General features: G+C 52.7%; 1 long non-coding RNA gene across 2 annotated transcripts; it reads left to right on the top strand.

Moving 5' to 3' along the window:
* Window positions 1-55,383: 55,383 nt before the first annotated feature.
* On the top strand, window positions 55,384-63,269 carry LOC133066136 (uncharacterized). 2 transcript variants are annotated; one of them, XR_009695092.1, is made up of 3 exons: window positions 55,384-55,536; window positions 59,161-59,241; window positions 62,477-63,269. It is a non-coding gene; the product is annotated as an uncharacterized LOC133066136 (long non-coding RNA). The 2 variants fall into 2 exon arrangements; XR_009695090.1 differs by having other exon boundaries at window positions 55,384-55,608.
* The last annotated feature ends 7,843 nt before the right edge of the window (window positions 63,270-71,112 follow it).

Here is a 71,112-nt window from a genome sequence, read left to right as displayed (position 1 = left end):
GGAGGGGCTTGCCATCCGCTGGAATGAGAAATCTGTGTTACAGCAAACCCTCTTTCTCAGCCTTTTAAAAAATTACCATCCACCCCAAGAAACCTTGTAGACTCTTCCCCTATAATCATCCCCTCCGAACGAAATTGTAATTCCATAGCTGTGATGTATATATGTTTATGTACTTTGACCCTTTGGAGAGTCACAAACCACCTCAATATTTAAGAGTTTTTATTCCTCCCCCAAACCAATTTCCCCCTCCTTGGGGGAGATGGTGCCCCCATGGAGAATGCATGTGTTAGAGCAAGTTGGGTGACCCTAACCCTAACTGCAAGGTCTGGGAGAAGAGAAAAAACCAGCAGAGGAGACCAAGGAGGCATATCTAGAGAAGCTGGAAAAAAAACCAGGGGAGCACAACAGCTGGGGGGTGGGGGTGGGGGGCTGCCCAACTGTCCAGTGCTGTGGGGAGGGCCAGTGTGGCCACACCCAGCTGGCTCCTGGGTTTAGCCACACAGAGGCCATTGGACAGGAGCACTTCCTGTGCGGTGATGGGTGGGGAGGCCAGGCTGGGGTGATTTTGAGAGAAGCAGGAGAGACATGGGTGACAATGGATACAATCAACTCTGAGCAGTTCCCTTGGAGAGGGGAGCAGGGGAATGGCGGTAGCTGGGGTGGGGTGGGGGGGCGGTGGTGGTCGGGGGAGTAGGATCAGGATGGCAGGAAAACAGTTTGTTCATCGATGGCTGGAAAGGATCTGATGGAGAGGGTAAAGCTGATGATGCGACGGGGGGCGGAGGACGAGCTTGCGGCGTGGGGAGGCTTGCTGGAGTGGTGTCCTTGAGTGGAGCAGAGCTTGGGCTCCGAGTGGCGCATGGAGCGTGGGTAGTCGAGTCTCCTAGGACGAGGCAGGGCGAGTGGGTGCAGATGCTGGTGGGGGCGGCTGTGCCCCTGCGAGTCTGGAAGCACTTGTGAGAGGCTGGAGTGTCTTGGGGGAGTGGGAAGCAAGGTCACAGCTGAGAGTGAGGGTGGGGGAGGCGGGGGTGGGTGTGAGGAGAGGAGATCGTGAGAAATAGTGCCCCCCCCCCGCCCCCGCACGCATGGGGCGGGGGGTGGGGGGTGGCAGATGTGAAAGCGGCAGTGAGGCTTCCTGCCCCACCCGGGGCTCAGGTCAGCCGCCCACCCCCTCAGCTTTCCCAGGCCTCCCCTCACGCCCTGGGATTTGAGGTGTTTTCTGCTGTTTCCTTCAGGAGAGGGTCTCTTCTTTAGCATTCCCCTTACCAGCAAGGGCTGTGCAGTCAGGCAGCCAACCTTTGAATTCTCTTCCCTGACTCACTTGCTGGGTAAACCAGGACAAGCATTTTAGTGTCCCCATGCCTCAGACTTCTCATCTGTGGACTGGGGGCAATGGTAAGAGTTGTTGCTGAGCGCGGAGCAGGGCTCAGTGCATGAAAGGTGAAGGCCTGGTGAGTGAGGGGAGGGGAGTTTGCTCTAGGACCCTGCAGCCCAGGAGTGGGGAGAAGAGGGCTGGTGTGGGATCTGTGCCCCCTGCTCACAGAGGGTTCGGGCCCATCGCCCTGCCCAGCTCCATCGTGTGATCTGAGGGTCCTGACCTAGCTCTCGGGTGGGCAGCGGTCAACTGGAGACGACCCCCTCCCCCCCAGCATAACCCAGGACAGTCCCTAACTCAGCCCTCGGCCAGGGCCACGGTAGCCACTCCCGGGCGCCTCTTCCTCTGGCCTGGCCCCACCCTCGGGACTTCCTGCCCAGCCAGGCCCTTCCTGTTTTTCCTCCCTGTCCCCTGGAGGCCATTTCATCTAAAGAAACTTTCTTCAAGAACGTTACTTTCTCTTTCCAGAGCCCAGAACTTTCTAGACTTAGCAGACTCCCAGATGTGGACCTTCAAGATCCCTGGAAAATAATCCACGGGCTAGTCCCTCTGCTGAGGCTGTGATGTGGGGGGGGGGGGGGGGGGGGGGCGGGCGGGGAAGGGATCTGCTGAAGGGGTGTGTGTGTGTGGAGGGAGAGGATAGAAGGATTCATGGGGGCGACACACCAGGGAAAGACTTCGGGATGGGAGCTGCCCTCCCTAGGCTGGGGCTCACAGCCCTGCCACTGGGACCCACTCTGCCCAACCGGGGCCTCTTGGCTCCTGGACTTTCACTCATCCCCCCACCCGCTTGCAACCTGGAGGTAGACACCCTCATGAAGGCTTGCAGGTAGCAAGAGCTAATGGCCAGAATGGGCTGTGTAGTCTATTAGTAGCCGCAACGTTCCTTACATTCCCAAATGCCTGGTGGGGAGGGAGCTGCTAAGTGCAGGTGGTGGTAAGGCTGGAGTGGAAGTGGGGGCCCATGAAGTGCTCAGCTAGCTCTGCCCCTCACCCCTCTAATGAACCAGGAAGTGTCCACCGTCAGCTTGGCTCTCAGGCCACGCTGATGCCTGGCTCCTCTGATCCCTCGTGTGTCCTGCAAGCCAGCAGCCTAATACAGTCTAGGCTCCTGAGAGCCTCGCAGACTGGCTCCTGCCTCCTTCCCATCCCTTGTGTCCAGCCTGACCCTCAGTTCGTGCTTAGGGTACCCCAGAGAGTACGGGTCAGTGCCCGCAGGCAAGGCCATGGCGCAAAGTCAGGAACAGCTCCTGGAGCTGGAGGCCTTCAGTCATCACTCAGCAATGTCCTCCTCGTGCTGTGGGAAGGGACCAAACAGAAGGGCATGGCACCTGCTTAAGGGGCACTGCCATTCTTCCTGGGACCCTGGCTACTTTCCTGTACTGCAGCCAGATTCCCCCGCTTCCCTCCGGGGGACTTGAGAGTTAAAGATGTCAAGCCACAGTAGTGTGGTACACGGTGATGATGACTTTTCCCTTTTATTGAGGGTGTGCCATGTGTCAGGGTGCTGGGAACACAGCCATGAATGAGGCCAAGTCTAACCTTGTGGGGCTCTTGTTATGGCATTAAATCCTTATAGTGGTGGTCAGTGTTATTATCCCCAGCTTGCATAGGGATGGAGAAACTGAGGCTCAGAGAGACTAGGGAGTGAAGTGAGGCCCCATAGCCAGTGAATGGCAAGAGCTGGCATTCCAGCCCAGATCAGTCAGCCTCCAGCAGCAGCCCAGCCTCTTAACCACTGATATACCAGGAGAGCTTGGACCAGGGGACAGAAGGAGTGCATTGGCCACTCACTGGGGTCTGGGCTTTCAGACAGTCTTCTCCTCCTGGGGCCTCAGTTCCCATATCCATAGGTGATTCAGAAGGTTCCTTCCAGCATTCTTGAATTCTGGAATTTTGAAAGATCTGGAAGTCTGGCTTTCTGGAAAATCAAGGCAGGAATTTTTTTTCTCCCTGCCATTCACCTCAGTTGGTGGGACAGGAACCCAGCCCACCTATGGACAAACCTTTTCAGCATAGGGAGGCATAGAAGCCGTGGTCAGACTTGGACTCTGGCCCCGTAGCAGTCTGGCCTGGCTGTGTCACAGTCCTCAAGGGGACCCTGTTTTCCATCCCCACCGCTGGTCCCCGCCCGGGACTGGACTCCGAAGGCCCAAGGTCTAGTCCTGACTCTGCCTCATTTAACCTGCTATGTTACCTTGGAGAAGCTCAGGCCCCTCTGGGCCTGTTTTCCCATTTATTGATGTTTGTATGCTGAGCTGTGTCTGACTCTTTGCGACCCCATAGACTATAGCCCACCAGGCTCCCCTGTCCGTGGAATTTTCCAGGCAAGAATACTGGAGCAGGTTGCTATTTCCTCCTCCAGGGGATCTTCCTGACACAGGGATCAAACCTGCATCTCCTGCGTCTCCTGAATTGGCAGGCAGATTCTTTACCACTGCACCATCTGGGAATCCCATTTCTTGGATGAGACCATCCCTGCTGCCCCCCAACTCTGCCAGTCTGATTCATAAGCTTATCAAGTCGATCATGGGGGTCAGGCTTTCTGGGAATTGAGCCAGGCTCAGTGTGTCTGCTGGTCGTGGACTCCACTGCCTCCCCATACTCCCCCTATAAACCACGAGGGGAAGAATGGCCTGCGTGAAGCTGGCCCTAGGGCCCCCCTCACCCCTCTGTCCTTCCGGCCCCTACACCTAGGTTCCCGGCCCCCAGGCCACCATGAGCGATGCCTTTTCCACCCCTCCCCAGGAGGTCCGGGGGCGTGCAGCCACAAGATCACGACAGGTAGGGTTGGGTGGTATTGAAGGCTCAGCAGAAAGGCATTTCTCATCGTGGGCACTGCCTGCCAGGTGGTGGGAGGACCATTTCTTTCTTTTCTTTTTTTATCCCCATCGAAAGTGGCTGGGAGAGAGAGGGGGCCAGGAAGAGAGACTTCTGAGACAGAGAGACTCCACAGCCTGGGCTCAGACTGATGGGCAAGATCTCCCTGCATCCGACCCTTGCAGACTCTGTCCCCAACCCAGGCTGCACCCCCTGGCCAGGCCGGGAAAGGCCTGTGCCTGCTCTGTTTTCCTTTGAGTCTCTCAAAACATTAACCATGTGGGCCCAAGGACCCCAGCCCATTTAACAGATGAGGCAACTGAGGCTCAGAGTGGAGAAGTGACTGGTGGTTCATGGGGCATGGGGCCAATGGTCAACCTCTTGGGAGTCCCCTGGTCTCTTCAAGCAGGGATAGGAATTTGGGAAACTCACTCAATGGGAGAGAATGATCTCCTTTCTTTTGTTGATATTAGAGGGGTGGGAAAGAGCCATGGAATCAGGAGGCTAGCCCAAATACTTAGTTTCCAGAATGAAACATGCTTCCTCTACACTCCAGACTGCCTCAGCTGTTCCCTCTTCCAGAAACCCTTCCCTCCACTGGCTGACTTCTACTGATCCTTCAAGTTTAGATGCTGCCTCCTCCAGGGAGCCTTCCCTGGTTTTCCCAGGGTCAAGTAAGCCCCGTTGTGTGCTCCCAACTGCTTCCTGGGCTTCCCCCACTAGTGCGCTAATCACCTGCTATGTGGTTGTGTTTCTCGACAGCAGACTTGGAGCTCCTTGAGGGTAAGGCTGTGCCTTATTAGCCTTTAATATCCATATCCACTACCCAGCATGGAGCGGGGTATAGTTTGCCCCAAGAGATGTTTGTTGAATGACTGAATGGACACCTATAGAGATCAACCATGTCCCAGGCTTATGTCGGGCATTCAGCCCCAGCGCCATGGAGCACCCACGTGCATAGTGGTCTAAGACACTGTCCAGGGTGAGCCTAGACAGGGTGTGCTAGGAGCTCAGAAAACAGAGGGGCAGCACTGGAGAAGGGATCCTAGGAGACTCTGCCTGGAAGAGATGTGAGGATCCTGGAATGATTGCTTGGGCCAGGGGTTAGGGCTGGCGGTGGAGGGCTGGCTTAATGACCCAAGAATGGGTCTCAAACTTGGGGCCGCACCCAGGAGCGGACTGGCGAAAGGGCTGCTAGACAGAGAAGCCGGGTCAGGTTATGGAGAGCTGTTTCCAGGTGAGACCAGAAAGGGCAAGCCTTGTGCTCAAGGTAGCTCAGCTGGGTAGCGGCTTCCAGCCAGGGCTCTGTGCCACCCACTGCCCTGCCCCCTGACCTGGCAGCATCCTGGCTCCTGGCAAACAAGCTGCCCCAGGACCTGGGGATACAGCACCAGAGGGAGGTGACTAAAAGCTTATCAAACAGCATGTAGGAGGCAGCCACAGATTTCAGCAGCTAAGTAAGCTGTGTCTAATGTTCACTTAGCCGAGAGCGAGCCTCTAAAATCTCGGTGCCCATGTTCTGACCCTGCAGCGGCCAAGGCTGTTGAAGCTGGGGGAAATGGAGTCACTCAGCGTTCCTAGAGCTCTCGGCCGGGCTGCGGTGGAAGTGGGAGAGTTTTCTGACGCCAGACCGTACTGGCAGCTTTAGCTGGCTGCTCCCTGGGGAGCACCTGTTTGTCTTGGGGAGGTCATCCAGGAGCACGGAGTTAGAGCTGCCCGTTCACAGCGTGGGGAGACGGAGGAGGCTGGTCTGGGAACCCACCGTGGAATGACTTCAGAGCCTGGTTTCACCCAGGAGTCTCTGCTGCTGCCGAGTACCCGGGAGCCCCTCCCCCAGGAAGCAGAGGAGAGGGGTTCTGTACTCATCAACCCCCACCCCCCAGAACTATAGAAATGAGGCCCCATACGGACCACATTGGCGTCAGCGTCACCTCTAAGCCCACACACATAGTCTTGGGACCTGCCTCTGCCCTGTCTCACTATGTAACCTCAGGCTAATGCTTAGCCCTCCAGTGCCTCAGTTTCCCCATTTGTCAAGTGGCTGGAAAGTACTCCAGGATTTCATTTTTCTACACTATCTTTCAAATGATGAATAAAGTGACTGCCCCACAACCTCCTTTAGCCTGCTCTGCTCTTCCTGTTTCCCAAACCACAGAGTTGTGTTTTGTTGACTGCGGTATCCTCAGCCCTGCATCTGTACCTGTCACATTGTAGGTACTCAAAAAATTGAAACTCTCAGCAGGCATGTCTCATCCTGATTAACTGCCCCCTCCCAACCCCAATCACAGTGAGGGCGGCTCAGACCGTAAAGAATCCGCCTGCAATGCAGGAGACCTGGGTTCGATCCCTGGGTCGGGAAGGTCCCCTGCAGAAGGGAATGGCAACCCACTCCAGTACTCTTGCCTGGACAGAGGAGCCTGCCAGTCTACAGTCCATGGGGTCCCAAAGAGTCGCACATGACTGAGCAACTAATACTGTTCCAACCCCCGGGTTCTGCTTAGTCCCCTCTTGGATGGGGCTCTTTGCAGACCCCTGTGCACAGGTTGATATGCAAATCTGGACGCTTCCCTGGTTCTGTTCCACCCTCTCCTTTCCATAGTGGGTGCGTGGGAGCCAGCCATGGCTTCTTTTAGATCCCCCCGGCACGGCTAGGACGAGTGCCAGGGCCTTGGTGGTACAGCCAGTGCTCTGTAGACTTGTTTACAGTCTGCCCGTGACTCACCCACAACAGCCCAGAGGAGGCTCTGCCCAGGCTGGGCCCAGGCTCGGGGAACCAAGGGAGACATGATCTGAAAAGCCCGCTGGGCTCCTGGACCCAGGGGAGTGGCGTGCACAAGGGCTCCTGGAATAGCCCTGGCCAGGGGAGCAGGGATGGGGACTTGAGGGACCAAGGATGGGCCAGGCTGGAACAGGACTGAGAACCTGGCTCTAGCCCGCTGATCCTCTCACTGCCAGTCCTTTATCAGGGCCTCACTCTGGGCTGGGACTGGGGGGCCGGAGATGAAACACCCAGGTCTTGGCCTTCAGGAATTTGCAGGGTAATACAGAAACTTTATGAACCCATGGACTATAACCCACCAGAATTCTCCAGGCAAGAATACTGGAGTGGGTAGCTGTTCCCTTCTTCAGGGGATCTTCCTGACCCAGGGATCGAACCCAGGTCTCCTGCCTTGCAGGCAGATTCTTTATGGTCTGAGCTACCAGGCAGACCCATAGAAGGTAGTGGGTATTATTGGCCGTAACAGGCAACTGTAGGGGTTGATGTGGGGTTTCCTATGAGGTTGTCAATCATTCAGTGGGCTGAGGTTGCACCAAGGAAGCGATTTCCTGGCTAAAGGACCAGCATACGGAAAGGCACAGAGGTGGTGCTCAAGCCCCAGTGAGCGATGGGAAGCAGGTCCTGTCCTCCTGGGCTGTGACCTCAGGCCACTCCCTTCCCTCTCTCGTTGTTTCATCTCTCCAAGGAGGTGATGTTACTTGGGTAGATGGTTAGGGGGTGTCCTACGAGTTTTCCGTGGGGCTCTCCTGCTCTGGCAGGGGCACTGTGGGAGAGAGACGGGGGTGAGTGGCTGACGGGGCAGGGAGCTGGGCGACAGTGAGGTCCTGGTGGCTGGGCATGCAGGATAAACAGGGCTGTGTGTTTAGGCAAGGAGGGGAGCTGGGAGCAGGGCACTGCCAGCCAATTAGACTGTCTCTTCAGGCCCAGTGTTTGCTGATGGAATAAGGGAGACGGGTGTGTCAACAGTGGGGAATGAGGTGGCCCTGAACTGCACACACACATGGGCTGTCCCTGGAGTGAACCATGGAGGTCTCTGCGCAGGGCGTCAGCAAGCAGGAGCCCGGGAAGCCTGATACACCCGAGGAGCTCCTTATACCCGCTAGTGGAGGGGCTCAGAGAACGTGGCCCAGGCTGAGTCTCCAGCCCTCTTCCTGGGCTCTGGTTCAGCCCAAGAAAGGGGCCGGGGAGTGAGGCCACCCGCTCTGGGAGGAGAGAGAACCCTGAGTCTCTGTCTTGCTCCACTGGGGGGAAGTTCCATTGTTTGGGTCCAAGATTGACTCTGCCACCAATTTGATGGATGCTGTCCCCGTCCCCCCGCCTCCCAACTCAGGCCCTTTCTTTTCTGGACTTCAGCTTTACTCTCTGAAAATGAGAGGCAGGGAGAGAAGCACTTTCGCAGTTTTCCAATGGGACTCCGTCTTTGTTCCCACCAGAGCAGTTCTGCTTTAAGCAATTTGCCTGAGGATTCCTTCTTGCCCCAAACAGGGGCTGGGCTGAGCGCCCCTGTAGTGCCAAGCGAGGGTAAAGTCTAAAGGGACAGCCTGACCAGGTTCTGGCTTGAGGAGGGGATCCCCACTCCCAGAGCCTGCACTGGGGCCGCGTGTAGCTCTAGGGCTTGGTGAGGGGGCTCCAGGGTCACACCGGCCGTGACTCACACCCCAGGGCTGCCATTTGCTAGCTGTGTCACCTTCTGGGGCCCTTGTGCCTCAGGCTCCTCACCTGTGGATGAGGAGAACACCCGCCCCACCCCCGTGAGGTCACCTGGCATAAAGCCTTCAAAGGGTGCCCGGGTAGTGCTCGGTAAGCCTCATGCTTGCTATGTTGCTTCAGCTGTGTTTGACTCTTTGTGACCCCATGGACTGTAGCCCGCTAGGCTTCTCTGTCCATGGGGATTCTCCAGGCAAGAATACTGGAGTGGGTTGCCATTTCCTCCTCCAGGGGATCTTCCCGACCCAGGGATTGAACCCTCGTCTCGTGTGTTTCCTGCATTGGCAGGTGGGTTCTTTACCACTAGCGCCACCTGGGGAGTCCAGTTGCTGTTATTCCTGAGGGTCCTGACGGCTCCTCCCAGTTCTGGGAAGGGGCAGCCATGGAGAACAAGTCCCGTGATCCAGTCAGGGGGTGGATGGAGGGGACCAAGGACCCCAGAGGTGGTAGGCAGCCTGGGGTGGGGTGGGGCCAGCAGTGCTTCTGCCTTCATCCCTCTCCACTGCACCCCATCCCCAGCCCAGAGAAGTGTCCTCTACTGGACCCTAACACACACAGGAGCCCCAGGAAAGACACATAGGGGAAACACCTTCACACACTGGGTCCAGTTGGCTGAAGAAGCCGGGAGGGGGCTGGACAGCTATGTCACCGTGCAGATGAGACCTTGAGGTTCAAGTGTCAGGGAAATGAAGCATTGACTGTCCGTCAGGGGCCAGAGACAGACCCCAGCCTCCTGAGCCCACAGCCTACATCCCTGACCCACTGGTGGGAGGCAGAGCGAGGCTCAGAGCCCCGAACACCAGGCCAAGCGAACCTCAGGCCCACCTGCCCTTCCAGGGGCGGGAGCGCCCTGGCACACCCTCTGCAGAGCCTCCTCCCCAGGGGAAGCAGATGGTGCGGGGCCTGCGGAGAACTGGCTGTCTCGGAGCCCAGCTGTTGCACAGATGTGAGGGGTGGAGGGAGGCGGGGCGAATGGGGGTGAGGAAGGCAGGGACCCTTGGCAGCCCCGGGAGTGGTAATGAGCGGATTAGAGTTATTACAGCCAGATGACTCGGAGCGCACTAGCTCACCCCAGCAACCGCCAGCAAAGGGCAGATCGCCGCGACTGCAGCCGTGACGCCAGGCCCGCTGCGCCCCTGTCCTCCCGTGACCATGACTCCGAGGCAGCCTCTGTGGCCTTCGCACGCCTCATTAGAGCCTCGTGGGTGTGCCTGCCAGCTCTCTGCCCTGACATCGCCCTTCCCCCACCTCCCACGCTTGGCAGGGGGATCCTGAAGCCTGCCTTGGAGCATTGGTGAGTGGGCATAGGATTCCTGTCCAGGGAAACTGGTATAAAGTGCCCCCATCCACTTGGAACTGGGGCAGGACAGGGTGTGGCAGGACCCATCCTTGCCTGTCTGGTCACCTTGACCAGGCGTCTGAAAACAGAGGGGACCGCTTAGATCCGGGTCACGGACACCGTCATCTGCACTGAGGGCAGGTCCTCCCTCCCCGCAGGCTTCCTGTCTTCCCATCTGCTTCCTCCCAGAGTAGGAAGAGAGAACCAACATGTCACGTAGCTTAGGGCTGAACACCAGGGTGACAGTAAAACAAAGAACAGCTGAGACTTAGTGCTTACTATGTTCTAACAGGTTCTGCTCTGCATGCTGGACATGTTCTAATTCCCTCTGTCATCAGAACAGCCCCAAGAGGTGTATTACCATCATCCCCATTTTATAGATGAGATGACTGAGGCCCAGAGCAGTTAAGTAACTGGCCCAAGGTCACACAGCTGGGCAGTACGGCTGGGCTTCAGTCCCAGCATCCTTACTCCAGAAGCCTGTCTTTCAACTACCATATTCTGCTTGTCACTGCACCCGCTCCAGGGCCTCTGTTCCTGAGTTGGTGCCCACATCACCTTCTCTAGGAATCCTTTAGAAAGACACTTCTCATTTTGCCTGTTCCCCCAATCAGAAACACCCTGTGGGGTCCCAGTGCTCCCATCCTGGCTTTCCAACCCCATCCTTCCTGACTGGCCTTCCGACCTCCCTGCATTCCCCGTGCTCACCCTCCACGTTGTAGAGACCAAGCGCACATCTCACACTTCTCATCCACTTTATGAACGGTCCCACCTCTAAATATTTTGCGGGAACTGTGCCCTCTTCCTGGAACATGCGCTCATTGCTGTAGGTTCTAACTGACTCCAGTGCCCCTGGCCGTTGTAACTGAGCTGACCCAGGACATACAAGCCATTTCAGAGGCACAATGAGAGAAGTTGGGGTGGGCGGGGGGGAGAGGCAGAAAAGAAATCAGGGGCTTTTAGGGGCAAGTATGTGACTTCAGGGCAAGTCACTAGCTCTCTGAGCCTCAGTTTCTGCAAAATAGAAATGTTCATCCCAGCTTCTCATGAGGTCTAATGATGATGGAGGTGATGGTCCCGATACAGCAGGTCTATGACCACCGGTTGGGACAGATGTGGGCTGATCCTGCCTCTGTATGTGGAGTTCAGGAAAGACCCTCTGGGGTTGACAATGCAGGAAAAGCCATCACCTGAGGCCCTTGTTTCTTGGGAGCACCTAACCTCAGTCCTCTCTGCTCTGGTCCCACCACTAATAGCAAAGCTGGGAAGGGGTTTCGGTACCCTGTGACCAGTCCTGGCGGGGGGCCCACCCCCATCTCCGAGAGCCCAGCACCAGACATCCGCCGCTGGGAGGGGGTGGACGGCACCCTTCCTCCTCCACATTGCTGTCTCCTCAAAGAGTCAGAATCCAGGGAGACGGTCTCCTGGCAGCACGGCTTCGGCTGCTCGCCTTGCATGGGTGTCTGCGATTCTGGCCCCCCCACCCCGGGGGCTGCAGGCGCTTTGGCGTCAGGGCTGACTGGACCCTGGGAGTGGGCCGGCGTCCGGCCAGGGAGGCTGGAGACAGGGCCAGCCTCGGATGCGCACTTGCCGGGGGGCCGGTGACAGTATGGGAGCATGGGCAGGTGAGACGGTGGTTCTGGCTGCCCCAGGCCTGTTCCATGGGGAGGGAGAGCAGCTGGCACGCAGGTGCTCGGAGACTGGGGAGAGGCTTCCCCGATGGATTCTGAACACCCTGGGGGCCAGCAGGGGCAGAAAACCAGTGGGGAGGGCACAGGATTTGACAGCGGCTGTTGGGAATGTTCAGTGTTCAATGCTTCCTCACACAAGAGGCAGTGGTGACCTCAGCTCCAGGATCATCCCACACCTCTTCACATCCACTCTCCCCCTCCTCAATGTGTCCGCTCTGTGCCAACCTCAGCCGGACGTGGGCAGAATGTAATGAGGGCCAATCTGTACTCTAGGACTTTATACCAGCTTTGGGGCCATGGCTGAGTAGGTGCCTATATAGCTCCTCAGTCCCAGTGTTTTCCCACCTTTGGGGCAGACTTTGAGGTCCCACCTCACTGCCTAGGACCCTGGGCGTAGCTTCTGAGGTTCCCTGGTCTCTATTTCCACCACTGGATACACAGAACCAAAAGCACATCTGAAGCTTGGTCTCAGCCAAGAATCTAGTTTTTTGGGTTTTTTTTGGCCATGCCAAAAGGCTTGTGGGATCTGGCTTCCCCGACCAGGGATCGAACCCACGTCTCCTGCAGTGGAAGTACAGAGTCCTAACCACTGGACCTTGACGGAATTCCCATAGGCGAGTCTAATTTTAAACATGGACTTTAAAACATAATTTACAAAAATTAATTTAAAAATAATTCACCTTTGTATTTTTGAGTGGGTCATGCGCTTACATGATTCAAAATTCAAAAGGGACATACAAGGGAAAGTCGTTCCCCTCTCGGGCCTGCCCATTCAGGTCCCCTCTCCAGAAAGGAGCAGTATTGCCAGCTCCTGTTCTTCCAGACGGTTCCAGAGAACCGTCACGTTCACACCTGTTCTCATTTGTTCTCTTTTTCAATGCATATACATCTTGCTCTCTTCCTGGCTTTCTTCCCTTAAAACTATTTCTTGGTTATTGTTCTTTGTCAGTTGAAAACTGGTTCCCCGTTCTTATTTTATGGCTGCAGGTTACTTCATTGTAGGGAAGGACTGCAAATCATTTAACTGATCTCCTATTGATGCACATTTAGCTTGTTTCTAGTGTTGGGTAATTACATTAAATATTATAATAAACAACCGTGTACCCGTGCCACTTCAAATGTGTTCCAGCGAGCCTGCAGACAAATTCCCCCAAGTGGAACGGCAGGCTGGGATGTGGCTAGGAGCACCCATGAAGGAGAAGGAGGGGGTCAAATCGCCCTCGCTGAGGCTGTCTCATCCTCCCCTCCCACCACCAAAGTGGTGCCTGCGTTTGCCTGTCCTCTCTCAGCTTTGCCAGCACTGTGTTTTATCAAACTCTGTGAGCTTTGCCAATCAGATATTTGAATAATGGTTTGTCGCTGTGGTTAGAAATTTTAAAACAGCAATTATATCGGTGGCTGTTTACTGAGCAGGAAGGCACCGTGCCAAGCACGTGTTGCATGTGACATTATGCTCATTTCTCACAGAGAACCGTTGGAAACAGATAGCAGCTGTCTGACTTTATACGGGAGAAAACTGAAGCCCAGAGAGGTTAGATATTTCCCTGAGGTCCCACAGCCTTCACGAGGCAGACGGGAGGTTGGAACCCAGGCTGTCTGCCTGGAGCCCATGCTCCTTGCTTGTTTCTGGCTGCCTTCCAGCTCTGGGCTGCTCAGGATCCCCCAGGGTGAGGAGCACCCCCCTCCTAGCCCCCCCCAACCACACCTGGGCTCTGGGCTCCCCCACCCCCAGGATGTTGCTTCCCAGGAGTGGGTGGTGGACAAGACTTGGTCCCCCGAGTCCTGTCCAGGGGTGGGGCCTCCCTGAGAAGGACTCCCAGAGCCCCTGCTCCGCCCTCCTAAGGCAGAGGCGCAGCAGGAGGGTGGCTCACTGGTCCTAAGCTCCAGGCAGGTGGCATCCCAGAAGGCAGAGCCAATACCAGCTCCCTCGGCAGGCACTCACGGGGGTTCGTTTCCCAGCAGCAACTTCCGCGGGCAGCTCCCCCAGGCCTCTTCCTTTCCGGAGTCCTCCCCTCCTGTCCTCCCCAGGAAACCCACAGCCCCGGTGGCCTGTCCACATTTAGTGCTGGGTCCCCCAGGGCCAGGCCCCTTTGCCCTCTGAGTCCACGCCCCCAAGTGTCTCTGGCACAACCAGCCATCAGCTGGTGAGCATTTCTGGAATCTCCTTCGAGGGCCCAGAGGTGGGGGAGGGAAGTCTTGAACCAGGGATACTGGGCTGGTCCCTCTGCCTTCCCGGCCTCACCCCACCACACGTTAAGTACCTTCCTGACCTGCCCTCTCCTCCAGGCTGGCCTCTGTCCAAGAAGGCTGAGGAGACTCCAGCTGCCCAGGAGGGGCGATTCCCCTTATGCCACCCACTAGGTGGCTCTTGGGGGGAACTGTGAGCCTTCCACCACTAAGGCCTTTTCCCTCCTCCACGCCCTCGGGCCCCAAACACCCAAAACTCTGAACTCTGGGCTCACCTGTTCAGTGCAATAGTGCTGTGGAGAAGGGCTCCCCAGGGCAGGGGTGTGTATGTGTGTGTGTGTGTGTGTGTGTGTGTGTGGAGTAGGGAGAGAGAGAGAGACAGAGAGAGAGAATGAGTAAATTTGCAAACGAAGATTGAGCCCTGGAAAGTGTTCTGCCTGGAAGCCTTCCGAGGAGGCCGTGGACAGCGTCCCGGGGGACTCAGAGTGGCAGGTCTGTCACTCAGGCAAGGATGAGCTGTTATCAAGCACCCACGGGGTGTCAAGCTCATCACTCGTTGCTGGGGGCACATGGAGCTCACAAAGCAAAAAGAGAAGATGGCTTCAGTCCCAGGGGATTCCGGACACACGGAGGAGCGACTGACTTAGAAAGATCCCTTACTGTCACCCTGGGGTCTCTGTTGAGTCTGAGGCCCAGAGAGGCTAGGTGAAGGTCCTGAGGTCACTCAGCAAGCCGGATACAAATCAGGTCCTGAGTCCAGGACTCGTGGCCCAGTGCTCCCTGTAAGGCACCTCCTACCACGCAATTGAGCGGAACACATGCCCAGACTCTCAATGTCTGATGTGGGGTGCGGAGGGCATCCTTTGGGGTTTGCTGGGCTAAGCAGATGAAGGGAAGGTGGCTGAGAACGGTGGGGGCTGAGGAAAGTGTAGAGACCTGCTCGCTGCCTGTTGGAGATGAAGGTGACCCAGGTCTGAGTTCCAGCCCCAACATTCCTCACGCGTGTGATCTTGTCAGGGTTCTTCTCTGAACCTCAGTTTCATCTCCTGGGACAGCAGGATAACAACAGGATGTTAGCAGGTTTAAAGAAAAACCTTTGACCTGTAGCTGGGCTCCACGATTCTGCCCGGGAAGGTCAGTACAGTCTCATAGAATGGAACTCGCCCCAGACAGAATCTGGGGGAAGCCAGATAAGCAGAAAGGAGGGCTGGTTGGTGTCCAGTTGTTCTTGTCTAGCCCCTAGAATCGCTCAGCCGTGGAGCCTGGGGAGCTAGTGGTGGAAATTTCAGGCAGACAGCCAGAGTCCACCCAGATGGGCCCCAGTCCACACCAGCCAGAGCAGCCCCCGCCCCCTGCCCCCAGCCCTGCCGAGGCCCTTCCCCATCACACCCGGGGCCTCTGTGGGGAGGCGCCCGCAGCCACGGGGAATCCCAGAGCTCCCCATTTCCGGGCATGGCCCAGGACATCTGCTGTGCCCGTGCTGCCCAGAACTGCTGGCTGGCATACAGACAGACAGGCAGGCTGGCCAGCGGGCACCCGGGAGTGTAAATTCCACATTTGCATCATGGATGTTCCTGGCCCCAAGGGCTGCTGACCTTTACAGCCGCTGCCTGAGTCCTCCTTTTCCTGTCAAGGCCACTGGGCGCAGCCTGGCTGGCCGTCCCTTGGATGCTGGAGTCTTCTGGAATAGCAGGAGAGGCGGGGGGGCCAGGGACTGCTGGGCAGGGGGCTTGAGAGGTGGGCCCGCCTCTTCATCCAGGCAGGGGGAGCCCACTGTCCCTTGACTCAGCGTCAGCTCTCCCCACCCCCACCCTGCCCAGTCACTGCCTGACTCACGGGCAGCTTGGGCCCCAGATTAGCAATGTCATTGAGACATCGGTCGCCCCCGGCTGGCATCTCCCCCGGGATTGCCCTGTCTAAGCTGAGTGGCAGCAGTGCTGAGCACAGTGGCAGCTTTTCTGGGCTCAGCAGTCAGGCCTGCCCTTCTGAGGGGCAGAAACCTCTACCCTCTACCCCTCCGGGCCCCAGAGGACTCTTGTCACGGGTGGCTTGGTCAGGCAGCTGGCTGGGAAAATTCCCCCAGATGCATCTAAATTAAAATCCATCTAAGTGATAGTCGTTCAGTCACGTCCGACCTTTTGCAACTCCATGGACTCTATAGCCCGTCAGGCTCCTCTGTCCATAGAATTCTCCAGGCAAGAATACTAGAATGGGCAACTAGAGTTGCTATTTCCTTCTCCAGGGGATCTTCCTGACCTAGGGATCGAACCTGAGTCTCCCGCATTGCAGGCAGATGCTTTACCATCTGAGTCATCTAAAGCCCTCCAAGAAAGCAGGCTTTGCCCAGCTCCCAGGAACAGTGACTCCTGCCCCTGGGGTCTCACAATTAGAAGACCCCATGTACTCATGTTTATCATCTACCCCACAGATCTCTCTGGAACCTGGTGCTGGGGTTGCTTTGATGAGTGTTATGGGTTGAAACATATCCCCCTCCTCCTGACCCACCTCCAGAGGATACATTGAAGGCCCAACCCCCAGACTTTCGAACATGAACTTCTTTGGAAAAAGGGTCATTGCAGATGGAATCAAGTTGAGAGGAGATCGTACCGAAGTAGGGCAGACCTTAATTCAATATGACTGATGGTGTCCTTATCAGAAAAAGGAAGACGGGCCATGTGAAGACAAGACACAAGAAAAGAATACCACGTGACGGCAGGGGCCAGGACTGGAGAGATGCGTCTACATGTACAGGAACGCCAGGATTTCCGGCAACAGCGGAAGCTAGAAGAGGCAAAGGGGATTGTCCCCAACGGATTTCAGCGGCACCAGAGCCCTGCTGACACATTGGCCTCAGACTTCTGGCCTCCAGAACTGTGAGACAATGCGTTACTACACGTGTAAGGCACCCAGGTTGTGGTACTTTGTTACAGCAGCTCTAGGCAATGAATACAGTAGGTGACACCGTTCTGGTTCACTGGAGCTTACAGTGTAGCAAGGCTACAGGGGCCCATTAACAAACGTGTAGAAGCAGGGCACTCTGCTAACAGTAGCTGACCTTTACGGAGTGTTCACTCCCTGCCTGGCTCTGTTACAAGGCTTTTTATGTACCAATTTTAAGAAATATATTTATTTATTTATTTGGCTCCGACGGGACTTAGTTCTGACGTGCGGGATCTTTATGGTGGCATGTGGGATCTAGTCCCCTGACCAGGGATCGAACCCAGGCCCCCTGCATTGGGAGTGCAGAGTCTTAGCCACTGGACTGGCAGGAACGTCCCTATATAACAATTTTAACCTCCGCACCAAAACTGTGATGTAGGTGGTGCTCTTAGGATGTCCATTTTACAGATGAGCCAATCGGGGGACAGAAAGTTTGGATAGATTGCCTGTCCATTGCCAATAGTTGGCATATTGCAGAGAGAGGATTTGAACCCAGGCAGTCTGGCTCTGGATCTCATGCACTTCGCCACCACTCTACATCCCCATAAAGGAAACAGGAGGAAAATCAAGAATGTAGACATTGGGGGTGGCGTTTAGAAAGACAACCAAGGATCCTCTTAAATGAAGATGGGGGGCGGGGCCTCCCTGATGGTCTAGGGGCTAGATCTCTGCTCTTCTGATGCAGGGGGCACCGTGTGATCCTTGGTTGGGGAACTAGTTCCCACATGCCGCATCTAAGATTCCAAGTGCAGCAACTAAAGATCCCACGTGCTGTAAAGAAGATAATACATACCAATGAAGAACTATTTAAAAAACTACAGATGGGACATATAACCTCCTCTTGCTCAGACCTTCAATGACTCACCTTCCCCAAAGTCCAGGCTCCCCTCTGGGGCCCTCATCCATCCTCCCAATGGCCAGCAGCTGAGCCAGGTGGAGGCTAAGAGGGCAGGCTCGAGAGGGAGGCAGATCTGAGCTTGGGTCTCTGTTCTGCCACTGATGAGCTGTGTGGCTTCAGAGCCTCAGGCCTTTCATCTGTAAAATGGGAATGCAAAGAGGAAGCCCCCCCCTGGTTGCGGGAGGGTTCTGTGAGATAGTGAAAAGCGCCTTGCAGCAGGTACTGCCTCCATTGTCCCCACGCCCACCGCATGCCTCTAGCTGCTGCTCCCTGGAAGTTGCAGCAAAACAGGCCCTGACAGGCTGGCAGGTCCCCATGCCTTTGCTCATGCCATCCCTTCTGCCTGGGTACTTTTCCTGCCCTTCTTTGCTTCCTCCAACTTGAATATCCTCGGCCCTGCCCTCCACCCCCACCTGGACTTTGGTGCCTGCCCCACCCCTGGGTCTTCTAAGGACACCTTCCAAGGAGCCTGGAGACCCAGGCACAGGAGAGGCCCTACACCTTAGCTCATGCTATCCCCTGGCAGAGGTTGAGCCTCGGTCTTGCCTCAGTTTACCCATCCTAACAGTGCTCTGGTGTCTGGCATCCTTGCTCTTCTGTCACTTGTCCATCTGCCTATCAGCTGGCCCCCCATCATCCCCTCTCTCACAAGCTACCCTGCCACCCCCCTGTCAGCCAAGTGTCAGCCCCAGCAGGGGGTGGAGGAGGGGGGACCCTCCTCTGTCCAGCTGACAGGCAGATTATATGGCTGTCTCTCCCAGAAAACAGTGGGTGACAGGGTAATTAGCTGCCTGCCAGCTAGCCACCCCGAGTGGCCGGCTCTGTCCCTGGGAGATGGTGACAGTAGAGAAGTCCTCCTTCACCTCCTCCTATAGACAGTGTCTCCTCTCCTCCAGAAAGACAGAGCCTTGAGGTCCCCAGCTCCTGAGTCCTCTGATGGGGGCTTGTCAATGGAGCCATGTCATGTTGGCCAGGGGAGGGGTAAGAGTTTTGCCTGTGGCCTTAGAAGGTCTGGGTTCCAGTGCTCCCTTGTTTTGCTGTGTGACCTCTGGCAAGTCGCTTCACCTCTCTAAATCCCAGTGCCCTAGTATCCACACGGAGGGGATGAGCTTTAAGCCCCCTCCATCCTGTGACTTGTGGCAAACGCTGCTAACTACCCATATAATACCCATCCTCCTCTTGCTAACCACACTCCAATTTTGTAAAGGGTTGCCTTGTCCCCCATCCCCATGGATGGATCGGGGCTAACCTGAGCTAATCATGCTCCCCAGTTTCCCACGAGTCTATGTCTGACCAATAAAGCATAAGCAGAAGTTAATTGTGTGGGGTTTCAGGAGAGTTTTTGCTTTTTATAAGAGGCAGACTGAGCTGGTCGTGTTCCTTTGACTCCAACTTCTCTTTTTCTTGCCAGGAACCTAGACATAATGCCTGGAGGTATGGCAGCCACTGTGGCACCATGAGGTTGAAAGCCAACATCTAAGGATGGCCTTACCTCTAGATTCCTTGATATGTGAGAAGAGAAATCCCTGAAATGTTTAAGCCACAGTTTTCAGGTTTTCTTTGGCTAGTGATCAAATGTTTTTCTCACCAATGCAGATTGAAATCTGTCTGTGAATGTCTCCATTGCTCTAGGCCACAGTAGGATATTTGGACCCTGGGCACTCTTACATGCCTGTTAACTGAGTGGATAGTAAGGATCAAGTTTATATAAATTTATGATAATAATAATAATTGTCATATCATTATTACTATTATTATTACAACCCCATATATTGAGGATTTGCTGTACCCTTTATATGAAGTATTATCTCATTTAATCCTCAGAGTAACACTATGAAGCAGAACCCTAACTGTTCCCATTTTACAGATGAGGAAAACTGAGGCTGAAATTTACTCTGTGTCTGTGGTCTCCAGCCCAAACTTTCTGTTCTCCTCCCCTCACACTTTTGGGTCAAGGAAACCAGCTTGATCATTTTGTCTTTTGCCCAAAGAACAGGCTACAGAGGAAGAATGGTTGCTCTAGACAGCATGGCCCTGGAGGTTCCCAGAATCTTAGCTGTCATATGCAACTGTGCTGAGCTTGGGGAGCTGAGGTCTTGGATGAGGGCTGGAAGTCAGGGGAGACTAAAAGAGGGGATCTGGGAGGGAGGGAGTCAGAGGGTTCACGGTAGACCAGACAATGAGGAGTCTGTCCCCAGGGCCCCCAGCCTCAGTGATCCAGACCATGAGGGGATCACGAGATGCTGCCCACCTGGCCCAGACCCCTCTGGGCAGAACCCACTGTTCTGAGTTATCACCAGAGGAAGAGCTTATGGAGGAAACCAGGCCCAGCCCCTCTCCTGGCCCCCTGGGCTGGTGTCTCCTTGCTCAGCCAACTTGGCCAAGGGCCTGATCTTGGAAGGAGCCCTGAGCCAGGCAGCAGGTCCCTGCCCTCCAAGGGCTCACGCCCTAGGTCAGCCCAGAGAACTCCCGTTCCAGAGGAGGAGAGCCAGGGAGATGTGAGAGCTGAGGGCAGAGAAGGGAGGGAAGAAGGGTGCCAGCGAGTGGGACCTGCACGGCCCAGGCCTGCTGGCTGGGCAGGGAGGGGCTTCGGGGCGGCCGTGTGAGCGGCAGAGAAGAGAGAGGAGGATGGGGGGTAAGTGGAGGTCAGCCCTGGGGTTTGAGAAGCCACACTGCTACATGGAGGAGTAGGGTGTGGAGGAGTGGGCGACAAGCCAGAAAGAAGAACAGGCGTTGGGCTAGCGTTTGAACCAGCCCCCAGGTGTCTCCTGGCTCAGATGTTCTGCGTCTCCGAAGACACAGTTTAGACAACCATGCAGAATGGTGCCAGCTGCATGGAAACATTCATGAGAATGAACCCACCGGGATGAGGGGCCTGGGAAGGGTCTGCAATTCCCCTCAGTCCCACCCTCAGACTAGGGGTCGAGAGTCATTTTCTGGGTCTTTTTCATGTAGTGACTCTTGGTTCCAGCGGTTCCTGTGAATTAATGCCGTATCCACAACGATGTCCGTGGTGGCTGAGGAACATTTATCTTGCAATGTTTAAACAATTTCTATTACTCTTAAATCCGTACAGATAAATTTAGATATAACATGAGTGGAGTATGATATTGATTCTTTACATTACCAAGTAGATGGGCATTGAACACTAGAATGGCTGAGAGTATTATTATTTTTTTAATGTCTCATAACATTTAATTTTAATTAATTAAAAAATAAAAATTCAAATTTGACTCTTAGATGTTTACTTAATTGAATTTGTATTCTGCCTTATAATGTCAATAAGTAATTTTAATATGTTAGAAATATATATATTCTGAAAAGTATTAAAACATTGTTACATTTTACTATAATTCATCATTGTCATGAAAACATATTTTGTCTCTTTAGTCTTTTCAGATCACTCCTCTTACTAGAACGCAAATTAGTATTTTTAGTGAAATGAAGGCATGAACATTTTTTGTGGAATAAAACTATAATAATTTATGAATAATGTATGTCTTTATTTTATCACTTGTCCAAACACAGCCGTTCCATCAACAGAATACCCAAACACACCAGCTTTCAAGCATATACAAAGCATAGCTTTATACATACTTTTCAGTTTTACCACTATGGAGGTATATTTGTCAAGGTAAGAGAAGGGAACATATTTTATTTAACAGCTTGTTTGCTTGATTTTTAAATATTTAGGCATATGGTGTGTGGATCTCCATTTATGCTCCTGCAAATATTAGAGATAGGTCTAGGTTGTTTTATTGATATATAATTCACATATCATAAAATTCATCCTTTTCAAGTGTACAATTCAGTAGTTTTCGGTAAAAAAGTTATTTATCTACCCACTCACCATCTAATCCCAGAAGATGACCCCCACAAAGAAACACTGCTCCTATTAGCAGTCACTTCCCATCCTTCCCTGCCCCTGAGCCTCTGGAAATCACTAATCTACTTCCTATTTCTATAAATGTGACTATTCTGGATATTTCATATAAATGGGATTATGCATGTGGCCTTAGTGTCTGCCTCTTTCATGCAGCGTAATATCTTCAAGGATCATTCATGTCGTAGCATGTGCCAGAGTTCCACCCCTTTTAAAGGCTGAACAACATTCCAACACATGGATGCACCATGTTGACATACATTTATCAACTGATAGGCAGATTGTGCTTTTTTCGTTCTTGTGAATAACGCAGCTATAAACATTCACGTACAATTTTCTGGTGGGCATATGATTTCAGTTATCTTGGGTGTATACCTATGAGTAGAATTGCTGGATCTTCCCTGGTAAAGAATCTGCCTGCAATGTGAGAGATCCATGTTCGATCCCTGGGTCAGGAAGACCCCCTGCCGAAGGGACTGGCTACCCACTCCAGTGTTCTTGCATGGAGAATTCCATGGATAGAGGAGGCTGGCTACAGTCCACGGGGTCACAAAGTTGGACATGATTGAGAGCGACTAACACACTTTCACAGTAATCCGTATTTAACTTTTGAGGAATTGCTGAATGATTTTCCAAAGTGGCTGCACCATTTTTTGCGTTCCCACCAGCAATGCACTGGGGTTCCGGTTTCCTCACATCCTTGCCAGTACTTGTTGTTGTCTGACTTTTTGACCTGCCTAGTGGATCTCACTGTGGTTTCCATCTGCCTTTCCCAGACGACCAATGCTGTTGGTCATTGGTGTTGTTCGACACCAATGGTGTTGTTTCCCAGATGACCAATCTTTCGTGTGCTCTTTAGCCATTTGCAGATCTTTTCTTTGGAGAAATGCTTATTAAATTCCTTTGCCTGCTTTTGAACTGGGTGCTTCGGGTCTGTTTTTTTCATTTATTTTTATTTTATTATTTTTTTGGCCATGCTGCATGGCATGTGGGATCTTAGCTTCTGGAGCAGGGATCGAACCTGCACCCCCTGAGTTGGGAAGCTCGGAGCCTTAACCACTGGACCACCAGGGAAGCTCCCAGGCCAAGGCTGGTTTTAATAATTGTAAAGATACAGCAGCGATCACTATGGATCCAACACAGAAGCCTCATGCTTCCTTTCACATTAGCCTGTGCATGTTGGGATGGGCAGACTGCCTTTTTTGGAGAGGGTCATACTGGGTGGCTTGCTCGATCTTTGTTCCCCAACCAGGAATTGAACCTAGGACCTTGACTGTGAAAGTGTGGGGTCCTAACCACTAGACTGGCCAAGGAATTCCCCAGACTGGCTTTTAGTCATTGCAGACCTGGTTCCTACTGCCTCCCCTTCTCACCTTCTCAGTAAAGCCTTCTTGGTAATCCTTCCCTGCTTCTCAGAGTGATAACTGACCACATCGCAGTGGATCATTGTTGCTTGTAGCCTGAAGCTGGGAACTTGGAGCCAACTGGCCTGGTTCACACCCAGACCCCCAAGTCTCAGCCATGCAAACCTGGGCAGCTAACTTCTCAGTGTCTCCTCTGTGAGATGGAATTGTAATGCCTTTCTCATGGCCTTGTTGGAAGCACTTTATGAGAACACACACATAAATCCTGCTGCATGTTGTGCGTGACCTGTACTTGGTGGCTGTCCCCCCAGGCAGAGCACTGCCAATGAGGAGAGGGTCACACCTTCCAGGGCAGGACTTGCCGTTTACGGATGATGTGAACTGGAGGAAGCTGTTGTGATATCTGGCTGAAAATCGGCTCCCCCGAGTCACCCCCACTTTAGGGTCCTGGGGCAGCAGCCCCTGCTTGCCGAGCCCTCCAGTTTGGGGCAAAGGCTACGGGCCCCCCCACCTCTTCCGGCCCCAACTGTCCATCCCCCCCTCCCCTCTGTGTCACCCACGCCTCCTCCCTCCTTCCCGAGTGGCGTGTGACTGCTCAGGGGACGTGAGAGGCAGCTGGAAAGTGGCACAACACCCCTAATTACCCTTGTTCCTTCCATATCCCAGTGCCTAAATTTAGCCAGCAGAGCCTGGGCACTGGGGACCCGACTCCTCCCCATCAAGCCCCCCACCCTCAGCAAAAACAGGAAAATGAGCCCCAGGACAAGGCTTCTCACCCAGCACCTGCTCCTCACTGCCCCCAGGGTGGGTCAGGGATGCTGCTAAGAGGCCAGCTGGGGGCACTGGGCTCCAGAGGGGCCGTTGCTGCTGCCACTGACAAGAGGGCCCTGAGTCATGGTGGAGCAGAGTGCCACTTTCCCACCCCCTGCCCTTCTTAATGATGGGGAAGCCTGGGAGGGAGGGTCAGAGAAAGTGGTCAGAGTGCTAGGGACACAGGCTCAGATATCAGACAGCCCTGGGTTCTTAGCTTCTGCTCTGCCACCTGACAACTGTGTGACCCTTGGCAAGTCAGCAAACCTCTCTGGGCGTGTTTCCTCATCTGAAAAATCAGGACCATCATAGGATCTCCCAAGTAAGGTAATCGTGAAATTGAAATGAAAGGATGCAAGGAAAGCATGTAGCACCAAGCGGGTGCCCAACAGATGGTCTCAAGGCCCACCCCCTCCAGGAAGCCTTCCTGGCTGGCTCCAGCACAGGTCCCCCCGTGTTCCCCAGGGGCAGCGTGTGCCTGCTGCTGACCATGGCTCCCTCCCAGGCTCCAGGACAAGATCCTCAAGGGGAGGGCTTGGTTGTTGCTTGTCTTCAGGGTTGTAGGAGAGAGTTGCGGTAAACTCCAAGTCACTGCTGTTTGGGATAAATAGACAAAGAGGGGGCCAGCAGGTGGGAATAGAAGGCTGGACCCTGAGGAAGGGAGTCAGCTGGGAGAAAATGTGCCTCCCCAGTTCTGCACCCCAGAGACGGTGACAGTGGCTTCACACTGGAGGCTGGAGCCGAGGCGTCCTGGTCAGGGTAGGGGCCACCAGAATCGGTCAAGGTTGGGATCACCCCCATTTCTGGGTCCCTGGGCCTCAGTTCCTCACCTGCAGAATGGGACAGTAAATGCCAGCCTCCTGGGGTGGAGAGAAGATGAAGTGGGGCAGCCAGCTGGGCACCCACCCCACGCCCCCTATGGAAGGGGCCTCCAGCTGGGCATGGTGGAGCCTGAATCTCCTGTTTCCCCTGATGAGGCAGGTGTGGGCCCTCTGGGCAACTTCCCTGAATACAGGTCTGACACACACAAACATATGCATGCACACACGCACCGCTTCTTAGCCACCCTGGAGCTCCTGGGCACAATCCCTCAGGGGCACACTGGGGAACAGGGGGTGCTGGGGCAGCCAGTCCCATGGCACTAGCCCCTGGTCTCCCTACACCCTTAGTGCCAGGCTGTCAGGCTGGCTCACGAGACACTCACAGCTCACTGACGAGGCACTTGCATTACCCTACATCACCATAAGGAGCTGGGGGCCCAGAGGGGTTAAGGAATGTTCCAGAAGGACAGAACTTGGGTTCAGACCCAGGCAGTCTGGCCCCAGAGTCTGTGCTGGAAACGACTACACACCTCTGCCGCCCTGGATGGGTTTAGCCCTTCTCCCCTGATGGGCTGGGGTGATTAGACAGCTTTACAGAGTGGGAGGTGATGCTGAAAGGTGTTGAGGTAACAGCTCAGAACTTAGATTCTTCACCGGAAGTTCCCTTCACTGAGAGGGCTCATGGAGTTTGAGCTTCTCTCTTGCAATATCTAAGAATAATAAAACAACTAGCAGCTAATACTCTTCCAGCCCATTTCATACACTACATGCTCTTGGCATGTAACTCATTTCATCCTCATGATGGCCCAGAGAGGAGGGGAATTGTGAATTTCTTCATTGTCCAGATGAGGAAACTGAGGCTCATAGACAATAAGTCACTGGGCGAATCCCAGAGCTCGTGGTGGAGCCGGGACGAAACCCAAGAGGCAGCTTGGCTCCAGTCATTCATTCATCCCTCCCCCACCCCACCAGCCTCAGCCTCCTGCCTCCATCTGCTGTCCCTGGTGCAAAGCCCCCGTCCCATCCCCCATCCACCCCCATGTTGGGAAGCTGCATCCCGACTACCAGGAGGGACCCTCCCCCTGGGATCCTCCTCAGCCAGGATACTGAGGAGCAGCCCAGGCAGTGTCCTCCCTGCCGCTCCAGCCAGGAAGGAGGGAGTGGGCAAGTCCTAGGATAGTCCCAGGTCATCCCGGCAGGGCCCCTGTCGGCCCACCCCGCCTCCCTCTGCAGGCGTGGCCTGGCTGAAAGCTCTGGGAGCCTCACAAGCCGCTACTGAAGGTAAACACGAGACTCAGAGACCGAACGGCCTGAGCCGCCTTAGGAGGCTTAGAAATGTTTTCCCAGCTGCCTCCCTTTCTCGACCTGGCTCCTGCAGGGGATCCAGTAAGTGGTATCAGCCTAAGAGCAGCTCTGGGGCCCTTAACAACTACTCCTTCAGCCACGCAAGGAGAAGGTTGTTCCCATAAAGGGCTCCATTAAATCCTTAGCCAGGGGCTGCATTCTCCCTTTCCATCTCAGCCGAGGGGGGAGGCCACTTGACCAGTCCTCTCTGAGAGAGCTGAACACTTTAAGGTCTTCATTAAGTGGCAGCTTATCATAGTTCTCATGATCATTTCATCATGATCATGATGAAACAAATGATCAGAGATAAAAGACCACAGAACCCTGTGCGTTGAGAAAGGGGTTAAAGCGACCCACCCAGGCATGCCGAAGGGGTAACGAAAGTTTCTCTTCTGTATTTATTCCTCCAACAGTGAGTGGCTCAGCCTTCTGGTGCCTCTCTGGGCATGTGACTCTCCGGCTGGGGGATGGGGTACCTGAGTGACAGCATCCAGAACAGGCAGTCTGGATGTGGGGCCTGGCACAGGGAACCAAGCTCTCTCAGGATGTTGTATATTATCTGCAGTAAAGATGGTACATTTCCAAGCGTTCTATTGAAATTACAGGGAAGGGAGACTGGAAAGGATCCAGTGGGTGAGGGATGAGACCTGGAATAGAACTGTTTCGTGCCTGTTGTTACTGCTTAACAGGTGTAAATGCCCCCTGGGGTTTTCCTTTTTCATTTGGTTTTGTTTACAGATTTATTTCAGTGGCAGAACAATTGGGTATAAGGGTTCTTGAGGTTCTCTTCTGACCTGTGTGTTGTTTAGAATTATGTTCAGCTGAAAGAGACAGAAAAGCTCAAAGAAATAATGTGTTGAACAATATAGAATCTCTTTTCTCCCAAGCAAACAACATTTGGAAGCACTAGTCCAGGACCGATGTGGCAGCTCCATGAACATCAGAACCCAGATCACCTTCTTGTTTGAGCTTCATCCTTAACATGTGGTGTCTACCTCATGATCCAAGGTAGTTGCTCCAGCTCCAGCAATCACATAAACACTCCAGCCAGTGGAAAAGAAGAGGCAGAAAGGGTGAAAACCTCTGTCTTTACATTTCTTACACCCTAGTGGCAGAGGTTATTCATGTGGTCACAGCTAACTATAAGGGAGGCTGGGAAATATCTTTATTTCAAACGGTTATGTGTCCAGCAAAAAGTCAGGAGTACTATGGCAAAGCAGATGAGGAGCACAGATTTGGGGGAGTAGTTAGCAGTCTTTAGCACATCGTAATGTTCTTCCATTCCACTGGCCATGTATTTAATGGCAGTGTGTTCCAGGCACCCTGGGCTCACCCTCAACTTATTCTCATGTGTTACTCTTGACTCGTCATCACAAAACCAGAACTACTCCAAGAGCAAGACCTGGCTCCCGAAACATGGCCCTTACCCTGGCATTCAAGGTTCTTGGATGTTGGGTTTCATTGCCTGCTGTAACCCCTTGCAGCCTTTGCCCAGTGGCTCTGAGCCCCCCACCTGCTCCATTAAGCCAGATTACTCCCTCTGCCTGAATGCCTCCTCCGCCAGGGGGTCCCCTATTTAACCCCAAAGACTCACCACGGAAGCGTTGTCTTGTCAGTGAAGCCTCCCTAGGCCCCTCTGGGGAGAATCAGAACCCTTTCTCCTGCCCTCCCTTGGGCTTCAGGAGCCTTCCGTCATCCCTCTATTTATAGCCTGTTCAAGTCAGGTGCCCCTGGACACATTGCCCGGAGAGAGGGAGGGGCCCCAGGCTGGGAGAGCAGGTTCTGTGACCTGCCTGAGGAAGGGCTTGGAGTTTTCAGGACGGCTCCTCTGGCCTGATGTCCCCACATTCATCTGTCTGCTGGAAGACGGGGGAGACGGAGCTCCCACACCTGGAGCAGCCCCATCACGGTGCACGCAGATGGTCTCCTGTCTCCCCAGCTTTGCCAAGTGCCCTGGGGTCTGTGCTGTGCTCCTCTCCACCCCTGGAGGCCGGAGTCCAGCCCTGGGCCGGACCCTGCCTCCACCATTGCTGCCATGAGCCACAGGCTCAGGTTAGATGTCTCCATCTAACTGGGGAGGGGACTAACCCTTCTCGGCAGGGTTCCAGCCGAGAAGCCCCGACTGGGTGGGAGGGCAGGAGCTGGCTGTAACTCTGGGGAGGCAAGGAGGCTCTCTCCCCTGATACTCAGCCTCCCCCCTGCTTTCCTGGAAGGTCCAGGTCTCCCACCCTGGAAGTCAGAGTAGCATCCACGCTTCAGAAAGCCAAGTGGGGGACTTCCCTGATGCTCCAGTGGTTAAGATTCTGTGCTTCCGATGCAGGTGGCACAAGTTCAATCCCTAGTTGGAGAACTGAGGTCCCACCTGCTATGCCGTGCAACCAAAAAAAAAAAAAACACACCCAATGAACAAAAACAGAATAAACAAACAAACCCACAGGAAGCCTAGCAGGGGAGAGAAGGGTCTTGCAGCCCCACACTTAACGTCACTGTCACTGACCTAGCCCAACCCCTCCTGTCAACGCTACACCTGGATCCAGTGCATAAGCCCCCTCCCCAAATGACAGCCTTCCCACCCCCATCCCCGAAGGCCTCTCCCCACCCCAGGCCCCCGCCAGCACCATCCCCTTTCCTCCCAGTACCCTGACAAATCTGAATTCTAAGCCAGAGTGACCTGGGGGTCCTGAGCCCGACACACACCCCCTCTGCTCCCACCCCCCACTTCCACCCCACTTTCCATTCAAGACACCAGCGTCAAGGACAGCCACCAGCTGCCTGCTGAGTGCCCGCCCTGCCCTTTAACAAGCCTCCACGCCCGTCCCCGACTGCCCGGACCGAGGGACACTTTGTCACCACCAGGGTTCACAGGCCCAGCTGACCGAGCCCTCCCTGCCTGCCGGGGGCCACGTGACAGGCTGAGTCCAGTACACCTGCCCAGAGCTTCACCTGAACCAGGGCCGGGCTCCTGTGTTTAGAGCCAGACACACCTAGGAGTATGACCTTGGGCAAGTTGCTAACCCTCTCTGAGCCTCTGCCATTTGTAGCTGACCCCAATCTGGCATGCTTCCCGGGGGGGCTCTGGTAAAAATCCACCTGCCAATGCTGGAAACGCAAGAGACGTAGGTTCGATCCCTGGCTCGGGAAGAGGAGGGAGGTCCCCTGGAGGAGGAAATGGCAACCCGCTCCAGTATTCATGCCTGGAGAATCCCACAGACAGAGGAGCCTGGCGGGCTCCAGTCCATGGGGTCACGAAGAGCCAGATACGACTGAGTCTGCATGCACACACACACATCGGCCTCCCGAGGAAGGAACTACTGTACACTCCCTTACCCTTAGAAAGAGGCTCCACCATAACGGGTGGGTGGGGAGGGAGAGGGAGGACCAGCGTGCCTTCTGACCTTGCCCCAGGAGCTGGCCCCCAGGCCCGCCTAGCTCAGAGCTGGGGAGACAGCACAGTCTAAGATGCTGATGCCCAGGAGAAAGTCTGGGGCGCCTCCTAGTGGACACCAAGGGAATGTCTACCTGAGCGGAGGACACAGTCCCCCAGCTTCTAGTCCCGCCCTGTAACGAATGGCTCTCAGCTCAGAGTCGGGGTCCAGTCCTGACCCATCGCTGCCAGCTCCGGCAAAAGCCACCTCTCCCCAGGGAACCTCTGTTTCCTCATCCTCCGAACGGAGCTGATGATGACAGTACCGCCGCTCGGGACCCCAGCGAGGTTTCCGTGTGCCTTGCGTACAGTAATGTTTCTCAGGGTCCGGCGAGGCAGGAGTTCGCCCGAGGGGCCCAGCGAGTAGTGGCCGAGTCAGGGTAAGGAGCCAAGGGCTCGGACTCCCGGTCCAGTGCTCTTTCCACTCCTGGGTGCTGTTCAGCATGCCCTTGGACTCGCCAGGCCTTTTAATTCCTCCTTGTGTCTCTAGACGTTTTCAGATGTTTTAGCACTGTCAGAACAAGCTTACGGCTGTGTCCAATTAACCTTCCTGCCAACCGTTATGGGACATGATATCTTTTCCAGGGCTGGCTGGGATATCTCTGTTCCCATCTCCTTTTCAAAAGACAGAAGCCTCCCATGATCCCTGAGGTGGCTGTCGTGTCCCTCCAGCTGGGGCCACGTGACCCCATGCAAGGCTGACCAGCTCAACCAGGCCCCAGATGGGACCCTGTTTCTGCTCCAGGTAAGAAACTGCATGTGTATACAGGGGGGCGGGGGTGGAGGTGGAGATAAAAGAGACCTCCCCAGGGGAGAAGGAGGGTGCAGAAGGGAAGTCCCAGCCTCAGAGCACGAGTTTGCTTGGTCTGTAATGAAAAGGGCCCCTCCTGAAATGCACGCTCCTGAATTCCTCTATGGTGGTGATGGGGGCGACCCTGGGGACACGGAGGAGATCAGAGGGGATCTTGGCCCTGCCTGATGCTGTGTTTGCCCAGTGGGCTCTCTCTTTTTACCTGGGTTTTGTGCTTATCTGGGGAGGCTGGAGTGCCTCCCTGACTCCCTCATGCCAGGTCCATACCTCTGTGGCCCCTAGAATCCCTCTTTTCAGCCTGGGAGGGCCCTAGGGCCTCACTGAGAATCTGAAGGGATTGCATTCAGACATTTGTAAACACTCCGTGTGATCAGTGGCTCAGGCGTGTCCAATTATTTGTGACCCTGTGGACTGTAGGCCGCCAGGCTCCTCTGTCCATGGGATTCTCCAGGCAAGAATACTGGAGTGGGCTGCCATTTCCTCTCCATGGGATCTTCCCGGCCCAGGGATCAAACCTGTGTCTCTTGTGTCTCCTGCATTGGCAGGCAGATTCTTTACCACTCGCGCCACCCGGGAAGCCCATATGTGCTGTATACCCAGCTTTTAACAAACCACCCACAAGTACACAGATGCACAAAGAGACTGTGTGATCACACAGCCCTGAAAACTCTCTCTCTCTCTCTCTCACACACACACACACACACATACACACACACACACACACACACACACACGCACTGGGTCCAAAAGCTAGAGTCAGGCCCTTGGGAAGTGGGCCAAGCCAGGGGTGTGAATGGATGGTTGGGACGCTGTGTGGGCTCCAAGCAGACAGAGCTGAGCCCCCTCCCAGACAGGTATCCTTGCAGAGGGAGGCCCCCACGAGGGTGTGGGACAGTGAGGGCTCATTTCGGCCTGAAGCTGGTAAACTGATCCACACTGGGGATCCGACGGCTCCATGAGGTGAGGGTGGAGCCAGCCCTGGAAGTTCTCCCCTACCGATCCCAGCTGAACCAGCTCTTACCTCCTCCCTGTTCAGCCCCTTACAGACCTAGACCTTGCCCCACCTCCACTTTCATTTTTCTCCCATCTACCCCGCCCCAACTCCTCCCCTCAGGGTCATCCCCTCCCAACCTTTGCTTAGCTGGCCCTTTACTGCAGTCCCTGACAGACACCAGCTTGTCCTCCAAGACCCTTGCAGGATCTTAGCTCCCTGACTGGGGATTGAACCTGTGCCCTCGGCAGTGGAACCACGGAATCCTAGCCACTGGACTGGAAGGGAAATCCCAATGCCTCCTTCTCAGAGAAGCTTTTCTGCCACCCTCTCTCTGATGCAGAATCAGTCCCTGCCTCCTGGTGCCCTGGGGTCCGTGTACACACCTCTGCCATAGCTCCAAAGCCTCCCTGGTGTGACGCTCGGAACGAACCTAACTTCTGGACTCTGATAACGGGGGCCGTGCTTTTTCCTCTTCTGTACTAAGGGCAATGGGGGGCTGGGCAACAGTTTTGATGGAGCTTGTAGGATCAGATTTGTGATCTCAAAAGGTCACAAGGCAGCTAATTGCCTGGTGGAGGGAGGCAGGGAGAGGGAGCATGGGACTTCTAATTGTCAAGATAGGGGGCTGAGACAGGAGAGGTGAGCAGGTTCAGGATATATTCAGGGTATAGCCTCCCCCCACTGCCAACCAGTGGTCCCCAAGCCTGGCTATGCACCCGAATCCCTGGGGGAGACTTTAGAAAACAGATTCTTAAGCTCTGCCTTGATACACCTAAATAGGATCTCAGGAATCATGGACAGAATTAGTAATTTTTTTAAAAAATTGTGATTAAAAAAATACATTACATAAAATTTATCATCTTGACCATTTCTCAGGGTACCTTCTCATGTTAAGTAAATTCACATTGTTGTGAAAAAGATCTACAGAACTTTTATCTTACAAATCTGAAACTCAACACTCATTAAAGAACTCACCACCCCCACCCCAACCCAGGCCCTGGTAATTACCACTCTTCTTCCTGTTTCTTTGAATTTGACTACTTTAGATGCCTCATTTAAGTGGAATCATGCAGCACTTGTCTTTAAAATTTTTTTTTTCTTTATTTGGCTGTGCCGGTCTTAGTTGCAGCATGTGGGATCTAGTTCCCTTACCAGGGGTTGAACCTGGGCCACCTGCACTGGGAGTGTGGATTCTTAACCACTGGACCACCAGGGAAGTCCCTCTATATTTTTTAGGCTCCCCAAGTAGCTCAAATGAAGGTGGCATGTGGCCCAGAGTTTGGAAACTACTGTCCATGTTACCCAAGCTGGAAGGACCCCCTCTCCCTTTCTCTTTGCTCCTAGGAGAAAAATCATATCCTAGTGCCCTCTGACTTTCAGAGGACGGTGTTCACTTTGACCTCTGGGGAGAATCATCTCTCAGACAGGATCCTGAAGACAACTAAAGTCAGACCAGATAATAACCCGACAACCCATATTATTGTTTGTTTTCATGATCTACGTTTATGCAGTGTTTTAGATTCTGGTTACTCATGTCTGTTCCTGAACCAGCAGCAACAGTATACTTTGGGGCTGGTGAGAAAATGTGGGGTCCCAGGACCCACTTGGGGTTCCTCTGAATAGTAAAGCTCTAGAAGCTCCCCTTTGGGGCTTAAAGAGTAGGTGGGCTGGGGGCTGGGGGAAGGAGAGGTCGCTGAGAGGCGGGGGAGGTGGCCCAGGTTGATAAGGGCTTGGTGTGTCTCTCCCACACCACTGCCATGGTCTTGAACTTGAATAAGTTCAGCACTCCAGGCTCAGCCCCTCAGTTACCTGCCTCCTGGTCAGCCCTCCGGGGCTCAGCTACAAGTTCCCAAGGCTCGGCCTCTGGGTGGGACATGGGCTATCTTCTTTGCAGCCCAGCCGTGGAGGATACCCTGCCCTTGGCCAGCTCCCTCCCCAGCCTGGCCTGACACAGACCCTTCCAGCAGGGCACCGGGTCTTGTGACATCCAGCACTCCCATCAGGTCCTCGCAATGACCCTGAGAGATCCTGGTCATAACAGTGGCTTACTGAACACGTATTAAACTCCAGGCACTGGGAAAAGAGGCTCAGGCTTCCAAGGACACCATGAGGTTGCCACAGGGGTTATCTCCACTTGGCAGATGAGGAAACTGAGGCTCAGAAAGATTGAAATGAGTTGTACAAAGTGATAGGACTTAGCACACAAGTGCTATAAGTGCTAGGATTTGAATTTCCATTAGTCTATCAAGTCTGAGTTTTTAAAAAATTTATTTATTTGGCCTCGACAGGTCTTATTAACAATTAGCCACATGTGGGATGTATTGGGGCTTCCCAGGTGGCTCTAGTGAAAAAGAACCTGCCTGCCAATGCAGGAGACATGTGACATGGGTTCGATCCCTGGGTCAGGAAGACCCCCTGAAGGAGGGCATGCCAACCCACTCCAGTATTCTTGCCTGGAGAATCCCATGGATAGAGGCGCCTGGTGGGCTACAGTCCATAGGGTCACACGGAGTTGGACATGACTGAAGTAGCTTAGCTTGCTAGCTTGTGGAATGTATTAATAGTCCTCTGACCAGAGATCGAATCTGGGCCTCTTGCATTGGGAGAAAGAAGCCTCAGCCACTGGACCACCAGGGAAGTCCCCGTTATGTCTGAGTTCTTAACCAGGATGCCTCCTTCTTGCTGTCTTCTTACAGAAGGGGGCCCTGAAATTCAATTCCGTAATTTACCCAAGTCAAATGGCTGATAAGTGCCAAATCTTGGACTTGAACTCAAGACTGTGTGCCCCAGACCCCCAATTCTTCACTGATGAACCTGCTCTCTTTATCCCGGCAGCGTGTCCGCGCGCTGGTCTGGCCACCCCACTTCCAGCCGCATCAGGCCCTTCCGCCTGGGTTATCACGTCAGTGCTAACCGGCACCGGCGGCCCAGGGTCCCTGGAGCCACAGCTGCAGCCAGGAACGCAGGGAGCTCAGCACTGCGGGCAGGAATGGAAAGTGACACTTCCTGGCCCCCCGGGTCCGCGCCTGAGCGGGGGAGCAGATCGCGCACCTGGGCACGGGAGGTGGCAGAGCGCAGCAGCCGTCAGAGGATCAGGAGGCGGAGGGAATGGAAACTGACAACTCACCCACCCGGGCACCGCTGGGCACCCAGCACCACAGCTGGCTTGGAAGCTGGCGGGGGGCAGGGCAGCCGAGCTCCTGGGCTGACCCCTGGCTTTCAGTTGGCTCCCCACACAATGGCAGGAGGACCAGGGTGTGTAAGCGTGGATTCAAATAGCAGGTGACTCCTCACTCGCTCCACAACTGCAGTGTGTACATGCTCAGCTGTGTCCGACTCCTTATGACCCTACAGACTGCAGGCAAGTTGCTTAACCGCTCTGGGCCTCGGGGCCTCGTGTATCAGATGTGGACGGTCATAGTCCCTCTGGCATTGCTAAGAGCCTTAGGAGTGTCAGCATATATAAAAATGCCTAGCTCCCAGTAAACATCATCATCTGAGCTGACCACGTCCAAGAGAGGCAATGTACACCCGGCCAATGTGGAGGACAGATGAACTGTAACTAGGAGAAGCTGGTCATTCCTGGCACACAGCGAGATCTGGAGCTGCAATTGTTGCTACTGTTCTTTAATTGCTAAGTCGTGTCTGACCCTTTTGTGACCCCATGGACTGTAGCCCGCCCATCTCCTCTGTCCATGGGATTTCCCAGGCAAGAATACTGGAGTGGGTAGCCGTTTCTTTCTCCAGGGCATCTTCCCAACCTAGGGATCGAACCCATGTGTCCTGCTTGGCAGGCAGATTCTTTACCACTGAGCCTCCAGGGAAGCCCATATCAGTAATAGGTATTATTATTAGGAGCAAGACAGGCTACAAAATTTGCAGAATCCAGGACAAATGAAAATGTGGGGTACCTGTTAAAAAATGGTTAAGAATTTCAAGGTAGCGACAGCAGAACACGATCCCAAGCCTCGGTCCCTGAGCTACTTGCACATGTTTTTGTTGAGTCGCTCAGTGGTGTTTGACTCTTTGTGACCCATGGACTGCAGCATGCCAGGCTTCCCTGTCCTTCACTATCTTCCAGAGTTTGCCTAAATTCATGTCCACTGAGTCGGTGATGCCATCCAACCATCTCATCCTCTGCCACCCTCTGCACATGTTCGACACCCGGGAAGCTGGCCCTGATCAGGAGATAGGACTCCCCAGTCCTTAGGGTGACTCCGTGGTCTGTCCTCAGGAAGGCTGCCATTCTGCTCGATGCTTAATCTAAATGAGGGCTTCCCTGAGCTTGCCTTCCCTGCTCTCCAGATTATTCCAGAAGCATTTGTGACTGGGCACATCCAACTTGTCCTGCATGAGAAGGAGGCCCTTGGGGCTGTTCCCTGGACTTTGAGCCCTTCCAGACAGGCCCAGAGTCCTTGAATGTTAGGGCCCTTTGAGATTAACCCCAGGCCCACCCCAAGACAGGCAGGCCCTGCCCAAGGACACACAGGATACTGCGGCAGGGTAGGACGAAGACCCTGGCCTGTGAATTCTGCCTGGGAGTTCTGTCTCAGGGAACCAGCTGAGACGCAGTGGGGGTTCCAGGCCTGGTGGTGGGAGAAGGGTGTGTGTGGGGAAGGGCAGTCTTCTGTATGGACGATGGGTTTTCAGCATGGGGGAGGGGAGTTTCTGTTCTCTTGGCTTCTCTGTTTTCTGCAATGGCACACACTGCTTTTGTAAGACCAGGAAAAAAATACCATAAATGAACCTTCAGTTAAGGAATAGCACAGCGTTCTCATAGGAACCAAGAAGACAAGCCCTTGATGCAAAGTACATTCAGAGGGAAGAAAAAATTTTAAAAATAGACGGTTAGATCAGAGCAACTGATCTTGTAATAACTCCTTAAGGCTCCCCTCCCTCCATGAGAACCCTGGTTCCAGGGACTGAGATGTCTCAGTTGGGCTCTGAGATTTTGGGTGGGGGCGTGTGTGTGTGTGTGTGTGTGTGTGTGTGTGTGTGTGTAGTGTGCTGTGTGAGTGACTGAGTGTGTAGGGTGAGGGACAGTCAGTCCCTCCAGAAGCCAGGCCCCAGGGGAGACGAGGGCAGCAGATAGCCCCAGAGAGCATGCGGTCTCTGAAACCAGGCGTAGTAGAACCGGAATCCAGCCCCATCAACGGCTCTGGTTCTCTGAGCTGCAGTTTCTTCATTTATAAAATGGAGAAAACGATGTCTGCTTCACAGGTTTGTAGCTGTGGGGATTAAAGAAAATGAGCTGGCTCAAAGAGTCAGCACGTAGTAGGTGTTCAATCACCATGAACGCCTCCCTCCAACCTTGTGCTGACCACCTTATGACCCCTCTCCCTTATGCTGACATCGTACTGAGCGGTTTGAGAAGCTGATCCTCACCGTCGTTGGTGATCTGATCCCAGGGGAGGGCAAGGGGAAAGGGTGGCATCGTAGAGGCCATGGCATCCTCAGGGGGTCACCACCAAGCCTGTTCTCAGCGGGATGGACCCTTCCCAAGCTAACCAATGCCCGCGGAACCCTGGACGAGACCCTAGCGGAGCCATTTGGTGGAGCGTGGAGACCCCTAGTGGCCTCACGGGGGACTGCCGTCTCCTTGGGAAACCCACCAGGAGCGGAGCTCCTTTGGGGACTTTCCTCTGTTTGGCGATCTTTCTTGAGTCCCTGTTAAATACCAAAGCTGGCACTAGGTGCTGTGGAAGCAGAGAGAAGAGAAGCCCACCACCCCAAGGACACCCACCATCAGGAGGGTTGCAGAGGCTGTTCCCTGTCGACTTGTACTCCCATATCCATCCACAAGGGAGAGAACGCGGGGGTCAGCCTGGAACCTGGGTCAAGACACCCCCTCTCCCACAAAGCACCTGGAATGAGCAAGATTCAACAGTTATTATGATTATTAAGGGTATAAAAAGGCAGACGCTTTGGGTTAGGAGTCATGCTCCCTTGCCCTTCTCCGAGCACGTTGGAAACTGCCAGATACTTGCATAAAATAAGTGCTTACTCATATGGCATCTCATCTGATCTCTGAGGAACAGGTACTAATGACTAGCCTGTGGAAGAGAGAGCTGGTGCTCAGGGAGGTTTAGATAATTAAGTAAGAGTCAGGATTTGAACTCAGGTCCGCCTGGCTCTAGAATCCATGCTCTTATGCAAGAGGATCTGACAAGTGGGGTAGCCCGTGACTGGCCAAGCAAACAGACTCACCTCTCCGGGCGTCAGAGTCCTTATCGTTACAGGCCAGATGTTTTGCTTTGTCTTTTTTTTGTTGTTGTTGTTTTTAGGCTCACGTGGGCACTGGTTCCCAGTCCCGACGCTGCATGGGGTTCACTGGATTTCATTGGTCTGGGTGCGTCCTGGGCCTTGGGATCACAAAGCATCCCAGGTGATTCTGAGATGCGTGGAGGACTGGGACAAGACCCAGAGGTTAAACTTTATTTATTCTGCCAGGTGGTATTAAGCTTTGGGTGGGCAGGAGGGGGCGTCCTCCATCTCCCTATGTCCAGTTCTGCTCAGTTCTCTTCTATTATTTATTTATTTATTAGAGAAAAATCACTTCCTCTGAAGTGTATGGTTCAGTAGGTTGTTCAGACATTCTTGCCTGGAGAATCCCCATGGACAGAGGAGCCTGGTGAGCTACAGTCCATGGAGTCACAGAGAGTCGGACACATCTGAACGACTAAGGACACACAGCACAAAGTGTACAGTTCAGTGGGCTTTAGTATGTTCCACAAGGTTGTACAAACATTATTGCAGCAGATTTCAGAAAGCTTCCATCACCCAAAAAAGAAACCCTGTACCTATTAGCAATCCTTCCCTATCAGCTCTCCTGCTAGCCCCTGGCAATCTCTAATCGACTGTCTGTCTCTACAGATTTGTCTTTCTTGGACATTTCACATAAATGGAATGTACGTGGCTTTCCGTTTGCACCTTCTCTCATTTACCTTTATGTCTTCAAGTTTCATCCTTGTTGTAACATGTACCAATTCCATATGGCGACATCACATTAAAAAAATCCACTCATCAGTTGCCAGATGGTTTAAAGGCTCTGATGTTATCTTGGCCGAGAGAGGTGACTGGATTTACCCAGGTGGAGGGGCCAAGGGTGGCACCTGGGAGGCTGGACGCTGCCTCTCAAGCCTGCGTGAAGGAACACCCAGAGGGGCAGGGATATGAAACCAACCCTAAAAAGCTCCAAGGGGGCAGATCCTGGGCAGCCGTGAGAGGTGGGCCATAACTGTTCCCTCCCGCTTCCATGAAGATAACCAGAGACCCGGCAAAGTTGTATCCACAAAACTGCATCATTGCAGTACAGCTGAACAGTGAAACACAGAAATAATCTGGGTGTCGAAGAAAATAGGGAACTCATTCCATAAGCGATGCTACTGCTATCCGAGGGAATACCATGCAGTCAAATATGATGCAGTATCAGCTCACTTTTATTATAGTGCCAAAGCCTGCTTGTGCATTTCACATGTGCCGGCCCTCATGGCTCAACCCTCATGACAAAAACATGAGGTAGGTGCTCTTAGGATCCCCATTTTAAATGAGGAGATGAAAGTAGAGAACTGTTAGGTAACTTGCCTAAGGCTGTGCAGCTAGAAAGCGGTGTGGCTAAACTCTGAACCAGGGTCCGCTTGCTTAATATCTCTGTTCTATCACTTCTCCGAGGGTAGAAAAAAATTTACCAACGTGAGAAACCATTCACAAAATATTAGTTCAGTGAATAAATCAGTTCATGGAATAATATGCAGGGTACCAAGCAAGACTGGAAGGAAATACACCAGACTGTGGATAGGAGGGATCTCCGCACAGTTGGAGCAAGTGTAATTTGTGTTTTCTGCTCTGTGTTTGTATTTTCCCAGTTAGGTACAATACAAGGGACACGTTTTCATTTTCAGGAAGAAAAGTATTTTATTTGGTTCATGTAAAAAATAAACAACATTCATATATAGATGGTGGGAATTCGATATGGAGCATTCGCTACAAAGGGCAACATTTTAACATTTATCAAAGTAGCAAATGCATTTGCCCTTTGACTCAGCAATCCTGGGTGGCTCAGATGGTAAAGAGTCTGCCTGCAATGCAGGAGATCTGGGTTCGATCCCTGGGTCAGGAAGATTCCTGGAGAAGGGAATGGTTACCCACTCCAGTGTTCTTGACTTGAAAATTTCATGGACAGAGGAGTCTGGCGGGCTATAGCTGCAAAGAGTCTGACACAGCTAAGCGACTAACACTTTTTCGCTTTTCAGCGATCCTACATCTACATTTTATCCGATAGGTAGAGCTGTTCATAAATGAATACGAGGCTACTCCCTATACCATTGCTTATTATAACAAAAGCTTGGTGGCAAATTAAACGTGCACTGTATATAAATAATCTTTGGAAGGACTACTATACAGTTCTAAAAAGAATTGAGGACGCTTTCTATTCTGCTAGGAAAAGAGCACTGGGATATTTTTTCAGTGAAAAGGGCAAGATTCAGAACCATGTATTCATAACATTACTTCTGTGTGAGAAAGTAAGAAAGGGAGAAAATATTTTTTGTCTGCTTGTACTTTATCATGATGCTGGCAGGCAAGGTGATAATCAGAATATTTAACAGCTAGCACACAACAGATTACAACTGACCTTATAACCACTGCAGAAAGGACACCCGAGGAACTAAGAAGTGACTGCCCTTAGAGACATGAGAGTGGGGTGCATAGGACAGGGGTGGGAACAAGACTGACTTCTCAGACTCTGCCATCTTATACTGTTTAAATTTTTGATTCATGGCACTGAATTATCTGGTTGAAACATCATGATTTCAAAAACACCACATGCAAAACCGTGGCTTCCAGTCCCTGCTATCCCCCTGTCTAGGACATGGGAAAGCCTCGGAGGAGAGAGCACTTGGATTGCATGAGGGCTGGGTATCAGGGCATCCTCCGTTGTTGTGGCCCAGGCATGTAGGTGAGGGCATAGGTAAGGGGTGGAAGTGTTCCTCTGTCTTCAGAGGTCCCTGCGGGCTTTCTGGTGGGAGCTAAGGTTTGAAGCTTCTTCAGCTGCTTTGGCTTGGCACAGTGCCTGGCGCATAGTAGGCTCTTAGGAAGCATCTGTCTAATTAATCGCTCCCCTGCGGGCCTGATTATTTCACTGTTGGGGTGGTAAGCCTCTTACCTACACCGATCTGCCCCGTGGCTTAAGCCATGGAGTTGCTGGTACTCGGGACCACATTACTTTAATCAGATAATCAGATTACTCTTTCCCCTGCATCTGGCAGAGACCAGGCATTACAGAAAGGGAAATGAAAGCATAAAGCGCCCATCCCGTTGGGCAGAGAAATTTATTAAGCACCTGCCACGCATAGGTCCTAGGCCTAGGTTCTGCCACGCAGCAAGCCTCTCCTGGGGCAGCCGTTCTCCCAGCACCCCTTGCAGCTAACATCAATGGTGCACTCATAAGCGGCATCTCTCTTGGTCCTTCCCCCAGTCCTGCATGGGATGCCATGCTTAGTCGCTTAGTAGTGTCCTACTCTTCACAACCCCATGGACTATAGCCTGCCAGGTTCCTCTGTCCATGGGGATTCTCCAGGTAAGAATACTGGAGTGGGTTGCCGTCTCCTTCTCCAGGGGATCTTCCCAACCCAGGGGTCAAACCCAGGTCTCCCACATTGCAGATGGATTCTTTACTGCCTGAGCCACCAGGAAGGCCCATGGGAAGTGATTTCATTATTCAATGCCTATGGGCGCAAGTGACACAAACCAGACTCAAACGCATTTAAGCAAGAAGAGATTTGTATTGGCTCGTACAACTGAAGGTAGGTAGGTTTCAGATACGGTGAGATCAAGACTCTAGCTGTTTCTGTCTTCTTTCTTCTGTATCCCCTTTGTCCTCAGGCTGGCTTGCCTCATAGCTGAGAGATGTCACCAGTAGGAGGGGACAGCATGTTTCCCTGTCTGTATCCATCAGAAGAGACATGTAGCTTTCCAGATCTCTTTCAAGAATAAGGAAGATTCTTTCCCCCAAATTTCAAAAGCTTCAAATAATTCTACCTCACATCTTACAAACATAGATTGACTTAGAACTTCCCACCCTGTAATCTAATGGTTCTCAACCCTGGGGCTGCATGTCAGAATTACACAGGGAGTCTTTTTTGGGGAAAAAAAAAGTTTGGTTCCCAAGCCCTTCTACCCCAGGTCCCATTAAATCAGAAACTTTGTGGGTAGGGCCCAGGCATCAGCATTTTAGGAAAGCTTCCTGGGTGCTTCTAATGCACAATGAGGGCCTCAGGGTTAGGCTTAGGGCATTGTCTCCCAAGGAAGTCGTCTGTCCAGTGACAGAGAGCTGGCCTGACTGAACCAGAAAACTTCACACCTGTGGCCCACTGCTGGCCCCCGCCGCCTGCAATAGACCAGCAATTAATAATTTTAATAAATCCTATAATTTTCTTGTGAGCAGAGTAATTATATCGCTTAGCAATTTGTGTGCGTGCTAAAAGCATTAATTTGCTCAATGTAAACATCTAAAATATGCCACAATTATCGTAAGCCGTGTGAGCTTGTCTTTTTTTTTTTTAAATAAGCTGGGAGCTTCCAGAACTGGATGTAGCCCAGAGCCTCTGCGCTCACGAGAGATTCCTGCCTGATGTGGGCCCAAGCTGAGTCACTTGGCCCAGGACCCTTCCCTTCTTTGGAGGTTTGAAATTTTGATCCCAATTCTTCCTTGCCCTGTAGTGGCTTTGAGACGTTACCCTTTCACAGGGGCCTCGTGGTGGAAGGGGGGCCCTTCTTGCTCTTGACTGTGAACTTGATCATGTGACTTGCTTTGACCCTTGGAGGATGAGGTGAATGGGGGTTCTAAACCTGCTTTCCAGCTGAGCTTGCCCCTCCCGCCTTTGCACATCTGCCACATCCCCAGGAAGAACACATCCAGATGTGGGCCTCTGCAGGCTGGGCCCCAGGAGGAGCTGTGCATCTGAGCTGAGCTGGCCCTTCTGCGTGGAGCAGAGCCACACGGCCAAGCCCAGCCCCTCGGCAGACCCATGAATGTGAGAAGTTGTGATTGTCCTTTTAAGCCACTGAGTTTGGGGACTTGCCTGGTGGTCCAGTGGCTAACAATACACCAGCCAATGCCAATGCAGAGGACATGGGTTCAATCCCTGGTTTGGAAAGATCCCACGTGCCACGGGGCAACTAAGCCCATGTGCCCCAACTACTGAAGCCCGCACACCTAGAGCCCATGCTACTCAACAAGAGAAGCCCAAGCATTGCAGCTAGAGAGTAGCCCCCGCTCACTGCAACTAGAGAAAGCCCACGAGCAGCAAAGGAGACCCAGTACAGCAAAAAATGAAAAAATTAAAAAGCCTTGATAAAACTGGTAACCTTCAAATGAAAAAAAAAAAGAAATAAGCCACTGAGTTTGGGCTTATTTTGTTACACAGCACAATTGCCGCCTTCGTTGCCTGATACATCTTCCCAGACTATGCAGTGGACAGACATACCCCTAAACTCTTTTGGTCCAGAGAACATTAGGGACCAAGCATAGTGACAAGAAGGGTCTGAACAGAAAGCATTTCCCTTCTGCGACCCAGTGATAGCATCCTATGTTTATGAAGGTTGTGGCCAGGCCTTAGTCCAAGCCTAGTGATTATAAGCATAGGTTATTTTGGAACCAGTTTGCCTGGGTTTGAAGCCCAGCTCCACCACTTGCATGCTGTGACCCCAAACAGGTCACTTAACTTCTCTGAGCCTCGGGTACCTCACCTGTCCAATGAAGATGTTAATAAGCTGCTTTGCCTGCTTCTGTTGTGCAGATGAAACAAATTAATTTGTCTGAGATGTGTAGAGCAGGGCCTGGCACACACTGTAAACATTATGTAAGTGTGAGCTCCTATTATTAAGCACTGTCCATGCATTTAATTCTCTCAACAAAGCAACCGGAGAACCTTATCACTGTTTTGTGGATAAAGGAACTGAGGTTAAGAGGGGTTAAATAACTTGTCCAAGGTTACATAACACGTGAGTCACTGAGCCAAGGTATGAAAACAATTCCTTCTGACTCCAAAACATTTTTTATCTCTGTATCCAGCACACTTAAAGCAAACGTGGTGCTTGTTAGGAAATGAGGCACGTTGACGAATGAATGAACGGGCATGGCTGATAGACAGCAGGTTGGACCGAGACCAGAACTCCTCATCCAGTGCTGTCTTTACTTCCCCCAGCTTTTAACTGGGCTGGGACTGGCTGGTGAGTGGGAACCTCCTCCAGAATGGTGTGGGAGGATGGAGGGCCATGGAAGCTGCCCTAGGTTAGGAGGCAGGGTGCCACATTCCCGTCCTGGCTCTGCCCCACCCACCTGGGCATCCCTAGGCCGGTGGCTCTGCAGACTCTCTGAGACCCAGTTCACTTGCAGGTTAAAGCGGGAGCCTGCAGGAAGGAGAGCCAGGGAGCGGCAGGGCAGCCAATGCCAAGGTCTCTCTCTTGTCCTTCGCTGCCTGCGACAGGCTCTGTCCTCTGAGGGAAATCTGAGCCCTGCTGAGCTGGCACATTCTGGGGTCTAGACAGCTGTGTCCCCGTGCCCCCCAGCCCAGGATGAAGGCCTGTGCCTCCGAAAGGCAAGGACACATGTGGAACCTGCTCAGGGCATCAACGGGCCCTGGGGTGGACCCACCATAGGCTGAGTCCAGAGGGTTCCAGAGTCAGATACGCCAAGATGTCTTCTGACAGAGAAGGGCAGGTCAGACAGAGCCCTGTGGCCCGGTACAGGGAAAAGAGAAAAGACCTGGAGGCAGGAACCAGCGGTCACTTCCCAGCTCTGGTCCCTTAGCCACACGGAGCCTTCGTTTCCTTGGAATGAGAGTCACGATTCCTGCATCTTGGTGCCGCACAGAAGCTCCAAACGGGCTCCCTGGAGGGAGAAGTCCCTCCGTAATCTCTAAGGGCTTGGCCCCCAGGAGGTCACTTTCTGGACTTCAGCTTCTGCATCTAAAATGAGAGCAAGGAGCTCAAAGGACGCTTCAGCCCAGCCCTGCAAGAAATGGTCAGTGCAAGTCAGCATGACTCCTGAGATGAAACGTGGCTTCTGGGGTGATGTTCTGTGAAGGAGACCACTGTCAGCCACCGTGTGTCCTCCTCCAAAACACCTCGTAACCCGAGTCCAACATCCTCCTGGTGACACAGGAGACAGAAGAGTGAACGTAACAAGGCCAGAGGGAAGCAAGGAGGCGAAAGCTGAAGGTGGAGCATTTGGCGAGACAACCAGTCTAGTCCTAACAAGTCTTTGTCATAAGAAAGTTAAGTGTGAGTCGCTCAGTCGTGTCTAACTCCTTTTGACCCCATTGACCGTAGCCCGCTAGGTTCCTCGTCCAGGGGATTTTTCCAGGCAAGAAAGAATACCGCAGTGATGGCAGTATGGCAACACTGATGACCATTTCTCCGGGGGATCTTCCTGACCCAGGGATTGAACCCTGGCCTCCTGCATTGCAGGCAGACTCTTTACTGTCTGAGCCTCCAGGGAAGCCCGTCATAAGAAAAGGACTTGCCAAGCCAAAAGAGACCTAAGTGCAGCCAACCAGAGGGTCACGGCAGTACCCGAGTCTACATCGGCTTAAAGGATGTTTTGGGGGACATAGAAGGATTCTGACTTTGTGCTGTGCAGTAGGTAAGACAAAAGTGTTTTGTTGGAGAGGTCAAGATTGTTAATGGCGGGGGGGTGGGGAGGGGGAAGCAGATTACAATGCAACAAGGGCCTTATGAGCTTGTCTTGATGATTATATATATCTATATGCATAAACAGAGATCTGGGAAGACAGACAATAAGGTATTTACAGTGATCCTCCCCAGATGGTAGGAAGAGAAATGGTTTTGTTTTCTTATTTTTGCTTATCTCTGTGTTCCAACGTTCTACGATGTACATATACAGCTTTGGCGATAATCAAAGTTTTTTAAGTTAGAGAATTTCTCTGCACAGTCCCTAACTCTGACGGTTTCCTCTGGCCTTAGCCTCCTCTCTGAGCCTCTGCCCCATCTCCAACCTGCCCTCAACACTGACCAAGCGCTGGTGTCTTCATCGCAGCTTCCCTTCCTCCCACCCTCTCCCATCATGTTTCCACGAGAAGGAGTGTCCATTGAATTGCAGTCATCTTCCAGCCTCTCTCTGTAGTTCATGCCCTCCTCCTCCCCTGCAGAGAAGTGATTGATGGCCAAGTTTGGGAGGCCTGCTTGGGCACGCCCAGCCCAGCCCCTTCTCTTTCGGAAGCTTTTAGGCATCTGCACTTGGGCGGGGGATTGGGTGGTTTGGGTGGGTGAATGTCAAGTTCAAGGGTGGGGTCATAGGAAGTGCCCTTGGCCAAGGATCTGAAGTCACAGAGGGAACCAATTTGATCTCTGTCTGTGCAGCTGCTGTGTGTTTCTCCCAGAGGGAGAAATGAGGAGGGATCTTGACTGAATTCTCTAAAACCAGGCATCTCGCTCTTCCTTCCCCAGTGGCCACTGCTCTCCTGCTCAATCCAGGCCCCAGTGTAAGCCCGTCGTCTCTCAGTGGACCTTCAGGACTGAGTTTCTGTGAAGAGGAGAATAGGACATCCCTGGCAGATGGAGCTGAGGGCGGTGGTGGGGCTTGGGGATCCAGCAGAGGAAGGAGCCTGGGCACAGGCATTGAGGCTGGATGGCAACGCGGGTGAGGGGAGTGAGCAGAGAGGAGGCCGTGTCCTGTGCCCGGGCTCAGCGTGGCCAGGCTAAGGGACTCTGACTTCAACGTGGGGCCACAGAACGGTTTTAGGTCCGGATGTGGCCTTGTCACCTTCGGATATTGAGACCATCTCTTGGGGCCACTGTGCGAGCCTCAATCAAGAAGGAAGTGGTCTGGGAGTAAGGGGACCAGCAGTGGGATTGTAAACCCAGAGCATTTACAGGGGAGAGAAAAGAGCTGCTTAAAAGAATAAATGGAGACTTCCCTGGGTGTCCAGGGGTTCGGAATCCGCCTTCCAATGAAAGGGACCTGGGTTTGATCCCTGGTCGGGGAACCAAGACCCCACATGCCACAACTAAACCTGTGTGCTCCAAGGACCGAGCCTGAGTGCCACAGTGAAGACCCAGTGCAGCCGAATTAAAAAAAAAAAAAAAGGAATAAATGACGGCAGCAGCCTCCACAATCGAGTGAGCTGAGAACTTAGTTTCAGAAACAATCACTCCTGGTTGGCAAGAGCTCAAGGAGGGATTTTATTATGGGGGGTAGGGGTAAAAATCATTAAATGTTTTTAACACCTAGGTTTTTTTTATTGTTGACTTCAAGTATTTACTATTTAACTGAGAGTAATAACAAGTCTGAATTTTGAAAATAAACAATGTTAATTATTGTTTGTGTGAAAAAGAATGGGTTATTAAATTATGCAGAGGTGGGCCTTTGAGAGGTAGCTGGCAAACCCGGCAGACCCAAGCCCCTTTCAGAAGACAAATATTTTACAAATATCTTAGGGCTTCCCTGGCGGCTCAGCGATAAAGAATCCGCCTGCCAGTGCAGGAGACAAACATTTGAATGTTGGGTCAGGAAGATCCCCTGCAGAAGGAAATGGCAACCCACTCCAGTATTCTGGCCTGGGAAATCCCAAGGACAGAGGAGACTGGTGGGCTACTGTCCACGGGGCCGAGAAGAGTTGGACATGACTTAGCAACTAAACAGCAACATTGCAAATATTTTGTTCCCCTGTTGCCAAGCTGAAATGGAATTCCTAAGTGATCACACATGCCCTCACACATGTTTTTTGGAAAGCAAATCGATGTAATATCCTGACCGTAGTACGAAGAAGAAATTAAAGGGAAGTCATTTATAATAAAATAATTTCAAGGTGAAAACGCACAAGCCGACTGCGGAGGAAACGGGCTGACGTAGCCCTGACACTTGCTCCTAGTGGCCCCACTGGGAACATGACAGCCACAGAGGCAGACGGACCCAAGTGGTCCTCCTGATGGTGACTCACACACCACGAGCCGTGCTGAGGCTGGTGACGTGAAATGGGCAACGAGTCCTGGCAAAATTCCGAACTAAACAAAGGACAATCTTTTCCTTCCGTGTACATAATAGAGTTGTGTTCCTGGAAGATTCTGTGCATATTAGAAGCGTGCAAAATTACTTGGTGTTTATATATAATAACTGGTTACACACACACATTGTCACAAAGAAAAACACCCTTACAGTTTTCCCAGACCCTTCCTAATTGAGTATCATTGTCTTAGAGCCTCTTCTACAAGACAGCAGCTGAGACCAAAATGTAGATGCCCTGCAAAATCAACTTTGCACCTTCTGATGGCTAAGAGGAGGGAGGAACTGGAGAGGAGGGTCTGGAGAGGGGGTTGGTGAACAGGCTCCAAGAAATGGCCTCAGGTCTGGGCCAGAGGAGATAGCAGGCTGGTGGGCACTTCCTAAGGTAGACAAGAGATGCTAAACGTGGTGAGGTCTGGGGTTCATCGTAAGTTGCTCTGATTCTGCACTGTAATCCCCCTCCTTGGTCTACCTTCCATAAAATCAGTTACAGGGACTTCCCTGACAGTCCAGTGGTTAAGACTGCAAGCTTAACCAGGGGGTGAGAGTTCGATTCCTGGTAGCAGAACTAAGATCCCACATGCAGAGAAACATGGCCAAAAGATTTTTTTTTTAAATAATATTAAAATAAAATCAGTTGTAAACAGTAGTACTTGGTGAAAGGGAAAGTCGCTCAGTTGTGTCCGACTCTTTGTGACCCCATGGACATTACAGTCCATGGAATTCTCCAGGCCAGAAGACTGGAGTGGGTAGCCTTTCCCTTCTCCAGGGGATTTCCCCAACCCAGGGATTGAACCCAGGTCTCCCACATTGCAGGCAGATTCTTTACCAGCTGAGACACAAGGGAAGCCCAAGAATACTGGAGAGGTTAGCCTATCCCTTCTCCAGTGATCTTCCCGACCCAGGAATCGAACCAGGGTCTCCTACATTGCAGGAGGATTCTTTACCAACTGAGCTATGAGGGAAGCCCTTGGTAGTACTTGGTAGGGGATGCATAAAAAAAAATGATGGCTCTGTCCCCTAACTATCAGTCACTGGAGGCTTTACCCACATCAACTCATATGACCATCAACCAGCCTGAAGAGGAGGGGCCACACTTACCCCTATTTTATAATGAGCAAATCAAAGCCCAGAGAGACGGAGAACCTTGCCCAAGGTCAGCCAGCTGTCTGTCAATGGAAGAGCTGAGCTTTGAACCTGGGCAGTCTTGCCCTTGTTGTCCAGCTTAATCACCCCATCAGCAAGGGCCAGGCGTGTGCTTGGGTGAAGCACTTTGGAGAGAAATCATAGCACAGGTATGTATGTGTGGTGGGGGGATACTGCGATGAGGTTGCAGGAATCTAGACTAGGAGATACCAAGAGAGCAATCATGAGCATCCGTTGGAGATACTTGGAGACGCGGTGAAGGACGACTGACGTTCCCAGTACGAAGAGGGTCTGAAGCCACTTCACCTGGATCTTTCAAGGCAGGGGTACTCCAGAGAGGTGGAAGATTTGAAGCATTCCATGACACACCCCCATGCTTTGGTAACCTCCAGTGGCCACACTGACTGACAGCCAAGGCCTTCTGATCTCTTTTGTTTTCTGAACTCTTACTTTTCAGTTTGACCTATTCCCACCCCATTTATTAATAGTTGTATTTTTGTGAAGTCACGAACTGAGAAAACATAACACAAAAGATGACTGTGAATACTGAAAAGCTTTCAGTCAATTCAAATGTTATTAACCACAATGGGATCCACATACATTTGAAAAACATTACCTATGCAGAAGCCAAATGCCTTCCAGCTACAAAGCTTGAGGAACCTACCGGCAATGCTGGCTTGAGGTCACAGGTGGGAAATGAAAGCCATAGTGTGTGTGTACGTTACTCGGTCAGTCGTGTCCAAGTCTTTGCGATCCCATGGACTGTAGCTGGCTAGGCACCTCTGTCTGTGGAATTCTCCAGGCAAGAACACTGGAATGGGTGGCCATTCCCTTCTCCAGGGGATTTTCCTGACCCACGGATGGAACCTGGGTCTCCTGCATTTTAGGCAGATTCTTTATGGTCTGAGCTAGCAGGGAAGCTCAGAAGCCATAGTAGAGGCAGGCATTAGCCACACAATCCCCCAGGTCCCAGATCACCTCATAGGGCGGGGGTGCTTAGGGTCACCACAAGAGTCCTGACCCATGTCATCTGCTCCCTGCTGGTACTATATGTCCCAAGGAAAGGCTTTGACTGGGTGGTCCTAATGCCACACTTTCTGGGATTCCTGGCCCCAATTTCAATGTGTGTAGAAGGCTTCCTCACAACAACAAGGAATTCCCCCACACCAGCAGGGTGTCTGAGAATTCAGTTCAGTGCTGACACCATCTGCCTGGAGATGGCATCAGATTCCATAGGTTAAAGGTTCAGTTCATCGAGACTGCCCTCCACCGCAGGTGCCAGGTACAAACCCAGGTTGTTACCTGTGTTTCTGACTGACTGACTGTAAACCAAAGTTTCCTCCTCGGGTGCAGTAAGTTTGCTAGAGCCGCTCACAAAACTCAAGAAGCCAGTTCAATCACCAGATTACGGGTTTATTACAGAGGATATTAAAGAACCCGACTCAACAGCCAGATGAAGAGGGTGCGGTCTCTAACAAAGGAGCCTCTGTCCTCTGGGAGTTTGGGGCTGGCCAGGAAGCACAATTGATGCTTTTGAACTGTGGTGTTGGAGAAGACTCTTGAGAGTCCCTTGGACTGCAAGGAGATCAAACCAGTCCCTCCTAAAGGAAATCAGTCCTGAATATTCATTGGAAGGACTGATGTTGAAGCTGACTCGCCAATACTTTGGCCACCTGCTGTGAAGAACTGACTCCTTGGAAAAGACCCTGATGCTGGGAAACATTGAAGGCAGGAGGAGAAAGGGATGACAAAGGATGAGATGGTTGGATGGCATCACCGACTTGATGGACATGAGTTTGAGCAAGCTCCAGGAGTTGGTGATGGACAGGGAAGCCTGGCGTGCTGCAGTCCATGGGGTCACAAAGAGTCGGACACGACTGAGTGACTAAACTGAACTGAGGCAGCACAGGGAAGCATTCTGTTTCCCCTACATGTCAGTTGTGGGAACCCTCACACCTTTTGTTTTTTAATGGAGGCTTTATTACTTAGGCACGATTGATTAATGCATTGGCCATTGGCAATTGATTCAACCTCCTTTTCCCCAACCTGGAAATCAGTCCCACTCCTGTATTCATGGTGGTTCCCCTGACAACAAGCCTCCATCCTTAGAAGGCTTCTGTATAGTGCATACAGAAGTCAGCTCATTAACATAAACCTAGTTGCGGTGGAAAGGGGTTTGTTGTGAATAAAAAAGGGCTCCCCAGGTGGCGCTGGTGGTAAAGAACCTGTCTGCCAATGCAGGAGAGGTAAGAGGCGCAGGTTTGATTCCTGGGTCAGGAGGATCCCTTGGAAGCGGGCTCAGCACCCCACACCAGTACCCTTGCCTGGAGAATCCCATGAACAGGGGAGCTGCAAGGGCTACCGTCCATAGGGTCACAAAGAGTCAGACACGACTGAAGAGACTTAAACACACACACACACACATGAATAACCAACCATTCATTTCACCTCTGTGTCTCTGAAGACAGATTTCACGAACCAAGGACAAGAGACCACATATCACTAAAAAAGATGCTCCCATTGATCATATTGCAAAGCAAATTCCAAGGGCTTGGGGAGCTGTGAGCCAAGAACCGTGGACGGGAACCAAATACAGGAGAAATATATTTCAGTCAAATGAATGACCAAGGGTATACTTCTTTTGAATCAGAGCATTGAATACTTATTATAGAATGATTCCATGGGGTGAAGCTTAGATCAACCCCCACCAGGGAGTTAACTGACCTTCTGTCTGGTCCTTCAGAATGGGGGCCAGCCCAAGGCTATCAGCTCTGACCAATGGAGTCATTACAGGAGGTGGGAAAGGAAACAAATTGGGTCACATTCCTAAAAAAAAAAGTGGATGAAAAGTCGACTGAAACAGAAAGGAGAGACCATCCCAATGTTAGCAAGGATGTGGAGTGACGGGAACTCTCATACATGGTTGGCAGGACTGTAAATTGGTAAAACCACTTTGTGAAACTGGAAGAACTGACCAAACCTAACACACATATATCCTATGACTCAGCAAATCTATCCCTAGGAATGTACTCAACAGAAATGGGTGCACGCACATGCTCACCAAGACGTAGAAACAAATGTTCACAGCAGGAACCTGTGCTCTCACTGCCAAGGGTCCAGGCTGAATCCCTGGTCAGGAAACTTAGATCGTACAAGCCACGTGGTATATGGCCAAAGCAAAACAAAACACCCCACAAACAAACAAAAAAATAGACCAAATGAAAACAAAGCAAATAGGTGTTTCGGCAAAGCAAAATATAAATCAAACAGAAACAAATGAGCAAATAAGTTGCCAACCAGAAAACAAATCTTGGCACGGATGTGGAGAAATTGGAACCCCGGGGCATCACTGAGGGGCGTATAAAATGTGCAGCTGCTATGGAAAACAGTATGACGGTTCCTCAAAAAGTCTAACATAAAATTAGCATATGATCCAGCAATCCTACTTCTGGGTGTTAAAAACAAGGTAACAGGACCAAAATAAAGTTGTGCATGCTAAAGCCCATGTCACTAAACTGAGGCTGAGTGACAGTTTTGGCTCTCCCAGAAATGGAATCTTAAACCAGTCAATCAGGAATTGTCTGATCAGCGTTAGTTAGGTAATCTGCCTGACTGACCCCTGCCAAGCCCGGAAGAAAAGTAATTTTGCAATAACCAACCCACTTTTTTTGCCTTGTGTAACTTGCTTGTTCCCGTTCCCTTCTGCCCACAAAAGTCTTTCCTTCTGTTCAGTTCCGTGGAGCTCCTTTCTGTCTGCTAGATTGACTGCTGCCTGATTTGAATCCATTTTTTTCAATTCTTAAAAAATTTAACATGCCTCAGTTTATATTTTGACGTGGATACATACCCAAAATAATCGAAAGTGGGACTTGACCAGATATTTGTACATCCACGTTCATAGCATTATTACTGCCAAAAAGTAGAAACAACTCAAACGCCCATTGATGGATGAAATGTGGTCTATATATACAACAGTACATTATTTAGCCTCAAAAAGGAAGAAAATTCTGACATATGCTACAACATAGATGAACCTTGAAGATATTATGCTGAGCAAAATAAGCCAGACACAGAAGGGAAAATATTGCACGATGCCATTTATAGGAGGTACCTAGTACAGTCAGATTCATCCAGACAGAAAGTAGGAGAGAGGTTGGGATGGGCTGGGGAGAGAGGGGAAAGAGGAGTCCCTGTTGAATGGATACAGAGTTTCAGGATGTGAAAGACGCTCAGTTGTGTCCGACTCTTTGCGACCCCATAGACTATACAGTCCATGGCATTCTCCAGGCCAGAATACTGGAGTGGGTAGACTTTGCCTTCTCCAGGGCATCTTCCCAACCCAAGGATCGAACCCAGGTCTCCCACATTGCAGGCAGATTCTTTACCAGTTGAGCCACAAGAGAAGCCCAAGAATACTGGAGTGGGTAACCTATCCCTTCTTCCCAACCCAGGAATTGAACCTGGGTCTCCTGCATTGCAGGCCGATTTGTTATCAGCTGAACTATGAGGGAACAGAAAAATTTTGGAGACGGTTGCACAACAATGTGAATGTATTTAACACCACTGAACCTTATACTTTATTTATTTATTTATTTTTTTAACCATACACTTCAAAATGGTTAAAAGGGTCGTTGGAAAAGACCCTGATGCTGGGAAAGATCGAAGGCAAAAGTAGAAGGGGTTGGCAGAGGATAAGATGGTTAGACAGCATCACTGACTCAATGGACATGAATCTGAACAAACTCCAGGAGATTGTGAAGGACAGGGAAGCCTGGCATGCTACAGTCCATGAGGTCACAAAGAGTCAGACTCAACTTAGCGACTGAACAACAACAACAAATATTTCACCACCACACACACACACACACACACACTTTTTTAAACTACTAAGAAACAGATGTCTGAGAGCAAATGCCATCCCTGAGGTTTCTGAGGTTCTTCCTGCCCACTGAAGTCCGTCGGGTTCTGTCTGCTCTGACATCTACCCTCGCAGGAAGACCCACTGCAAACCTGCCTCCAGGGCCCTGCGGTGCAAATGCTTGCTTACCTTCTTGACAGGACTTCAAAAGTCAGGGAAAACATCAAGGTCCTACTGTATAGCATGGGGAACTATATTCAGCTTTTTTTGTTGTTCAGTCGCTAAGTCGTGTCCGACTCCTTGCGACCCCACGGACTGCAGCATGCCAGGCTTCCCTGTCTTTCACTCTCTTCCAGAGTCTGCTCAGGTTCATGTCCATTGAGTTGGTGATGCTATCTAACCATTTCATCCTCCCCTGCCCCCCCTTCCTTTTGCCTTCAATCTTTCCCAGCATCACGGTATTTTCCCATGAGTTGGCCCTTTGCATCAGATATCCTGTGATTAAACCACAATGGAAAAGACTATGAGAAAGAACATAATATGTATAAATGAATCACTTTGCTGTGCAGTAGAAATTAACACAACATTGTAGATCAACTACACTCCAATAAAATCAGTTTCTTAAAAGGCAGGGAAGTCTCTGAAAGGTACTTGGTCTCTTTGGGGCCCATTGGGAAGCCATTGTCATTCACGAAATTACCAAAAAGGCCACCTTCTGATTCACAACTCAGAAAGAAACTGATGATATCGATTTGTCCAATCAGGGGGTCAGCATCGAGTTCCTGCTAACTGTGCACGTGTGCGGCTTATAATGTCTCTGGGACCCCAGGGCAGAGGCTCCCGGAAAGCGCCTTGGCCGAGCACCTAACAGCAAGCTCAGCACCCTGCAAATCATCTTCACCACTGCCTGTCCAGGGCAATATTATTATTTTCTTGATCAGGAAACTGAGCCTCAAGGAAGGTCTCACATCCAGGAGAGGGGTGTGTGGGCTGGTTCGACTTGGCTCCAAATCCTGCTTGTGGACCTTCAAGCTGGGGACTGCTCTAGGGAGAAGGAGGCTCTTTGAGCTTGGGGGCAGCTCAGTCTTTCTTCCAAGGTGAGAGGAGGAAGGAGGAGGGCAATGTCCACCCTGAGGAGCCTGTCCACACAGAAGTCCTTGCATACCCGCCAGGCCTCTTCACTGGAAGTCTGTTTCGTAGAGGAGGCTTCAGCTAGAAGGACTTCCAGTGTTTTCTACAGAACACATGTCTCCTCCCACCTTTGCCTGCGTCTTCACCCACTGTCAGGGTCTCCCTGACCCTTTCCAGAAGGGACACCTCGGGAGAGTATATAGTGTGTGTATGTATGCATGTGTGTCTGTCTGTCTGTCCCTAGGAGGAGAGCTTGAAAGGAGAAGTCGATGACTCAGAACAGGGCTGAGAGGGGTGACATGGGCGGGAGTAGATGTGGGGGCCCTCCTGAGTGGAAAGAGCCCCAGAATGGGAATCAGAGTCTTGAGTTTTAGTCCTCACTCAGCTTCCATCACGCTGTGCAACCCGGGGGAGGTCTCTGCCCATCTCTGCCTCTGTTTCCTTGTCTATACAAGGGCAGGGTGAGAATTCATAATTGCAAAAGTTCATCCACCAGTTAACACAAATATCCCTGCTCCAGCCACCAGCCAAGGTCTGGGGACTGAGAAGACGGACCTGTCCCCTGCCCCCCTGGAGCTGGTCTAGTGGGGAAGCTAGACAGAGTGACAGGCAGGCACATGCGCACTGTTTGCTCTGGGGGAGAGGAATGGAGGGGCAACAGGCACCCAGAGCCGACAGATCCAACCCGGCCGCAAGGATGGGGCTCAAAGAATCAGCTCAGAGGATAACCTGCTTTCCTCCCAGCCTTGACCCTGAGTCCCCAAGAGGCTCTCTGGTTGCTCCGGATCCCAGTAGGGGCACATGGATCCCAGAATAGAGGTTGGGGGTGGGGTCTCCCCACTCCTGCCTTCCTGTTGAGCCATGGGGTAACAGGAACTGTCATTCTCTGAAAGGAGAACTCCTCAGAATCAACCGGAAAGGGCTGAGGGAAGCCCAGGGCAGAAGGGCCTGTGGCACGTTGCTTTGTAAAGGGGAGCAGCTGAGACTGCGGTGGTTCCCAAGGCTCTTCCAGGAGGCAAAAGCAAAACTAACACGCCCTCAGCTGCCGAGAAGCAAGCGGGTCCTGCTACACAGTGGTTCTCAACCTCGGCTGCCTGCTGGGGTTGCCTGGGGAGCTTCGAGAACTCCTGATGCCTGAGTGCAATCCCCAGAGAGTCTGCTGTCACTGGCCTGGGGTGCAGCCTGGGCAGGTAATTCTAAGGTTCTGAGTTGAGAACCAGTGTCCTAGCAGAAGGCCGGGGTCTGTTCCGAGGCTGAAGCTGGTGAGTTAAGGAAGCCAAAGAAGTCAGAGGGTAGCCAACTCTGCCCAGGGGACAAACAGACTCTGTGTTTTCTAGAGAGCATGGGGACTTGGGTCCCCAGATAGGCCTGTTTGGTAGTGAAGCTGGGATTAACTGCTCCCCCAACTCCGCCCTGTGGTCCTACTCCCCACCCATTGCCAGATAAAATACAAGATGCCCAGTTAAATTTGAATTTCAGATGAACAACAATAATTATTTAGTATAAGTATGTCTCTTATAACACTTGGGACACACTTACACTAAAAAAAATTTTTTTATTGTTCATCTGAAATTCAAATTGAAATGGGCATCCTGTTTTTTAATTTGCTAAATCTGGCAACCCTACGCCACCCCAGCAGCGAGCTGGGAGTCAAGAGCTCCAGTTTCAGATCCCAGCTCTGATTCTAACACGCTGGGGGAGCCTTGGGAAACCCACCGCCCACCTTGGGGTCGAGGTCAGCTCCAGACTTACGTATAATACCCGTCCTTCCTCAGCGGCCAGGCCGACTGTTTCCAAAGCAGTAGGTATGAGTCACAGGTCCCTGGAAAGGCATCGAGCTGTCTTTAAAGGAAAACAGGGCCTTTCTCACTAAGAGATCAGCATTTCCCTCCTGTGGGTTTGATTCACATGGATGGTTTTCAAGAGTCTCCTTGCCCTGGGGATGCCAGTGAAATGAGACTGAAATTGAGGGTAGAATCTGGGGCTCGATGGTCTCCGGGGCGTGTGTTTCTGTCTCTCCTCCTGTCTCCTTGCTTCCTCTTCCATCCCTCTCTCCACACTTGTTCTGACATTCTCACTGTACCCAGACATCTCCCCATCCCTATCAAACAGAAGTTCATTCATTCAACAGGGAGCAGTTAGCTGCTGTGGGCCTACTATGTGCCAGGCACTGGAGCTGTGTGCTAAGGACATGAGAGTGACCCAGTCCCTACCCAGAGGGAGCTTCTCGTCTGTGGATAGGGTGCTGCATAAGGATGGGGGTGGGGGCAAACTCAGTTACTTAAATAAATGGTTGTTCAGTCACCAAGTTGTGTAGGACTCTGTGAGCCCATGGAGTGCAGCACGCCAGGCTCCCCTGTCCTCCACTTAAATGAACATATCATGGTAAATCTTGATCTCTTGAGAAGTCTCTTGAGAGTTCCTTGGACAGCAAGGAGATCAAACCAGTCAGTCCTAAAGGAAATCAACCCTGAATATTCATTGGAAGGACTGATGCTGAAGCAGAAACTCCAATACTTTGACTACCTGATGTGAAGAGCCAACTAATTGGAAAAGACCCCTGATGCTGGGAAAGATTGAGGGCAGGAGGAGAAGGGGACAACAGAGGGTAACATGGTTGGATGGCATCACTGACTCAGTGGACATGAGTTTGAGCAAACTCTGGGAAATAGTGAAGGACAGGGAAGCCTGGTGCGCTGCAGTATGATTTGCAAAGAGTTGCCATGACTTAGCAGCTAAACAAGAAACCTTGACAAGTGGTCTGGAGGAAAAAACCGGAGTGCTTGGAGAGCCCATCAGTAATTGGGAACTTGACCTCCTGGGAACTGAGAGCTTAAGAGTCAGGGACGGGAGGGCCATCCTAGCAGAGGGAACAGCACACGCAAGGGACACCTCTGAAGAACATCATGACAGGCTTGCCTGGCGGGAGGGTGGACAGAAGAGAAGAGAGTGGCCCAAGATGTGGGCAGACATGTCGGCAGGGCCAGACATGCTGGATGGTGGCATGAAGAAGAATTTGAGGGTTTTGTCCATCTGATGACCGAGCAGTTCTACCAGTTCCACTCCTAAGTATCTACCTGTTGTTGTTGTTGTTCTTGTTGTTGTTGTTTTGACTGCATTGGCTCTTCATTGTGGTGCACAGGCTCTCTGTTGCAATGCTCAAGCTTTCTCCAGATGTGGCTTGAAGGCTTTTCTTATCGTGGTGCACAGGCTCTAGAGCGTGGGCTCAGTAGTTGTGGGGAGTGGGCTTAGTTGCCCCAAGGTATGTGGGATCTTAGTTCCCCCACCAGGGATCAAACCTGTGTTCCTTGCATTGGAAGGAGGATTCTCAACCACTGGACCACCAGGGAAATCTCACATCTATCTGTATTAGCTTTCTATTGCTGTAATAAACTGACACAAACTTGGTGGCTTAAAACAAATCTTTATCTTATAGTTTTAAAGTTCAGAAGTCCAAAATGGGTCTCACTGGGCTAAAATCAAGGTATCAGCAAGCCTATGTTCCTTCTAGAGGCTCTAGAAGGATAACCTGTTTCCTTGCCTTTCCCAGTTCCTTGGCTCATCTTCAAAGCCAGTAATGGCTGGTCAAGTCTTTCTCACACTGTCATCTGTTTCTCTCACCTAGCTTCCCCCTCCTACTTATAAAGAAGCTTTTGATTACACAGAGCCCACCCGGATAATCTAGGATAATCTCTCTATCTCAAGATCAGCTGATTAGAGACCTTAATTCCACCTGCAACCTGAAGTCCCTTTTGTATTATACTTGAGGGCTTCCCAGGTGGCACTAGCGGTAAAGATCCTGCCTGCCAATGCAGGAAACGTAAGAGATGTGGGTTCAATCCCTGGGTAAGGAAGGTTCTCTGGAGGAGGGCATGGCAACCCACTCCAGTGTTCTTGCCTGGAGAATCCAATGGACAGAGGAGCAGAGGAGCCTGGGGTCCATGGGGTCCACGGAGTCACAAAGCGTCTGAAGCGATTTAGCATGCAAGCACACACTATAATTAAACATACAAGTTCTGGGGATTAGGACATGGACATCACTAGGGGTCATTATCCTGTCCACCCCCAACCCAAGAGAAATAAGTGCAATATCCACTAAAAGACTTTTACAAGAATGTAGCGGCCTTATACAGTAGAATCCCAAGCTGGAAAAAGCCAGGACAGCAGAATAAACAAAAAATTCATAGTATACTTATCTAATGAAATATTGTTGCTGTGGTGGTTTAGTTGCTAAGTTGTGTCCTACTCTTTTGCGACCCCATGGACTGTAGCTCATTGGGCTCCTCTGTTCAGAATACTCGAGTGGGTGGCCATTTTCTTTTCCAGGGCATCTTCCTGACCTAGGGATCAACCCCGCATCTCCTGCATTGGCAAGTGGATTCTTTACCACTGAGTCACCAGGAAAACCCTAATGAAATATCACACAGCGATAAAAAACGGTGAACTACTGGTATACATAATAACATGGATGACTCTCACAGACATAACGTTTCTCACAAGAAGCCAGACACAAAAGAGTCCATGCTCTATGATTCCATCTGTAGGAAGTTCAGAAACAGGCAGACCTAAAGTGTAGACATACAATTAGTTTCTACATCGGGGAGTGGGGTAACTGACTTTTATGGGCAAAAAGAACTGGAAATACTCTGTGTCTTAATCTGGGTGTGATCACAGGTATACACATATGGGGAAATTCATCATCTGTACAGTTTACTGTATACCCAACAAAAATTGGGGTCTGTATTCTAAGAGCAATAAGAAACCACAGCGAGGTTTTAAGCAGTGACATGATGTAATCTGATGTTCATTTATAGGAGGTCACTTTATCTGTTGGGTGGAACACTGGATGAGAAGTGGGAGCAGTTAATAGCCCGTGGCAGTGGCCCTGAAGAGAGGTAAGTGTGGCCCGTACCTGGCTGGTACTGGTAGAAATGGACAGAAGTGGATAGTTGCAAAGATATTTAGGAGGGACAATCAACTGGACAAGATTTAAGACATAGTTGGATAGGTGGAGAGATGGAAGAGTTGATGGACAGATAGGTGAGTGGATAGATAGATGGATGGATGGATGCATTTGTGGATGAGTGGACGGATGTGTGGGTGAATGGAGGAGTGAGTGGGTGGGTAGGTACGTAGGTGGGCAACGGACAGACTGGATGGAAGAAGGTGAGTGGGTGGGTGGGTGGATGTGTGGGTGAAGAGGAGGTGAGAGAATAAGCGGGTGGTTGAGTGGGTAGATGGATGGATGAACACCCTCAAGAGGACTCTCTACTCTTGTTATTATTGTCCAGAAAGTACAGATGAATCACACTAGTCAATAAGCATGCAGTCTTTCTCCTGAGACATCTGTGTTTATAATCCCATAGCTCCCTAGTGCCCCAAGGAGAAAAACTAGTTACTACAACGCCCGTTAGGGAGCAGACACTTACAAATAGGCTGGTTTAATGAGATGCAAGGATCCCCCAATCCTTTGGGCATTACAGTGAAAGTACTAGTGATACCCAAGTGAATGGAGGATGAGGTGGGAAGCGAAAAACTTTCCAGAACTACCCCCTTGGAAGCCATCAGTCCTTTCTCCTCCCCATCAACACCACTACCTAGACCATCAACACTCTCACCTCCTCCAGTATCTCCACCGTTATCACTCCATCACCTTACAAATGTGTTGAGACTCTGATTGCAAATGATGCTCACTCAGGTAAAAGGCATGGGTTGCAGGCTCCCCTCGGGTGGGAGGGGACGACTTGCTTCTTGCACAAGACCTCAGCACATCCCAGTGGGAGCTGATTTTAATCCTCATGGGTCCAGCCCCCACTTACAGGCTATCTGCCCCCATGACCCATTCCTATATCTCGTAGAAGGAGGAGCAAGAAGGCAGGAGAGCAGCGATTTTTAGGGGAAAAAAGGGCTGAAATCCTGCCATGAGAAACCCCGGGTAATCCTGAGCTGGCTCAGGTGTCCCAAACCCCAGTTCACATGCATTCGTTCCCTAGACCTCGAAACTGGCTAATTTCTCTCCCTGTGGGAGTCTGACAGCTCAGCCTCCAGAGCTTTTCTCTCCTCTCCACAGGCAGAGTTCGTGCTATTTGGGTAAATAACATTTCTCGTGGTTGTCAGATGTTTACCCAGTGGGGTTTACCTGGTGGTGGGACTGAGCCATCCCTTCCTATCTGCCCCACCATGGATGCCAGGATTCTGGGTGGGAGCCAGCATCCTACAACACTCAGAGATGGGGGACCCACCACTGGTGAGTGGGCAATGATTTCACACCGACTACTGGGAAAGTCACATTCACTATTTCACTCGGGACTTGGACATCTGGGAACAAGCTAAAGTCACCATGCCCAGAGCTGATTTCATGCCTTATCCTATACTCTGCATCCAAGCTAAAATGTAGTCATTGGATCTCTAGCAGCCATGAGCAGATACTTTATACTTTAAAACACTGCATGCTCTGAATTCCCGCTTAAGCCTTAAGCCAGTAGGCCGCATTGACGTTCCCTCCCTTGGGCTGTGAGGAAAGGCAATCACTCAGTCGCTGGGACTATGGGGTAATGCAGTCAGGGGGTTGGTGCCCAGCTCAGGAATGCTGCAGTTGTCTTTCTGCAGGCAGTTCTAACCCGACGCAATCACTGGCCGAGCCATCCCACCCTGCAGCTGCTGGGAGCCAAGAGTCTGAGGCAGGGCACAGCTGTGCCAGCTGTCGGAGACAGATTACTCTACGGAGCTGGGCCGTGACTCACATTCCAGTACAGGGGAAACACGCAAAACTTAGACACCGTCTTTGGGGTGCCAAAAATCATCTTGGCTTTGTCTTGCAAGATGTTCAGCTTGCAGAGTGTGGGGCAGACGGAGGAACGGGGTGGGGAGGAGGCGAGTGAGGGGAGTAGATCTGTCTGCAGTTGACTCTGCCTGTCACACACCCTCATCGCTCTAATAACAACACTCAGCATTTAATCAGCCCCTTTGCAGAAGCAGACGATGTCATGCTCATTAATTAGTTAATCCACACAACCCCCCTGGAAGGAGGAGCCATGTTATTATCCCCACTGGGACCCAGAGGGAAACTGAGGCCAGAGTGGGAATTTGGCATCGAGCTGAGGGAACACAGCTCAGCAGCTGGACTGGGACCAATCTATGGCTTGTCGCCCATCCTGGAGCCCTCAGTCTTGTCCTCTTCCCTGACTCCAGTCTGCTCGCAGCTCTGGTGGCCGTCTACAAAGACACCTGGCCAGACTCTGTCAGAACCGGGGCTGACGGCTTTCAGCAGGAAGGGCAGATGGGATCTTGGAGTGGAGAGGGAGCAGCCTGGTGGCTGGACCAGGTAAGGACCCCAGGGAACATGTGTTCCGAACCAGACGTCTGGTAGGGTACGTTCCTTCCAAAGGGTCTCAGAACTAGGGGTGGACGTGGTGATGTGAGTTTCACCAGCGTCAAAATGCCTGCTGTCTGCCTCCCGTTCAGGCAATTCTTGAGTTTTGACTGTCTGGTAGTTTCAGAACTAAAGGGAGGGACGTTTCCACCAGGGGGCACAATAACGGTTCCGCTGAATTGGAGACTGGGACTGCCACCTGGCCACTTGGGGACACTCATCTCACACACACACAGACACACACATAAGAGCGATACGGGTGGGACGCAGGGTCCCCATGGAGTACCTCCTACACCCTCATGCCCTACGGTAAAGGCAGACTGTTGTGATGCTTTACAGTCAGGATCCCCAATAGCTCAGGGCCTTGAGGATGGACCCTGGAGGAGGAAATGGCAACCCATGCCGGTGTTCTTGCCTGGAGAATCCCATGAACAGAGGAGCCTGGCGGGCTGCAGTCCATGGGGTCGCAAAGAGCCGGACACGACTGACACACACCTTCAAGGATGGGGGCTCGGGTCAGTCAGTCCACCAGGAAAATGAGATGCAGGCAGGAGTTAGAGGAAGGAAGTCATAAACACCTTTTAGGAGTTTGCAAACAGTTGCAAAAATAAAGACTGCAGCCACTGTCTTGTTGGTTACTGGAGTGGCTGAAGATTAAATAAATCAGCCCTCCTGCTTTTCTTTTTAAACAGCAATGATCACCATTAAAACACATTTTTCATGTATTTTCTTCTCCTTTCCATCCGTATTTGGAACAGCAGTGCTTCTCAAATGGTGATGTGCATACGTAACACTGAGGGATCATGCCAACCTGCTGAGACGTGGGGGCCTGAGATTCTGCATCTCTCACAAGCACCCCCCTCCCCATGGTGCTGCTGCCACCCTATGAGCATCAAGAATTCAGAGGACATGGTGGTGGTAGTTAAGTACCCTTTAACTCAGTTGTTAAGTGCTCAGATGGGATCACCGTAACCTTCAGGAGAAATGGACATGGACAGCACCTTGAAGATCTTGAACCTGGATCTTCATTATGACATCAAGTCTGGAGGTAGCTGACCAGGGAGTACTGGAACACAATATAGTTTGGTGAAAATGACTCTGAATGAATGGGAGGAGGGTGTGTGTGTGTGTGTGTGCACGCACGCGCATACATGTGTGAATTTGTATGCACTGGGCAGCTAAGGGGGTGGAATGTAGCTGCTATGATTGACCATGGCCCAAGCTGGACCAACAAAACTCTTTCTTTTGGGAATCTAGAACTTTGAACCAAGGGAACGTTTAATTTGGCAGTTTTGATTCTGATCCATTGCAGTGATCTAGACAGAAGGTCCCTGAATTGCTGTGCTACAATCCGTCCTTAAATCCTCCCTGATACCCTGCTCTTCCCGAGGCTGGGAAGGTCCACCTCTTTCTTGAATCCCCTAAGGAATCCAATCCAGTATTTGTCCTCCCTGCCTCCATTTTTCCTTTTTTAAAGCAAACTGGAGTTTGCCTTCAAAATAACCATGGATAATACAGAACTCCTTCCAGAAGTAGCTCCCACATGCTTCAACAGAGAGGAAGGCTGCCCTGGACTCAGTCTCACTTTAAAGCAAAAGTCCAGAAAATTTTCAGGAGGGTGATCCACTTCAGTTTCCCTTCACATAGTTCCTACTTTCACAAAACTGCTGTGGGTCACCCTGTTTCCTTGGGATGAAAACAGGGCCCCCGACAACACTTTAGAGGCACTCCCCTCGCTGAAATATGCGGCTCCCCTCTTTGCTCTGAATTCTACTCCAGCTTTGAGACCCAGCTGGGTCCTCTTGGCCTCCAGACCCAACTCCCTCCCCCAGGGCTTGCTTAAGGGTCCATCTAAGAGCTCCACTGCCCGCCGTCTCTGCTGAGCTCCTACACCGCAAGCACCCTGTACTGTGATGGTCTAGTACCCCCGAGATCCAACTCCTGGAGGTCTGGGCCTGGGTTCTGCTCATCTTTGCGCCCACTCACTCCCCCAGCTTAGCACGAGGCACGCGGACAGTGGCGCTCCCTGCTCAAGGCTGGCTCTCAGGGAAGGTGTGTTGAGGGAATGAATGGATGCGTGTGAAGCAGAAGAGGAAGGGCAATTTTCTTCATTTGCCAGGAATTCAAAATTGACCAAGCGCCCTTTTGGAAGCCAGGCGCTATGCTGGGCCCCAGCGGGGTGAACGGCGAGAGGACACAGATGGCGAAGATGCGCTCTGACCGCCCCCCATCCCCCTTACTCCAAGGAGCGCTCTGCACCAGGAGGAGGTGGAATCCAGCTCCCTCTTTCCTCCCCCCAAATGAACTAGTTCTCCAGTGATCCTACACGCTTTTTTTTTTCCCCCTCTCCCACGCTAAACCCGGTCACGCGGGGCCTGCAGGAGGGGGACCCAGGCGGCTCCCTTCCCCGCATGCCGCGCGGCGGGTCGTGCCCCTCCCGGCCGCCCACGGAGCCCCAGCGGCGGCAGAAGCCCGGCGCCCACCGCCCCCACGCGCCGGGCCCCAGCCCGCGAAAGACTCCACTCCCTCCGGCCTCGGCGCCACTCCCCTCCCTGGCACCAGGGGGCGCTGCCACCCCACGGCCGTCGCCATGGTCACCGCTGGCGGCGGAGTGGGGTTTACGTAAAGGACGCAGCGTCCCCCGGGGGGCGGAGGCGGCCTTCGCGCCGGCGCCGGCGCCCTGCGGAAGCGGCGTTAGTGAATCGGGGCCTTGGGGAGCCCAGGATGGAGGTGGCGGTCGCGGTGGTGGCGGCGGGCCGAGCCCTGCGGCGGGCTGGAGGTAAAGGGGGACGCGGGTGCGGCGGGCCGGGCCCCGGGCTTGGGCGCGGTGAGAGCGGCGCGGCAGCTGGGCAGTGTCCAAGGCGCGCGATGGCCCGCCCGACGGGTCCGCAGGCGGAGGTGCGGCTGCCGCGCGCGCCCGTGACAGGTGTGGGATCCGTGGAGCCCCTGGCACCGATGCGGGAAGGGTGACACGCGTGGCGCGGGCGTGGGCAGCGTGGTTTTCCTGGCACGGGTGTCAGAAGGAGACTCACCCCCACCTTGGTGTGGTGGTGGCCGCCCAGGTGTGAGGCGGGCGCAGCCCTCTGTGCGGGCAGGTGATGGGCCCGGCCATCGGACTCCTGCTGGGGTGGCGGCGGCCAGCTGGTGGGCGCATGGTGGTGCCCTCGGCAGGGGTGTGAGGAAGTGCTCTCACTAGTAAGGTGTCCAGTGGTTCTGGCCTTGAGATGGTCTGGAGTGATGGCACCCAGGGCTTGAAGAATGTGTGTCCTCAGCATGGCAGGAGTTCCTGTCTGTGACTGTGAGAAATGGCCCTGGCACAGCCTAGTGCTGGGGCAGCCTGGCCCTGCGAGGGGAGAATCCGTGGCCCTCAGACCCTGGTGGACGGGCAGGGTGAATGCCTGTCCTCCCCCTCTGGGTATGAGGAGGGGTATTGCTTCTGGCACAGAGACCCACCTTTAATGTCTGCTGGGTGCACTGGGGGACTGAGGAATGTAGAAGTCTGGGAGAGGGTTGGTGTCCTTTATAATGGACATGAAAGAGAGCTACCAGGAGATGCTTCTACCTTGAAGACCCTGATGGTGACCCAGACGGAGACCTGTCCAGGCACTAGCCTCGTCCTGGGCTCATGAATTCATCCAGCTTTGGGGAAGAGGGGAGGGGTGGGTGGTTCTCAGCTCTGCTCCCTATCTCTGAACATGTGTCCTGAGACATTTGCAGGGCTGAGAGGTGGGCCATGTCCGTGGGCAGGGGGAGGCGTAGGGCTCCAACCATCTGTGATTCCTGGGCCCTGCCTTTTCCTTGGGGTGATGGTGTCTGTGATGCTCAGAAGCCTTTGGGTCCAGAGGATCATTTGGGGGCATGTTTGAAAGACGAGTCTGCAGCCACCAGGAGTGTGTTGGGGTTGCATCTGCCCTCACCGATCCTTTGGGAAGCTCTGGGTGAGGGTCACACTCAGCATCACATATGCCCTACTTCACAGAGGGGCAATTTACAGACCCACCCCCCCACCCCACCCCCAGAGAAGTCTTAGGATGTGGGAGGAAATTGTTAGATCTTCGTGGATCTCTTGGGGAAGTGGAATCACAAGAGAAGAATAAATGAGGCTGGGCCTTTAGGAGTCCAGAAAGACCAGGCTGAGGGTATAGGAGACTAGGGTGGGGCTGGCAACTCATTTGCCCAAGTGGGTGCTTGGAGATGCTGCTGAGGTTCCTCAAAGCTGGAGTATTGTCCGGTGCCTTTGGGGCCAGAAGACTTGAATTCCAGTCTCACCGGTGTGACCTTGAGCAGGTGACTTTACCTCTCACAGCCACATCGGAAGGTGGTCGCAGAGGGTGAAAGATGGTACCTGCAGAAACCCTTTGTGAAGACCTGTCCAGGGGTCAGGGATTATCCTCAGGTGAAGAGATCAGGGCCGGAGACCGAGGAGGTGGAAGCATGGAATGTGAGTGGGGAGGAAGGGCCTGTCGTAGGGAATTAGAGGCCCTGAGCGTAAAGGCTCCTGGTGGGGAAAGTGGGATCTGTTGACACTGTGAGTCAGCTGCTGAGCTGGAACCAGGCCCCAGGTTTCCCGAGGACGGTCCGAGCATGGCCGCAGCCACTGGAGAGCCCTGCAGGAGTGGCCCGAGCAGGAGAAAGACCTTCGCTGGGGCTGCAGACGTGCCTTTGGCCGTGCAGGGCTGGGAGGTATCTGTGGCTGGCAGATCTGGGGTACCCGGGTGGGAGCATGACTTGGACGTGTGTGTTTTCTCTTGAGAATTTACTTTGGTTCCCGGTTCAGAGGATGTGAGTGGGCAGCAGCCACATCTGTGTTTTGGGGGGCTGTGGCCTAAAGAAAGCCAAGTGGGTCAGAGTCACCAGGACACGGGGCAGGGTGGTCCTGTGACGGAGGTGGAGGCTAGATGGCAGGAGGCTGGGGCCCATGAGAAGTGCAGGAGGCAAGGAGAAGGGGTGATGGACACCCTCAGAGCGGGCCTCTTGAGAGCAGACAGGTGTAGCAGGAATCCCCCAGGACCCACTTCTGCCTGAAGGGCCGACCCAGGTGAAGAAGATGAGTGAGCGTGGCTGCCAGGGTCTTTACACCACTGGGGCCCAGTTACTAATAATGGGCTGCAGAGCCTGAATTACATACCCCATGGCTCGAAAGCTTCACACTGGCAGGCTGGATTCCATGAACCCAGTCCCGTTTCTCCAGCGTTCCGCAGGAGTATCTGCCTTAGCCAGCAACCCATTTCACAAGCTTGGTCCCCAAGGTAGAAAGTTTTTGCCCTATGTCCACGCTGCAGTGTCACGGCACGAGGGGCGGAGGAGGATACATCCTACCAGGCCCCGGATGGTGAGCTGACTTGTCCAGGCCAAGGACTGTGCCTTCCCAGGGGTCACCACCTGGACACTGCCTGGTGCTTCCTCGGCCATTTGTCCCCAGGTCATCCTCGGGGTGCTGGAGGCCTATCGTATGTGCTCCCCGCGGCGCCTTTTGCTGCCTCCCCAGGGGTTGCCAGCACTTCAGCTCCTGCTTGGAATGCTCTCCTAGTGAGAATCCATTCAGAGGAAGCCTCAGGCCTCCCCAGTGTGAATATTGAACGATCATGTCCCCTCAGTGCACCCTCCACACCTCTGCCTGTTTGTTCTGATTGGTGGCTCAGCCTTGTGGTTTGGGGATCCAGAAGCCCTTTGCAGCCACCCCTTGCCATCTGCCTGGGAGGCTGGGACTCTGCACAGGCGAGCTGGGTGGCAGGCGGGGGAGATGGGAGAAGCCAACCTGGGAGGACCCAGCCTCTGTTGGCCCGAAGCAGAGCAGGACTGTCTTCCGAGTCCTCAGGGTTTGAGGCCACCAGGAGCCCCACCAGGTCACCACCACCCCTTATGGTTTTGAGCAGATTCCAGCTGAGGGGAGGGAACTGGTAACACAGGAGTGGCCATCGAGGGCTCTCTGGAGCCAAGATTTTTTTCAACTCTGGTCCTCAGTCCTATTCCCCTTTCTTTGTCCATGTTTCTCCAAAAGTTGCTTAACTCAGCTCCTGGCAACCTTTCCACCTCAGCTGCCTCGTACATCATGGTGCCCAGCTGCTCAGCAGCAGGGGTGCAGGGGATCGGGCATCTCTGGACAGAGGCTTCTAGGCCACAGCTGAAGGCACGGACCCTCCCTGCATCCCCTCTCTCCAGGACCAGAGAGGGATCCCGATCGCTCAGGGTTTAATCACCTGTTGGCTCAGTGCTCCATCTGAGTTCAGTTTCTCCCTGGAATTGCTTTGCCTTACACTCCAGCAGGGGCTTCCCTGGTGGCTCAGTTGGTCAAGAACCTGCCTGCAGTGTGGGAGACTGGGGTTTGATCCCTGGGTCAGGAAGATCCTCTGGAGAAGGGAAGGGCAATCCACTCCAGTGTTCCTGCCTGGAGAATTCCATGGACAGAGGAGCCTGGAGAGCTACAGTCCGTGGGGTCGCAAAGAGTCAGACACGACTGAGCGACTAACACACTCAAGCGGACCAGGCATGTTGCGCTGGGGAATTATCAATGCGGTCAGAGGACAATAAATCTAGCGCCGTGGAGCCTGGGACGTTGTGGGATGTGGTTACGTCCCAGCGGGCAGGGCTGAAGGCTGTTTATCTTGTCCTTCTTCCTTTCTGATTCTGACTTTGGCTACACGGGATCTCTCTGGTGGATGGGGCAGTCGTGTCTGACTCTTTGCGACCCCATGTACTGTAACCCACCAGGTTTCTCTGTCCATGGGATCTCCCAGGCAAGAATACTGGAGTGGGTGTGCTGGTGAGGAGGATGCAGGAAACCATCCTCCCTGTGGGGTCCTCTTGGCTGCTGAGGGAGGGTTCCAGGGAGGTGATGTAGAGGGGAGTGGTGTGGCCGCCTTCACGGGCAGAAGTACCCCGATCCTCAGCAGGATCGTGGTGGAGATGGGCAGGGGTGGGGCCGTTCCCGCCACAGGGCTGCCCGGCGTGTGCACGTGTGCGGAGCCGCGTGTGCCCGTAAGCAAGTGTTTCTGTGGGAAGTGAGGGCTGAGCAGGAGGAGCGCCTGGTGGCGGGGGAGCCCGTGGGCTCCTGTGTCTGGCTGGCCTGGTGTCAGTGGGTGTGTGCGCTGGGGTGTTGCTGAGCCCCTTGAAGCAGGAGAAAACAGTGGGAGGCGGGGGAAGGGGTCGCCTTCCAGCTCGGGGAGGGGGAGCTTAAAGTCTCGGTGTGATTCTTACTGGAGCAGCCTTTCTGCTTTCTCAGTATTCCTTAGAAGGAAGCCCAGGCTGGGGGGAGTGGTTCCAACACCCATATATGCTCACACAACGCCTGCTCCCGCCTCCTCCCCAAGCCCCCGGGGAAGTCAGCCGGGGACAGTCCACTCAGGTGACAGAAGAGAGCAGCACAGCCCATGGGCCTTAGGACTTGGGACTCTGGGGTCAAACAGACCCGAGTTTGAATCCTGGTGCCTCTCTACACCTCAGTTTCCCCATCTGTAAGATGGGGACAGTAAAACCTCCCGGGGGAGCAGGGGTTATAAGGACCGCATGCCTGGTGAGTGGAGAGATCACAGTGGTGAGAAGTACCCTCGCTAAGTGCTTCTGCTCCTGCAGTCAGGATCTTTCCCACAAAACAAGCAGCTTCATCCTGATCTGCATATATTAGCACCAGGGGGAGACGCAATAGGTCATGTCCCTTTTCTTGATGAGGAGAAATTAGCTCCACCTTACCCTCGGCATGGATGGAATCTGGCATATCTGTCAGTAGAATCATACTCAAGATAACGTTGTGGTCCCTGGCGTATGTTCCCATTCCGATGGAGCTGATAGTTATTTCTTGAGCACCTTCTGAGGGCTGGAGGTCAGTGAGGGCCATGAAGATGAAGTGGACATGCATGCGTACATGCTCAGTCGTGTCTGACTCTTTGCGACCCCATGTACTGTAACCCACCAGGTTTCTCTGTCCATGGGATCTCCCAGGCAAGAATACTGGAGTGGGTTGCCATTTCCTACTCCAGGGGACCTTCCCCACCCAGGGATCAAACCCACATCTCCTGCGTCTCCTGCAATTGCAGGCGGATTCTTTACCACTGAGCCACCTGGGAAGCCAAAGTGGCCATACCAGCACCTATAAGGTATGGAATCTGGTGTTCACAACCTATTGAGAAGCTATGAGATGGACCTGGAGGTCTCCACTGTAACATCAAGAGGTGGGTGCTGCCGGAGGTCAAAGGAGAGAGAGCGACTCAAACCACAAAGATCAGGGGAGACTTAAGTGGCCATGGCCTTTGACCTGGCCAGCCAGGTGATTGTAGAGGAAACGGCAGCAATGGCTGAGAAAGCGAGGGGCTGACCTTTTGTGGTCTGGCTTGACTGTGGGAGCAGGAAACGGAAGTGATAAAAGGTTGAGAAGTGAGTTGGGGCTGGGTCCCCAAGAGCCACAGCCATGAGGCAGAAGGTCCGGTCCTTGAACATGGGCAGTCACTACAGTGTTCTGAGCGAGAGTGTGCCAGGGGGAGCTGGGGGGCGGGAATGGGGAGGCTGGCACCCAGGCAGTGGCCGCCCTCGGGAGGCCAGGAAGGTGGAGGCCACGAGCTTTGTCACTTTGGTCAGTAAGAGGCTGGGCCTGGGGCAGAGCCTCTTCTGGGACTCAGATGTGTATCCCACACTTGCCTTCCAGCTGCTTTGACTCGGGGTGGGGGGGGAGGTTCCAGGCTGGGGGTGCCAGCAGGAGGCTGTCGGGGATGCCCTGAAGGAGGCTGTGCTCTTTCGTCCCCAAGCACCCAGCAAGGGGGCTCCAGTGTTCCTCACACTTTTTGCTAGGCGTCTGATCATTTTCTCATCGCATTACCCCTTGAAATTTTGCCTGCCCGAGTTCAGCCCAGGAGGTTACTATTCTGGGAAGTTTCATCAGAAACCCTCTTGGCGTCTGAGAGCTCTCCGAGCCGGAGGCTGGGTGGGAGGAGAGCTGGGCTTAGCTTCACCTGCATTTGGGGAGCTGCTCCTGAGGACCAGCTCCTCCACTGGAGATGCCCGTGGCTGCAGACCCTGTGGGCCAGGGGCGGGAGGGTGGGCCGTGCCGCGTAAGGTGAGGCAGTTTGCCGCCCCAAAGAGGCCCCTTGTCCTTGCCTTTCCCGGAGCCATTTAATTAATTTATGATTGATGTTCCTGGACTTCCTTGAGGTTAATTTATTATTGATGTCTCTTTATTATATACAATCCGCCTTGCGCCTCCCAGCACATGGCAGCTCCCACTGGGCCGGCCTCACGGGGGGTGAGCTCGGTGAGGCCGCTCCTCTGGCTCCCCGCCCTCACCCACCTTAGGGCCAGAGCCCTGTCCTTGGCTCTTGCCGGACCCTTTCAGGTTTGAGGGGTCAGGAGGCCTCAGGGCATCTGTCTCCAGGAACCTTTGCTCAGCCACCAAATAACAGTAATA

The sequence above is a fragment of the Dama dama genome, chromosome 2, assembly GCF_033118175.1.
Source record: "Dama dama isolate Ldn47 chromosome 2, ASM3311817v1, whole genome shotgun sequence".
In the NCBI taxonomy this organism is placed as follows: Eukaryota; Metazoa; Chordata; class Mammalia; order Artiodactyla; family Cervidae; genus Dama; species Dama dama.
Note: the sequence above shows the minus strand (reverse complement) of the source record. Positions and strands in the feature narration are given on the sequence as shown.